This window comes from Rattus rattus, chromosome 3, assembly GCF_011064425.1.
Source record: "Rattus rattus isolate New Zealand chromosome 3, Rrattus_CSIRO_v1, whole genome shotgun sequence".
NCBI classification, from domain to species: Eukaryota; Metazoa; Chordata; class Mammalia; order Rodentia; family Muridae; genus Rattus; species Rattus rattus.
The window spans coordinates 24,347,674-24,419,762 of NC_046156.1; the positions used below are offsets into that span (position 1 = coordinate 24,347,674).

Below are 72,089 nucleotides of genomic sequence, written 5' to 3' on the forward strand. Positions count from 1 at the left end.
GTGTGTGTGTGTGTGTGTGTTTTCCTTCAACTCAGGTTAATTAATTCTAGTGACCCATATTTATTAGATATATTACAGACCCTTTTCCGAGATATTATTGTTTGTTCCTTCTAGTTACTCCATGTCTACTTCTAGACCTAATGTGACAATTTGCTTGCTTTCCCTGGCTTCCTTCATAGCGAACGATACAGGTTGTTTGAAGAAACTTCCCGACAGCCTCTTTTTCTCTTCTCTCTAATCTGCTTCCTTCCTGAGTTAGCTCTCTTGTCTGCAGCTTATCAGCTTCCTGGGTTGCATGGTCCAGGTTTCTGTCTCTTTATGCTCCCACATCATGGAAGCAAAAGAGCCTGTTTGGGAGAGAGAGAGTGGCAAGTCAGGGCAGTCTGTGGCCACCTCTCTCCTGCCTGGTACTCAACGCTCTCCCTGGCTGCCGCTTCTGGCCTGTAATGATGTTTGTTTCTAGCCACTTTATGGCTGTGCTGCTGCAATTTTAGGGCCTTTTGAGCTGAATGGCAGGCTAGCTTCATCAGTCCTGGTGAGCAGAATTCCCTACCCACTCGGCATCTCCCTGGATACTTGCCTTTTCCTTCCTGTTCATCTCCCCAACCCTGACTTCTGCAACTCTCTTATCTTTAGGGGATCTATTTGCCATTTGTCACAACCAGCCTGCCTGGACAACGCACCGCCTACATTCCCCATCAGGTATCTCTCTTCCTAGGAACTCTCTCATCTCTGGGAATTGTTCCTTCACAGTAACATTTACATGGATCACAAAAACATTAGCATTTAATTACTGCTCAATTCCCCTGCTTTCCCTCAAACCGGAGGATGGCGGGAGGATTCGAGGAAGTGAATATTTAGCCAGGCAGCCTTCATTTCTACATTAACAGTGCATTTGTATGTGAGTATGAAATCAATCATAGTTGAGCGTTCTAAGATCGTGAGGAAAAAGTGATGCTGCTGTCTTTCTGGCTGTTATATTTTAATCTCAGGCACACGCCCGTCCTTCTATGTTCTTCAGTAAGTTGTGTTAATCAAAAGCGCGAGCACTGTCTATCCCTGAGAAGAGTATCATGATTGTGTGAACATAAATGCCAATTTCTAAAATTGTGAATTCCCAGGAAGTCAGCCCCCAGCAGTGTTAAGTGGCATAACTTTCTCTGGAACTTTCCCTTTGTTTTACTCCTCCTGCAATCCTGCAATCCAGGTTTGTGTTCTATGTGCATGTTTTTAGGCTATTTCTGATTAATGGCAAAGCATCGTTAAGTTACACCGCTTCGCTGAGTGTAGACAATCGAAAGATAACAAATGCATTAGTAATCTGACGACTTGGTTTCAGAATTCTGCTCATGTTTCTTAGAGCTACCATTTCACTACGTTTGCTGCTAAGACAAACTTACATATATCTTTACGCCAGCTCGATCAATCTCAGAAATATCAAAAGAGTTCACTCACGTCTTTTTTTTTTCGAAACAAAAGCAACTGTAGTTTCTATCATCCAATGGTATCTTCTAATATCATTGATACATATTTCACTGAACTCAGCTGAATTTGTTATTATTCTTAACCAAACAATGTATTTTAAGCATCGAGATCCTTAAATCTCTCTACAATAAGGGCCCTTGTATCCTTCACAATGTGGGAACGAGACAGGAAGACATCAGGGACATGGTTAAGGGCCAGCTAGGCTGTGGAAAAACAAGCCAAACAAGAAGGAGACACAACATAGGCAGAAAGTAGTGACTGCCAGTATCCTGTCTTAAACAATTTAGCCATTTAATACAAGAAAGGGAAGAAAAAAACAAAGCCCATGGCTGTAGAATAAAGTCATTATCAGGTGAGAAATTCACTGTGTTCGGTATAGGTCATTTTGTACTGGATAAGTACATAGGTGTCTGCATGTGTTGTGTGTGTCATAAATATTAACCCTTATTCCTCAGGAGAACAGACTTAGAAGATAGCAGTGTCCAGGTCACTTTGTTCTCACGATGCAGTCAAAAGCTTACCCTGTATGATTATTTGGGTCAGTCTGTTTCCTCAAGCTCTTCACTTCCGGTAGTCGCACTCTTTATCCACGTCTAGTGCAGCCTGTTTTGCATTTCATGTCATCTTCGGGTTCTTCAATACGGTTAGATTCCATCCCCAAACTTGTTACTTGGTTGGTTGGTTGGTTGGTTGGTTTTGGCAACATGCTGCCTCTGAGACTAGGGCTTTCCACTCTCCTGGTCACTGGGAGCCAGTGCTAGAAGTAACTCTGAGTCAAGAATGTTGTTAGCATTGACCCAGGTCTCAAGTCTACTTGCTGAATAAATATTCACTCATTCATTAGTCCAGAGGAATTAAACCCAGAATCAACTGCCGTAAATCATTTTACTGTGGTGTATGAAGCCTTGTCAAATCCTTTTTGGAACAAGATGGAAATATTCTTATTTAGGATACGGTTTCCAAGGTAACATTTGATACTTACAGGTGTTGGGTGAGAAGCTCTCTGAGAAATGCAGGCTCCTACTTAGTCTCACTTACAGCATGGAACAAATCTTTCCAGATGGCACAACCACGTTAATTTCCCATCACCACAGTTTTTAATAAGGCTGAGTAAGCTAGATGAGATGCAGGAAATTTCCCTACTAATAAGAACTGTCTGGGGCTTCAACTCGTCTGAAATAACCCCAAGTAGGATAGCTTTGAAATAGCCTTTATCATTGATCTGAGTCATGGTACCATAGGTAATTTCTTAATAGCAAAATTACAGATACAGATATAGATTTCCCCACCCCAACACCAAATCATGGAACTAACAGAAAGGAAATGTTTTAGGTTGAGTAGAGTTTGTATTGGTAAAAATAACCACAGCAGTTGACAAAGTGGCCTAACCTACTGTCACTGTGAAACCTGGAGCCATATGAACCACTCCGTCCTGTTATTTATACAGTGAACTCAGCCTTTAGATGGAGATTGCTATTCAAACAGCAGAAGTATTTTCATATGAGAGTAGTTAACAAAAACAGAGCTTGTCAGAGGGCCAAAGTCCAGGATGCTTGGTCTGTCAGCAGTTGTGAAGGGAGACCAGGTTTTTAAAGTGATTTCCCTCCTATGGTGTGCAGTTCCTTCAAACAACCCTCTCCTCCTCTGTCTCCAGACTTCCCCGGCTACCCCTGCCTGGCGCTGGCCATCATCTTTTGAAAGCTCCCTCCGTCCCGTTTTTCTTTCTGTTAAACCCCTGCCTTTTCTTTCCAGTTCTATTTTGTGGTTTTGTTCCAGAGTGCTTGCTGTTTACCCGAAGAAAGAACTAAGACCCACAGTGACCAGAAAAGGACTCCCGACAAAAGGGAGGGAGTTGCTTAGCCACACCAGTGCGTGGTAAAGGGAAGCTTCAGTAAATGAGTGGAAAATGGATGGTGAGAAATCAAGTGTGAGTAGGAATTCTAAGAGAGATGGAGAAAGGAGACAGACAGACGGAGAGAGGGAAGCAGATACTGTTCTTGGCTATGTCATATATACATGAGCTAGGATAACAAAAATACAAGTTACCTTATGTGGCTTTTTTCCCCCATTCTTAAAGTCACATTTGTTTATATATCAACCACTTGGATGTGAATGTAACTTTTTAAAAAAGTGTTTATTTATTTATTCACCTTACTTACTGACCACAGCCCTACCCCCTCTTTCTAGTACTCACTTATACCCCCTTCCCACGTTCCACTTTGATTTGACCCCATGGGTACCAACCCACTCTAGCACATCAATTTCCAGCCGGGTGAGGCACATCCTCTCCAACTGAGTTTAGACAAGGCCCCCAGCTCACAGAAAGGGATCCAAAGCCAGGCCACAGAGTCAGACACAGCCCCTGCTCCATTTGTTAGGGCAGGCACATGAAGACCAGTTTGAACATGTAGTGTATATGTGAAGGGGCCAAGATCCAGCATATCCATGCTCTTTTATTTTTATTTTATTTCGGTATTTTATTTATTGACACTTCAAATGTTATCCCCCATTCCCAGTTATTTTATTCATCAGGTATAATTCTCCTCTTGGAGGCTTACTGAATAAGATCACCCTTTATAGTTTGTTTTGTTTTGTTTTTTCCTTTCCTGAAATCTGGCTGGCTGATTCAACTCAACTGTTCTGCTCTAAGTCTTCTCTGAGCTGAATGATTTGAACTGGCTTCTCTCAACTTCTCACTGAATTGCTCTGCTTGGCAAAACGGCTTCCGAACTCCACGGAACTGAACTGCACTGACTGCGGTTAACTGAACTGAACTCCACTCAACTGGACCGTTTCTGCAGTCAACTTAACTCAGTGGAACTGACTGGATCTCAGTGGAGCTCGCTGTGCTGCTCTCTTTCTGTTTGTTGTCCTGAGAGTTGGGCATATCTGACTTATTCTGTCAAATCTGCCTCTGATCCATCACTTGTCTGCCTCTCAATTAGACAATTTCAATTTCAAACACGAAGGCTTCCTTCTACAAACTAACTTGACCTTCATCGTTAGGATTAAAGGTGTGTCCCAAGGGAGTGTCTGTATTCCAGCCAGAGGGAGATTATAGGTGTGTTGCTCCAGCTGGATCACACAGACCTAGAAGGTATTAGGATAAGATCCCTTGTCAGAGCAATCAAGTTGCTGGATTAAAATTCCTGTACATTGGATTTTTCCAAAGTGCTGAATTTTGAAATACTACAAACAATGTCAACTTGAAAAGAATCTGAGTGAAATCATGCTTAAAAAGATGTCAATAGGTTTTTCATTCAGACAACTTTTCTCAAAGTTCATCCTTGCCTGAGGATTTTAATTTTTTTTCTTACTGCATGTTCAGATTAATTTAGGCAAATAATTTACTTATCTTGGACTCACAAAGTTATTCATGTTGATCTGCAATTGAATAACCTTAGAGCTGTAATTATTTGTAACCGAAGACTAAAAAGACAAGAGAATCTGAGGGATTAAAACAGAAGGGCTAAATCTGAAGTCGGATGGTCCTAGTGCCTCATGGGTAAGCCACAGATACAAGGCCCTGGGCAGAGGAGCAAGGTGACACTACTCACTCTAAAACATGTTCTATCCAAATGAGGCAATGTCATACCGTGTCCATGGTGATAAAAAGTCTGTTCCAGCACTGAGGGCCTGCATTTAGCACCACATTGAAGCCTCCAGAGTGTTGGGCAAGGGTCACACTGAGTACCTTGGAACTTCCCTGGAAACAAGCTTTCTTCAGCAGATATGCAGAGTTGAGCACAAAATTCTTGTTCCACTAGAGAGCACTAATGACCAAACTCTCATGGCTGAGATTTTAGTAGACTATTTGCTATTCGTAAATTTCTTTAGTACATCCTAACCATCTCAAAATGTCTGAAGAGGCAAAAGTCCTTCTGATACACGTGATCATGAGTATAGCATCTATAATTGAGAAGGGCTTCTGAGATTTATCCATAATGCTCTCTGAACAACAAGAACAAACTAGAAATAGATGGCCACGTGATTAACAGGACCTCTCTTTCTTTTATTTTATGTTTCAATATCGCTCCAAAGGGCTTGGGTAAGGAGACCTGGTAAGTATGATGATGCAGAGAGGGACATCGTTCTACCACTCTAGTGTGGCTCAGGGCCAGTCGGAACTGTGTTTTGCTTTCTCATTAACTAAGATAGCAATAGCGTGTTCTCCCAGGATCACAGTCAACCCCTAAAGACTCAGCTAGATGTGGGGTGCTAACAAAATGCCAGATTGGTACGTCACTATGATTTTCTAACCACGAACCTGCTGGGTGAGAACCATCCTGGTGAGTGTTGACTATTTAACATTGTAGAACAAAGAAAAGCAGATCAGCAACTGAAAAAAATTGTTCTCCAACTAAAATGAAAGAACTACAAGGACTTTGTCTTGCCACAGGAGGCATGGACTTCTGAGAAGTGTATATGCATTTATTTGACTGCCAGCTCCATCTGAGTCAAAACCAACAAACAGTGAGGAACTCAAACTGCCTTCGGATCAAATGTGTTGGATGTCACATGTTTGGGATTTGGTTGTACCATATACTGACTCACCACCTCCTTCTCCCTCCTCCACAGCTCACACATACATAATAGTTGACTCCACACTTCCTCCTCAAATCTGTTCTGTCTCCCATGTTTTCATTGAGATACATCAATCCATTGAACACATTGAGTACATTCAGTTAGAAAGCTGTGCATATCATTTTCTCTCTCAACCAATCAGCTGAGCCTAAAGATTATCATGCATCGTACTTTCCAGTCCTTCCCTTTGAGTTCTAGGCTGTCAACGACACTTCATTTCAGCCCTCAGTTCTTTTACTTGGACTAGAAGTTATAAAGCATCTCTATTTCCAATCTCTTTCTAGTTCACCTCTCCTATTAAACACAAGTTTTTTTTCTCTTAAATGTCTAAGCACCATGCCACTTTCTACTTAGCATAGCTCTTACTTTTTTGTTGTCTATAAACATACTTAATATTCTCTTAATATAGGGTCTTCTAATAAGTGCTAACATGGACATCTGCAATACATGGCTGCTTTGCAAAGGTAGATATGATCAAATCTAATCTGCTATGCTGCAAAAGTACTTCTGTCTGCCCTGCTGATTACAGGAAAAATAACACCCCAAGGACAAGGCAGTTTATACAAAAGAGTAAATGAGTAGATGTTTAGCTGAGACTGGAACACAGGCTTGGCAAACAAAAAGCCATGACATCAAATTTTTGCTCTACCATGAACAAGATACAAGTGTCCGGCTAAGTAACTATGTCTTTTAAAGAACAAATTTTACCTATAAAATGGAAAGATGACAGTTTCTGTACCTTTAAGAAAATTAACCTTATGCTCCTAATGCATAGGACTCACTGTAAAGCCGTTGTCATAGATATTAGTAATCGTCATTGAAATTTAGCTATGTAAGAGAATGACTTCCTAGGAGAATCTATTTCAAGCAAGCCAAAGCACTGCCTCTCTGGAGATAGGAAGAAAGTAGTGACCTACCAATAGAAGGCCCTATGTATCCATTATCTGATGCTCTCTGCACACCTCTGTAAGCCAGCGGTACTCAACATATATATATGCATTCCCTCCTTTAGAGGGATACCGAACATAGTTGTGTGACTCGCTTGGGTAAAGGCAATGGGACAGAGGTGACAGTATGCCAGTTCTAGACTTTGCCATAGCATGATGATTCTTCCACCTTCCACATTTGAAGCTTCTTCATCAGAAGTTTTCACTGGGAAACTTGAATCCAGAACAAAATAATAGAGCACAGAACCCCTATAATCCCGTTAGTGGATAGAAGAATAAAGCAGAAGAACCCAGCCACCCCATCATCGTGTGAGGTCATATATTTTAAGGAGTTGTTTTCAGGATTATGTGTTATGTAGCATCTTTGTGGCAGTAGCCAATTGGAACGGCACTAAAAGGAGTCCATTTGGGTTTTTCACGGTTGATTTTCCATGAAATAGAAAATTGATACTGATTGACAGGTAGATACATGAATTCACAGATCTGGAACTTGGACGAAGTTCAAAGCTGTGAAAGTCTAAAAGGTCAGTTAGACAAGAACTGCTCCGCACCCTACCTGAAACTAAAAGTTCTAGAGCCAAAATCTGGGCTGATGAGGAGGAGGCAACATAGCAACCAGCCTGGATACCAGGGTGCCTTCAGAATCGACAGAAAGTAGTTATTAGAAAAGTGGACTCCAGATAGTCTACACAGTTGACGGTGGCATGTTCTGTGGGCTGCGGTTTAGCAACAGGACTGTAGCAAAGTGAAAAAGAACCAGGGGGAGAATGGAGACAGCCAGCTCATCCTTGCAACACGTTTGGGACAATCAAAGGTACCATGATCAATTTTCATCTGCTTTTAAGGTCTGTGAATCTGCAGACGAATGTTTTCAGGACATGGATTTATTCCGGAGAGATCTGAGTAAACAAAGCAGAGAAGAGTAGAACACAGGGTCGCCGTGCATCAAACCAGGCCCATGCGATTCAGAGAATCGGGCCCAGCGTTTGTCAGGTTTTGGAAATAGCTACATTGGATCGTTGTAGTTTACAAGACAGAATATAGTAACAAGAGCAGGTAAATTTTTAAGTCTTATGCAGTGATGTTGGGGGAGATGTTGACTACTTTTATTTCTTCATTGGAAAGTAGGGGAACATAATGAACCAAGAGGAAGCTGAGTGTAGATGAAAGGAAGGCTGTCAAAAGAAAACAATGAAGTCACGAAGTAAAAGTATTTCAAATATGAAATTGGAGTAAGAAAAGAAAACAGTGAGCCTCCCTGGACTATTAGTGTAGCTCTTCATACATGGACTAGATGTTTGAGACATGAACTTTGGCTTTGGTAAATCACATATGGTCATCAACTTGTTTTTAAAATGTGAGTCATGATTTTCTTTAGAAGTTTGTGAGCTTTTAATATAACTGTGTATTCGGTTAGCTTATTTCTGGAAATATTTTTCCATATTGGAGACTACTTTGTGCTTTAGTTCATAAGTTCTGGTATAGGGAATCTCTATCTATCATCTATCTGTCATCTATCTATCATCTATCTATCATCTAACTATCTCTTTAAGGTCATGAAATCGATTTTTCTCTTCCTTTATTTTATTTTTCTATGCTTCCATTGTACTTCTAAAAATAAATCCAGGAAAATACAGCATTTGGATTCTAACACTCTTTTTTTTTCTTTATTAACTTGAATATTTCTTATTTACATTTCGATTGTTATTCCCTTTCCCGGTTTCCAGGCCAATATCCCCCTAATCCCTCCCTCTCCCCTTCTATATGGGTGTTCCCCTCCCCATCCTCCCCCCATTACCACCCTCCCCCCAACAATCAGTCTTAGCAGGACCAAGGGCTTCCCCTTCCACTGGTGCTCTTACTAGGCTATTCATTGCTACCTATGAGGTTGGAGCCCAGGGTCAGTCCATGTATAATCTTTGGGTAGTGGCTTAGTCCCTGGAAGCTCTGGTTCCTTGGCATTGTTGTTCATATGGAGTCTCGAGCCCCTTCAAGCTCTTCCAGTCCTTTCTCTGATTCCTTCAACGGGGGTCCCGTTCTCAGTTCAGTGGTTCGCTGCTGGCATTCGCCTCTGTATTTGCTGTATTCTGGTTGTGTCTCTCAGGAGAGATCTACATCCGGCTCCTGTCTGCCTGCACTTCTTTGCTTCATCCATCTTGTCTAATTGGGTGGCTGTATATGTATGGGCCACATGTGGGGCAGGCTCTGAATGGGTGTTCCTTCTGCCTCTGTTTTAATCTTTGCCTCCCTATTCCAAGGTATTCCTATGCCAAGGGTATTCTTGGTCCCCTTTTAAAGAAGGAGTGAAGCATTCGCAGTTTGGTCTTGAGTTTCATGTGTTCTGTGTATCTAGGGTAATTCAAGCATTTGGGCTAATAGCCACTTATCAGTGAGTGCATACCATGTGCTAACACTCATTTTTATCTAACGAATTTCACTGAGACCTTGAGAGGTTAGGAGACTCTGTAAGCCACTGGTATAGCTACATAGGAAGAAGGTCTGGTAAACTTCTGGGAAACTTGTGACACCAATGGTACAAATCCTTTCATTTCTGATAATATCTAATATTCCAAAGTTATGGAATAATGAGTTTAATTTATTATATGTACTAACCTTTGCATACATAAGAAGCAAACAGGGACTCATTTATGCTCTACATTATCGAGAGGTTCAGAACATTTGAAACAATTCCTGATGCTACCAGACAACAAAATGTCCATGGACTCCATCTCTATGATTCTGTATTTTCTTTTTTTTTTTTTCTTTTTTTTTTCCGGGGCTGGGGACCGAACCCAGGGCCTTGCGCTTCCTAGGCAAGCCCTCTACCACTGAGCCAAATCCCCAACCCCGATTCTGTATTTTCTTGAATTCCAAATTAGACTACAGATATTACCTAGACATTTAGTTAGATATGAGAGAGAAAGCAAAAATCATTAAAAGTTGAAATTATAGCAGCCAAGAGTAAGAAAACCTGCTGTGAATCTTACTTTAACATTTAACTGATGGTGGACTTTGCAATCTCTATTTTTGCATCAGGTCTCCCTTACATAATAGAAATTTCCTGTATTCACTAATGCAAAGAGAAAAAGGAGTAAAGTAATTTCAAGAAAATTTTAGAGTGTAGAAGTTAACACATAAAGTAGGAGACAAGTCTATTCCCATCGGTCTGGACAATGTGGAGGAAGGATGGCAAATTTGAGGCCAGCATGGACTACATAATTAATTCATGGCCAGCATGAGCCATGGTAGCATCCTACTCTGAAATTAAAAGAAAGAGAGAGAGAGAGAGAGAGAGAGAGAGAGAGAGAGAGGGAGGGAGGGGAGGGAGGAGGAGGGAGGAGGAAGGAAGGAAGGAAGGAAGGAAGGAAGGAAGGAAGGAAGGAAGGAAGGAAGGAAGGAAGGAAGGAAGGTGTTAAAGGGAGCTACTTTTAATATAGTTACAGGGGGTTGGGGATTTAGCTCAGTGGTAGAGCGCTTGCCTAGCAACCGCAAGGCCCTGGGTTCGGTCCCCAGCTCCGGAAGAAAAAAATATAGTTACAGAAGCCAAAAAAAAGGCACTTTCTACCACTATGAATTTCAAAATAAAACGAGTTAATCAGATATTAAGTATATAGTCTAATTAATTAATACTTGGAGACAAAATATTTAGATGACCGTAAAATATGATACCTTAAACAAGAATCACATCCCTTCAAAGATGCATGTCACAAAAGAAGAAGGAACCTTTGAACCCCTGGCCTAGAAGTCCATGAAAATGCTTCTCCTAAGAGTTTCATTGCTGCGAGTTGCTTACCCCATCAGTGTCAATCTTCAAGTCAGGATGAATCTAAATCCCTGCAACACTCACAAAAGAATACGAATATTTCTTCCAAACACCTGAAAACATTTTCAGATGGTAATAGAAGTTTCTGTCAGGGTAGTTAACATTTGCTGTCCCTAGACATCACCTGCACTGATGGTCATGCATCTGTGTCTGAATCTGATGATGCCCCACGCTACTGCAATGAATCATCATTTACTTATCTATTAAAATTCTCTGCAGAGAATTTTTTCCTTTGATAAACATAGTCTGTTTGGGGGTTTGGCAATTTGCACGACAACTTGTGTATGAACATATGCTTGTGTTTATAAGCAAAGATATATCTGTGTCTTCCTAGAAACCTCCAGTCTCAAGAGACTGCGTCTCTGAATTGGGGAGGTTTATTTGGTGCGTGCGTGCGTGCGTGCGTGCGTGCGTACGTGCGTGCGTGCGTACGTGCGTGCGTGCGTGCGTACGTGCGTGCGTGCGTGCGTGCATGCATGCATGCGTGCATGCGTTCGTGTTTATGAAACTAAGACCCTTTAGTTGATGAGGACATGAAAAGTAGCTGACCTAGCTGGGCATTCTTTGCTTTATGACTTTGTATAATAAAGAGTTATTTTGACCTTTCTCCTTGACACTGAATAGACAGCTTTGAAACGTACAGAATTTATTTACACAGCCGAAGGTGGAGGTGGCAGTGCTGCAGTAATTACTGTGTTTGCTGAAGGTTACTCATTATCAGTAATATGTAAAATAGGAGGTCACTACTGGCTGACAGTGTGTCTCTCTCTCCACATTGCTGGATTTCCCAGAGACTTGGTAATAATCTGAATAAACTATTCTTTGTTGGGCTGAATTTCCAGAAATATTCAGTTTACATCTTTGATCACTGCCATTATCAGACAACGGATATCTTTCCATCATTTTAACGATAAAAGTGTCCCTACCTTTTTGTAAATGCCCCATTGTAGAATAATCCCATCCTCAGTTATGAACCATTGAATGAAAGTACGGATATTTTTGAATTGCATGTTTAATACAAAATTGCTAAATGAGTGCCCATTCCTATTAGATCTTCTAACACCCATCCCCAAATATTACTTGTGAGACTGCCGAATGAGTGTTATATTTTTGTTCTGGACTGTTGTTCTACAAAGCATTGACTCACTAAACCACAGCAGGCTTCCTCCTGGATTCATCTTCTGTTGCCTTGGAAGACAGGGAGAAGATTTTGAGCATCTTCTCTCAGAATTCTTTAGTCCCTTCCTAGTTTCCTCTGGAGGTGTCCTGATCCATCCACTGCTCTCCAAGTCACAGTTTCCTCTCCCAGGTGTAGGAGATTCTTACTGTACCCTGGATCTACTCTTAAAGAGGAGACGACGCATGATAGGAACCAGATTCCCATAAAGAATTCCTGGGTCGGCAGGCTTGCCAGACCAGGTAGAAGTCAGCCAAGAAGAAAGCTCCAACATCACGGTGACAAAAACCTAAGGTTAAACGCTGCCCAATAGAGTACATGTCAAACAGAGGAGAAAAGGAAAAAAAAAACAAAATATTGAAATTATGTAGCAGATCTGAGGATCACTTATAAGGCAAACCAGGGTCACCTGAAAACAGCCAGCAACAAAAAACAAAGAACAAAACAAAACCCTTCTCTATGTTTCTGTTGCGGTGTTAATGAAGACTCCTGGGCCCCAACAGCTGAGGAACTTGATTTCTGGGCAAAGGAAAGAAGAGGCAAAACAGCACCAATTAACTCTACATCAAGACAAAAGCCCTCATTTAGATGTGAACTGATTCTTGGAAATGGTATGATTAGTTTGTGTGGATGTTTGTTTCTGTTTTATTTTTCTACAGCTTAAAGTTTGACTTTAGTCAGAGGTTTTATCCATGTCTACTTCTTCAGTATCAGTGTAGAACTACATTCCGGTGATCAACGCAGTGGGAATGATTAAGACGGTAAATGCCTTGAGTTAGGTATCATAAGCCAACATATGGTACAGCTCTTTACCTGCAACAAAGAACAGGTAGGGTGAATTTCTCTCAAAATTAACAACTTTGGGAGGAAAAGGTCACACACACACACACACACACACACACACACACACACACACACACACCCTTGACCTGAAAGAAAATCCAAGCATATGAAAAATTAGTAATAGTGATTATGATTCATCCTCTCTGTGCAAAACCCTCTGCCAAAACAATGAGCTTACACAATCTTTACTTCTCACTCTATCCAGAGGCTTAGTTACTTTACAGACTAAGAAACTGGAAGCAATTTGGGTTTCTTATATATTAACTATATGATTTTTTTGATAGTCTAGAATCTAATCTATTCATTATTATTTCAAATATTATAGCTTAAAATGCTTCCAGTGTGTGTGGACTACACTTACAGAAGAGTAAATTAACATTATTATGTTTTATCCCAGATAACGAATAATATTGATACCGTTTTCTTACATTTCACAAAATCAGAGAGAGAAATGACAGGAAATATATATACATACATTTAATTCTGTATGGACTAGCCACAAGGTTTTCAAGTTTTCAAGTTATTGACCTCTGTTGGAAGCAGTAGAAAAGAAAGCAGAAGAAGAAATACATTAACTTGTGGGGATTTAAAAAAAAATAAAGGACCCACTAATGAAAACAGTAATGGGATCTTTGGAAGTGTTTTGTGCCTAAATTGGTCTGTGATGGGCATGTTTGTTTGAAAAATTTGGAGGCTCTTAGAAGAGAGTTGTTGGGAACGTTGTCACCTGTACATGAGCACCTGAGTTCAAGGCAGGGTTCTCATGAAAACCATGGGTGTGCTGAAGCATGCTTGTGCTCCCAAGGCTGAAGAGGCAGACATAGCAGATCCTAGGGACTCGCTGCCCACTCCACCCCAAATCCTACCCTAGTAAGTGATTCTCAGGCCAGTAAGAGACCTTGTATCAAAGAACTGGGTGGATGGTGTCTGAGGAAGAATCACTAGAATGAACAAATTAGTTTAAGCAAGCCTTAGAAACATCACAGGGTCATTGAAAGAATGTATCAGATCCATGCCCATGGTTCGGCACAGGGTTGGTTACTAAAGCAAGCCTCAGAGATGAAAACATCATATGAACTCTTACACAGTGTGCAGTCTTTTGGAAACAGAATGTGAGTTGGAGTTTAGTCTTTGTGTACTTCGTAGAGAGTGTCTTGGAATCTCCCTTGGGAAACAAGACTGGAAAGAACGTAAAATTTAGTTACAAAACAGGACTGATAAGAATCTTAACTAAAATGGTCATCATAGTGTTCTTACATTGGGCAGAAGAATAGTGAGTCATTTTATGTCGGTGGGCGCTCGAGTAATCGGGTGACCAGCAGGGAAATAGCTCCTGGCAGGTAACAGAATAACTCACGGGACCCAGAGCCTATGGCAAACTGCACTCCCAGCTTTTGAGTTGAGAAGACATGTGGATGGTGTGCCTACCCATCACAATAACTAAAACAAACTATGTCCAAAGCCAAAAGGGGTAAACATTATTTAAATAATTAAAGATGTATAAAGAAAAATACAGAATCTCTAAGTCATGAGGTAACTGGTTAGAAGTAGTGTGGGGTAATCAAGAGAAACAAAAGTTTAAAACTAGCAAACACAAGAAGAACTCATGTCTTGCTGAGGTAAACTTTAAAATGTGCTGATGCAATGCTAAGGATCATTTAAAAATTGATCATGAATAGTACTCATCTGTGTTGTGACATTGTCTCTCCGTTATTCTAGTCTTTCAGAGTAGAAGAATTGGATGTATGTGGTATGTAATTTAGAAAATTGCAAACCTTTAAAAATGAACATCAATTCTTGAGATGATGACGGCATATATTTTAAATAAGACCTATAGTTTTCGAGGGTAGATTTCGTAAGTTTTGAGTTACACAGAAGATGGCGTGGAAGGGAGTTTTAGAGGCACCATAGTGTTATGAAACCAGTTATAATTTCCAAAGCATAAAGTTAATACATCAAGTCTTGGTATGCAGCATGAATTTATTTAAATGTTTCCTTAGTGTTTTTAGTAAACTGGGATCTGCCTTTGGATTTGGGGGCAGGGCACATGGAGAAAGAAAGAAATCAAGATTCCCATGTTATACAAGTAAGAAAGAACAATAAAGCAACAGAATGATAAATGAGTTAATCCTGTGTGAAGTTGAAGATCGCAAAGGCTTGTTCCATGGAAGCAAGGTTTCGGACTACGATTTTCTTTTTTTTTTTTTTTTTTTTTTTTTTTTTTTTGCCTGCGTGCATGTCTGGGTAAGAGTATTGGATCGTCCGGAACTGAAGTCACAGAGTTGGAAGCTGCCATGGTGGTGTGGAAAATTGAACCCAGGTCCTCTGGAAGAGCAGCCAGTACTCTTTAACCCTGAGCCATCTTGGGCCACGCAGTGGAATTTTCATTTAGGATTATTTTGAAGGATTCTTCTGGGAAGAACAACAAAGAAAGAGCATATAGGTATTAGCACAGACATGGACTCCTGACACCTGGTTTAAATACTAAGAGAAGCTCACAGAACCCTATAGGAAGTGCTCTCCCACATCGGAGACATAGCCCACTTGACTTCAGAATTTATACCTTAAATTCTTTCAATCTTAATTCAGGACTGAACAGTTTAGTATTAATCTAAGACTGTCAAAATATACTGTTGTCTTTTTAAGGGAACATAAAAAGTTTCTTGTAGTAATTTTTGAAATATAAAATAACACCTAGCCAAATAAGATACTACATCCATTTGACAGCAAGCGTATGTTAGGTTTTATTCCTTTGTTAAGTTTTCCGTAAATTACGAACCTAGGATCCTTCTGGATTTTATTTGTAAGGAGCTGACTAAGAACTAAGTGAAAATGCAATGTGGACAACTGATCTTGAACCTGTTATGTCTTCCTGGGTGGCAATAATCTTTGCCTATTCTGCCTTGGTCTCAGTGTCAGCACATCTAACATCTACCACCATAGTCAGTGACCAGTGTAGAAACTTTGCTTTGGCCTTTGTGGGTAGGGGGCGGGGATGGGGAAGGGGTGAGACTTTTAGCCTAGAGCCCAGAGATCTGTGACAGAGCCATTCAGAAGACAAATTGTATTTACTTCAGTCGTGCATCCTTTTATCAAACTAATAAGCCCATAAACTTATTGGTCTTTGTCAATCCACCATGAGCCTCTGCTGGGATTTGACTATCAAGAATACTTTACTCATAACAAGTTGGCCATAGGATGTTTAGCACTCTTAAGTTATATGAACGTAGACCCTGTGCCTAATACATCTTTTTTCTCTTCACTCCTGTGTGTAACCACACTAGCCAGTGTCAAGGTCTGATGGGAAGCGACTACAGGAACCATTGCTTTGTCTTTGTGGTGTTTTTGCTTTCATTCTTCATGGGGAAAAGCCTTAGTTCAGTCAGCCATCCCCAGGTGTGAAAACAGAGTCAAACATGGGCTGTGGGTAAGGGAAGGGAACTTCTTTATCTGAGTAACTGCCCTCAGCTTCCACCTCCCTTCACTTTTGCTTCATTCGCTGTAACTGGTTCAAATGTGCACACATCTTGCTCTTACATGTGTTCTACTCGGTTCTCCACCACTATAGCTCTCTGTAGGCTTCTGCCTGCCTGCCATTCTGATGCTACTACTCATTATAATAATTGTAGCAACTGGAATTTGACAGTGCAGCATTGCCACCTTGTCTCCATTAATTAGGACCCCTAGGAGTCCCACTGCTATCAACGAGGCTGGTTATCATCAGGGCCACTAACACATTCATTTTCCCTTTGGTACATGGAATTCTCCCTCAGAGATCATGGTGGTCTTGTGGGTTCTCTGACTCAGCCCATGCCCACTTACGTGAGTCTTTGATGTTTTACAACCATAGCCTGAAACAATTCTAACACTGGCACCTACCAGAGGAGAGGCCCCCTCAGTTTTTCTCAGGTGTCCAGGAGATCCTTACTCTAGCACCTTACTTATCATCTTCCAGACGTTTTGCACCAGTTTCAAATCCTTTAGCCAGGGTGTGGGCACTCTCCTAAGAATAAATAATTAATCAGCATTCTCACACTTGTAAAGCATGCCCACGGTCCTGAATCCTCATCACATACATTGACTAGATTTTCCTTTGGTTGCATCCCCTTTGCTACCTTAGTAAATTGCTATTCGTGTAAGTTGTGATTTGATTCCAGTAGCCTACATAGTTACTGGCTTAATGTCAGGCAGAAGACATGACTGGAGACGGCCCAGTATGGGAATGGCAGCTATTCCACAGAAAGCACATTTAATCGTGCAAAGAAAGGACAACACACGTAGACCAGTCTTCAAATTAAGGAGTTTTCAGAACTCGAGAAACTGGAGATCTGAAGTTCTGCAGTGCTTCGACTGTGGTATTTATGTCATAGGTTTTGGAATTCCACTTCCTCCCATTCTAGAGCTTGAGATTCCTCCGAGCACTGGGGATTACAGGTTCCCTGCACTCAGTTCCTCTTTAATCAAAATGTAACTTCAGCCTTTCTGTGCACTGGCCAGAGAAGACCATCTTCATATTAGTAATTGGTCAGCCTTGGGTTTCCCTCACCATTCCCCAATATATTGGTTGTCCCTAGAAATTGCCACCCCATTCAAAACTTCTTAGAATCACCATTGTCACAATTTCTCAAACTCTTGAGCTTGTGCACCTGCCACGGAATCAGTTTTAATATCTACTCTCCATGTTATGCTGCTGAAAATTTTAATAATTTCATTGCAAATACCAGGGCCCAGCAGTGTTCCTTCTGTGCCCTCTGAAGAGGTTTTCATTGCCATCATCGAGACAGGTCACCCTAGACTCTGCCTTCTATAATATCTCTAGTACAAAGCTCGCAGGCCACAGTTTACGAGATTTTTAGGGTATTGGGTAGTTACTCCTCTGAGGACCAATTCGGCCGTACAAGAAGAGAGCTGAATGCTTTGTCAAAGGAATGAATTGTGACGTAGTCACAACAGGCGAGGATGTGGTGGATCCTGTAGGCCTCACTACAGTTTGTTGGCACCTCATAGTAGTTACAACTTGAAAAATGGTGGGGGGATGGGTTAAGCCATTCATCCTCTTCAGCGAACCATTTTATGTGGGAATCCCAGTAGAAGGAGAAATAATATTGAAAATTGCCTCTTAGTGGAGGGTACAGGCTAAGAAGTGCTCAACCAATTTCAAAGCCACACCATCGCTGGAGGAGTGAATGGTTTCTTCATGGGAATGGGAAAGAAAAGATTATGCACTGTAGCAAATTTTACTAGAAATGTTAATAAATTCTATGGGTAAAAATAGATCAATTATGTGTGGAAGATCACAGTGGCTGGAATTAGAAGGAATAAGGAGGGGTCAATTCAGTGTTGGTAGGCTATCAACGTAGAAGATAAACAGATAGCTCTCTTATATTTTAGAAAAGGCAAAAATAAGATTTGAAGATTAAACTTATAAAGAGAATAAATGATTATATAAGTAAGGATTCTGTGTGAAAATAGAACCAAGAGGAGAAACATATTATAGAAGGTTGGCTGACATGATTTTGGAGGCTGAGAAGTCCTATGATATACTGTGTCCAAGCTGAAGGCTCACAAAACATGGGGCGCCACAGTGCCAAGACTGCAGTGAAATGTGATAGCAAGTGCTAATGGATATTCCAGACTTTCTTAGTTAGGGTTTTACTGCTGTGAACAGACACCATGACCAAAGCAACTCTTATAAAGGACAACATTTAACTGGGGCTGGCTTACAGGTTCAGAGTTTCAGTCCATTATCATCAAGGCAGGAACATGGTAGCATCCAGGCAGGCATGGTGGAGGAAGAGCTGAGAGTTCTACATCTTCATCTGAAGGCTCCTAGCAGAATACTTACTTCCAGGCGACTAGGATAAGAGTCTTAAAGCTCACACCCACAGTGACACACCTACTCCAGCAAGGCCATACCTCATAATAGTGCCACTCCCTGGCCCAACATATACAACCCATTACACAGACCAAGGTAAAAGAAGTATTTTTCCCTTCCTCCACACTTTTCTTCTCTTCATGCTGCATGATGTCCACCAGCATTGGTAGAAGAGATCTTCACATATTCAACTGTTGGGCTTTCCCAAGAACACCCTTGAAGTTACACCAATCTCATAACTCCTTTGCCAGATAGCTGGATGCGCCTTTTTCAGCTGAGTACATACAGAACCATCATAGATGTAAAGGGGAATGGAGGATGACTCCACGATTTCTGATCCAAAATAACGCAATTGCATCCATTAATTAAACATTCAGTTTTTTTTTTGAGGGGGCTGTTGAGACAGAAAGGTGCCCACCTTTAGATAATCAATACAGAATTTTAGTAAGTTAGATATAGAAGTCCAGAATGGAGAAGTGCTTTCTGGAGGCCTTGGCATATGGGTGAAATTTAAAGTCATTAGATTGGATAAAATGAGGAAAGGGGTGAATAGAGAAAGGTAAGAAGAAACTTATCTAGGTCTAACCCTGAACCAGTTCACCATTAAGAAAAGAATCACGGGAGTGTTGTTTGTTTTTTTTTTTTTTTTTTCCGGAGCTGGGGGCCGAACCCAGGGCCTTGCGCTTCCTAGGCAAGCGCTCTACCCCTGAGCTAAATCCCCAACCCCCACGGGGGTGGTTTTTTAAAAGCCATGGTAAGAACACGTCAGATGCCACTTATGAGTAAGAAAAAAAAAAGCAGACTGAAGTTATATTTGAATCTAGCAAAGGGCAGGCATTGGAAATCTTTACCTGAGTGTAGCTGAAGCTGGCTCGATGCACAAAGCTGAAAAGAACACATCGCTTTTCATACTTCTTTGGGAAAATTTTGCTGCCAAATGAGTGCATGGCTCTGTGGTTGTAGGGAACAAAGGGGGTTAACTGGGAAGACGAAGCAAATGTGTTTGTGTGGTGATGGTAATGAAACAGTTGATGGGAATAATTTGTGATGGGAAGTGGGCCTTTCTATAGTGAAGTTCTGAATAAAATCTAGAGCAGACTTGGCATACTGAAAATGTAGGAGGTTTGAACATTAACTAGGAACATCCAGTGTTCCTTCTAATAAGAGGAAAGAAGAATGTTGACCACAGATGATAAATGGAGAGTGTAATGTGATAGATGAGGCTTGTGCAATTTTTCTTCCTGTGGTTTTTATGAATTAACTCAGTGAAGTAGAAGCCGGAATAAAGAGTGGGGAGGTGGTTTTATAGGTTTGAAGAGAGAAAATATAAAACAGAAAGGGTGGGGGTGTCATAATGCTGTATCATTAAAAAGGCCTACCTGAGGAACTGTAACAAAAATTTAAGAGAGATGGAGACTCATACAATATTTTTTTTTTTCCTAGCCGCAGATACAGGAGTGAAGGAGACCATTAAGCTCTGTGCAATCAGGCTGAAGAATTTTCTCTGACTAAGTTAGTCAGGACTCTGTCAAGGCATAAAAAAGCCAAGTCTAGGGTGTTCAAATTGATTAATAATGGAAATTTGAGAAAGCTTGCAAGAGGTTTTTTTTTAATAATGAATACATGAGGAAGCAAAGGTATGAAGTGATAACGAGAAGGAGGTGGTCAGTGACTTGTACATTCTGGGGCGGAGATTATGGAATAGCTGAGAACCAGAGATGTAAGGAAATGACCTAGAAAGGCAATCTAGAAATGGTTGGTTTAGAGTGCGGCCACAGAATTTTCAAAGAATGGTAGATGATCATTGCATTAGAAGAATTACACACTCAAGAGTTGAAAACCCTCAGAATCTAACAAGGAATTGTGGTGGAGCAAGCCGAGAGCTGAAGGGTTGGAGAGGATCTCTAGATGACTTAAGTGAAGTGCAGATGGTGTAGTGCGTCATAATGACATCAGTATGATCCCCGAAGAGGAAAGAGTTGATTTTGATAATAATGGCTGTCCACTCTCGGGAGCTAGAGGCACATGGGAGATGGCCATTAGGTGGCATGTATATAGAACCACATGAAAACTAAAATGTGGAAATAAACGAGGTCTTGCCTGTGAATCCAGAGTTTCTGGTTGTCACCTACAAGGAGGGTGAACAAGTGCAGTCAGTGACACATCAGTGATCCTGGTCATCAGGACAGGAAGTGAGTGTGACAGTGAATATGCAAGTGTTGGAGCTTTTGACCTGCTCTTGACGTCTTGACTACTGGAGAACAAAAGAGAGGTGTTACTGATTATAGAACTCTGCATGGAACTAAAATGACTTTGAAACCTCTCTTATGGGGGCAGAATCTTCAGTTATTGGCTTCTAAATGGGTAAGTTGAAATATGGGACAAGAGTCTCTAGTTCATAATTTTCACATAAAATAATTAATTTCCTGTAAAATAAATTATGAAACAATCATATTTTGGGTGTTTAATGAGAAGACATAGATCAGGGAGTCACACTCAGAGTAGTAAGAATAACAGGAATTTAGCAAAATAGACCTGCTGATAACAAAATAAAGGTGGAACCTACATCAGCTTCTTTGAGGAACTGAAATCCCTGTCTCTGTGAACCACTTATTAATGCACAAATACCTTCCTTTTGGGGGATTTTCTTACACTATCTCCCTTTCTAATGACTTTTCGGAGTCACCTTCCTTGCATCAAGAAGTTCCTGTGTCCCTTAAATCAACCACAGACATCCCCCCTGTGGCCTCCATAAGTCTCTTTTGTCTTTCAGAGAATCTAAAATGTCCTTAAGAACAGAATGTCCCTTCCCTCCAGGTCATCTTCTCCAAAATCAAAATCAATCAGCAGGATCCTTCCAGAGCAAACCAGTCATGGCCGACTGCAGAGATCCTGAACATTGGAAATGCCCCTTTCTCATGTAACTTGAAAGGTTATATACAATGAAATTCTGTTCTTCTGGTATCTCATTCACTGTCACTCTTTTTGCTTCTTGAATGTTCTCATCCCTGTAGTGTGTGCGCACGTGAGTATTTGTGTGTGTCTGTGTGTTCTCTATGTGTGTCTGTGTGTGTGTCTCTGTGTAAGTGTGTGTCTGTGTATGTGTGTGTGTGTGTGTGTGTGTGTGTGTGTGTGTTAATGTTGTTGGGCACTCTTTATTAAATTAAGAGCAACTTCTCAGCAGTTGACATTATTTCACACACCTAGTAAACGTTCACGAAATATTTGCTTTGATGAACATGTGTGAAAGAATAATTCTGGGTGGAGAGGAAAAGCAAATGGTTATTGGCCAAGTGAAGAGACAACAGTAAATTAAAAACTCCACTGGCATAGAGTTTTTAACTTATTACATCTTTTCAGTATATGGTAAAATTTTATGTAATGAAAAAGATTAAAGTAGAATAATTACACTTTCACTTAACACTCAATCTCAGGAGACATCCAGGTGTTATACGGGTGGTGAGAGTTTTTCCTTTTACAATTCCAATCCAAATGCACGTTTGGAAAAACAACAGCAGTAAAAACAGTGGCTATTTTCTCACAGCTGACCTTTAAAAATATCTGAATAGACAAATGTTTTCCAGAGTACAATATTATCCAAAAGCCGTTTTCCCCTTTCCTCTTACCAAACCACTTAATTTGAGAATGCTCATGTTACTGAACTCTATTCAGTTTTTAAAAATCAATCACTCGTGTGCTGTCTATTTTTAAGTGAATCTGACACTTTGCAGGATCCCGTAAATAAACAAAACGTGCACAGCTTTGCTTATGTCGAGAACCTTCTGTTAAGTGTTGCTTCTATTTATTTACTTTTAAATTATGCCAGATTTTTGCAAATTTGAGTCAGTTTGGGGATCAACTTGAACATTTAAAGACTGGCTATTTACTTTGCTTATGATACTTTGCAATTACGTCAGGGCATGAGACTTGAGGGCTGGCTGGCAGAAGGCATTATGGGGAAATGTTTAAAATGGACCAAAACATAAATCTAGCATGCTATGCTATGTTGCTAAAAATTTCATGATTTCTCTTAAACCTAATTTCCTTCAATTTTTATATTCTTTTTGCTTTTTTTCATTGCACTCAGAGAACTTTAGCTCATATCCTGCTGTCGGTAGAGCATGAGACTCTTAATCTCAGGGTCATGTGTTCGAGACCCACGTTGGGTGCCATCTGTTGTTGTAAAATATAAAAATAAAAAAAGTATAGGTTGTCTTTTATCCCTGCTAGGTCCAGCACCGTGGTGCCCCAAGATATCTGTTGGATATCTTAATTCTCAGTCAGCAAAGCGTCTCACCTGCTCTGCTCCATCCCCTATCACACTACCGAAGGCCTCTTGGTGAGCCTGCCAACAATCTCTCTACCTATCTAGTTCTCAAGATGTTTCCATTCCAGAAACACACATCCCAACTCCGTGGTGGCCCAGACCAGCCACCCCACACTCCATTACACTTAAATCTACACATGAAAGAACGCACAACACAATAACCTTAGATCCAATAGATAAGATATAATCGCCCACCTAAACATACAATGTTGGTGCCATCCATCCCTTAAGAACATTGATAACAACCTGTAAATACACAGAGTGGGATCTTAATGTCATCTGCCATATTGTCCTGCTACCGCTTCTCTCTCTCTCCCTCCTTACTCTTCTCCTATTTAGTTCCAGTCTCCTCTTCCTTCAAACTTCTCTCCTGCCCATCCTTCCTTCTCCTCCTATGACAGGCCTCCTTCTATCCTGTTCCTGCCCCTCACCAGTATTTTACAAATTCAATGGGGAGAAGGTTCTGGTGAAGTCACCTGAGTCCTGAGTATGTGACTAGGCAGCTGTCCTTGGGGCAGTGGAATTAGCATCAAAATACAGATAACTCCAGAGCAAACCACAACATATCCCTAATACTTCTGACACTCAGCTAGTCAGTCCAAGATTTGGATTGCACAGTATAAAAGGTCTTGTGGTCATGAACGGGAGATGGGACTCAATAAAGTTATTGGAGAAATCGAAACTTCCCAGAAAGCCATGCTATTCCAAAATAATCCTTGTTTATAGGAATTGATAAGTGATATTATAATTTACTAATTTTCTCACATAAAGAACTGACTCCTACTATTAACACAAAGTAACTGCCTCTTGTGGAAAATTTGACATGATTTGTGAGGCCCGGGCCTGGGTAACCTTTCTATGCTAGTAGAAATCAAGTGACAGGTGAACTACATGAGTCAGCTAACAATAATATTTATCTAACCAACAACAGTGTGTCTCCTAGAGTCTCCTTGGACCCTCATAGAAACACAGTTTCTATCCTCCACGCTGTCCCCTTCTCCAGGAGGACCTCATCTTTCATCCTGCAAATGACACTTGTTTAGAAGACAATGTCAGTCTCATTGTCTCTGAGAGTGATTGGCATACATGTGTCCACGTGATCTAATTTTAACTCAGAGGAGTCAGCCGTAGTGCTTCTGGGTGAGTTTTTCCACACTAACTATTTAGACACATATCAAAGCCTTTCTCTTTCCCTGAATATGATGCCTGAACCTAGTGCCAGTGGTGAGTGTGAGGGAAACAGTCTGTGAGAGGAGCCAAGGTCATAGGGTGGCTCAGTAAGACACAGGGAGAATAATGTCATCCGTGACATCGGAAAGCCATGGCTATCTCTTGATCTCCTGAATCCAGTTCTACTCTGAACTCATAATTTCACCCAGTTAGAGTAACTGTTTTGCCATGGATTCAACATCATTCTGATAGCCTTCTGTCTGAGGTCAAAGAATACATTTACTAAAGTACTTTCACATCTGGACTGGACGTCAGCCTCCAATGCTCTACCCAGCCAGGCAATGCTACGCTGTGAGCAGGCAGTACAAATGGGCACAGACTGAGTTCAGGGTTCCAGTGTTGATATGGACAGGTGTTGGATAATAAAGTATACCAAAAATACTGGAAAACTTAAGGCTCCATCCCCAGAAGTGGTACCAGCTCCACCACCGGGACTGGATTAAACAAATCTCCCGACGTTTGAAGGAAAAGTAATATTTCATTCAGTTTGTCTAACTCCTTGGACCCAAATAAAAGATGTTTTTGGGGTCTACCTTCAAATTGTCAATTTATAATTCTGAATAGAGGAATATGATGTCTCTTTGCCAAATAGGTCTCTTATTTTCCTACCCTGTCTGACTGAGGAATGTTTTCATCCAGGGTAAATTCCAAGAAGAAAAGACCACAATATGGAAGCGAAAGCTTTAAAAGGGAGTGAGCTCAACGTTCATTCTGAAGAAACAAAGAAAAGCGGTGCAAAATTAACAACTCTTAGAGGTGGGAGGCTGTATTTTCAGGTAGTTTGCTTCTATGGTACTGTTCTACTAAATAGCTTTAACACTTTGCTAACATTAATTAAACCTCACAAACCCTGTGAGATAGGTAATTACTATAATTAAAGTGATATTTCAGACTGGTAAAATGAGACTTAAAATACCCAAGGTCAGAATAAGACTGTGAGGCCTAGTTTAGCTTCTCACTCATACACTCTTATGTCAGATGACTATCCTAGAAAGGGGCTTGTCTGTTTTATGACTTTTTCTCTCTGTATGCTTAGATTAAGATATAATATGAGTATACCGAGACATTAAACTTGGAGTTATTTAAGGAAGCTTGAAGACGATGTGAAACATTGTCTAAAGGAATGATCGATATTCTATGATACTATGTATACCATTTCAAATTCACTTCAATTAATTGCATTTATTTTTTAAAAATCCGAATGTAAACTCTGGTTTCGCTAAATACAAGAGTAAATGAAGAGACCAGTGCACATAAAACACTCTCCATACCACACACCAACAGGTAAGAGACTGCCATCACTTCAGAAAGAGAACCGAGCAGACAGACAGAAGGAAGTCTTCTTGTTGCTATAACTACAGAACAGCAAAGGTCAGCACAGGGTGGGGGTGGGGAATCCTGTCTGGATTGAACTTTTAGCACAATTCAGTGATATTATCTAGAATTCTTCCTCTCAAGGAAGGAAAATGGACTTGTGCTTTTTCTAAAATAGTTCATTGAAAATAAACACTGGACACGCTCGTTTTTAGAAAAGCACAGAGAAATGTTTTATTAGAAATGAAGGATTAATACTAAACTGTGTACAAACTTGGGTTTTGGCAAATACTTTTATGAAAAAATTTCTTTATTGGATTTAAAAATAGCGAGGCCAGGGTAATAGGTTTAACCAAGTGAACCGGTTATTTTCTTTACCCTCAACTGTCACCGTCTTCAGCCTTGACTGAGGTCATCCAAACCATAGAAGAAACTACCTTGTCCTTAGAACGGCATGGTTAGGGCAATGAAGACAGCTGAACAGGCAGCTTGTAAGTCAAGACTCCTGTGTTAGCTTTAAGAAAGCATCAGCTTAGAATATGAAGTCCAGCATGGAGATGATGCTGATGCTGATGCTGATGCTGATGCTGATGCTGATGCTGATGCTGATGCTGATGCTGATGCTGATGCCACTACATTAATTAAAGTGAAAGGCAATGATAATGTGTGTAGACCTTTGTTTTTTAAGATCTAGCCTCATCGAATGACAACTGTGAATTTATAGCACCAAGTAAACTTGGAAGGGTTTCCTTAACACGAACTATTGAGGAATGTGAAATGTTTTTTTTTTTTTCCTTCTTATATGATCACTAGAGGGATAGGTCTCTAGGATAAGTAGCAGTATTTGGATCACAGTTTTTAATTTTTCTGTCTGATAATGGCAAGCTGAACTATGTTATGTCTGAGGAAGTGGGTTTGGATAGAGTACTTAGAGGGACAAATAGAAGCTGGCATTGCCTAAAATTTATCTCTAAGCCATTTTAATTCAGGTTCATGGCATTTTCTTTAACGGTACCATTTCTGCTTTCTTTGTTGTTTAGGAAACCTTTATTTGAACACCTAGCTCTGTCTAACCTGTCCTTAAATATTTAAGGAAGCATCAATCGTTCCTAGATGTCAAACTTCCCATTAAATCACTAAGGAACTGTGCCTTACAGTGGTAATCTCAAAGGGGAGTAATTAGTAAAATAGCCCCCAGGAGGAAAAGGAATCTCGAGGTGAGACACGGAGCTATGTATTCTGCTAGTGTTACGGTGGATGGAGGCTTCCAGATGTCCTTCATATGTTTTTATCTTCTCAGTAACAGAGTTGCAATCAGTTGATGGCCACCAGGGATCTTGGCAGCCATTTGTGGCAAGTTCCCAGTTCTTGGCAAGTACATGCTAACTTGGATACTGTGTTTGACTGGAAGACCAATCAGCCTTGCTTCCTCTGTGCCCTTCTGCCAGTTGAACACAGGATAAGTAGTTGATCCTGAAGTCCCAGGTTAGAAGGAAATAGGATCCCTGCATCCCTCAGATATGAGCGACCCTCTGGCCTTGAATGACCATCCTTAGGATGCCCAGTGTATTTCTATGGTTTCACACTGTGGGAATATAGGGATAATGACAGTGATATTGACCACAGAAGCATGCTAAAGATACAAACGGCTTGCAACCATTTGAAAGTCGTGGTAATCATCTTGAAGAGAAATTCTTAAGTTTTAGTGTTTCATAGAATTAGGGATCTTGATGAGAACTAACTTGAAAATTAACACTGGCAAAGAATTTTCAAAGCTCTGGCATTTTATCTTGGGGACAATATAAGGCGAAGACTAGTGTAAGAGATGTCAGACATACAAGCTTTTAAGATTATATAAAAAATAATGAGGCCGGAAATAGGCAAGGAAAGGAAGTTTACTTTATTGCATTTGGGGAAGCCTATGGTTAATTTTCTGGTGGAAAGAAATGCCGTATTTTAGGAGTGAGGAGGACTGTTTATAATTTTTCCCTGCATGTTCAGTTGGCGTCATATTAGCCAGGCCTCCACAATCATAATTAAATCTAAGATTCTAATGTCTAGAGAGGGTCTACCGATCAATTAATTATTGATCATAAAGCTCAGACTGAAGTTATAACCATATGGCACCGGAGAGACACTGGATTTGTAAAATTTGCTCAATTGGTAGAATTGTCTAAAATTTCTTGACTTTCTCTGGAATTTTTTTTTTCACTTTTATTTTTTTAAAGAAAGAAAAAGAAGTATGAGAATAAAATAAGATACTGCAGATGCCTGGTACAGATAGTTCATCAATAGTAGTCATCAACAGTAACATTAAAGATTAAACCGATGCTTTTAAATATTTGTAAACTTGGGAGCCAGGTGTGATAGCACACACTTATAATCTTAGAATTCATCAGGCAAAGTTCAAGGCTACTCTGAAGTACATAGCAAGACCCTGTCTCAACAAAACAAACGAGCACTATTTATATATCCATATACTTGAAAAGATATTTAGGGATCTTCGTAGAATGTATTTACACATTAAAACTGATTGTAGTCTGCTGATAGATTTCATATGATGCTCAGCTCAAAAACAACAACAACAAAAAAAAAAGAAAACAAACATTGAGTGGAAATTTTCTTTCCTTGCATATGCAAGGCATTCCCAGAAATGTAGAAATAACTCATTAATTATCCAATTATTTTGCCTGAAAAGACATAACTATTTTTTAAACAAACTTAGCCTATGTCTACAAAAAAGACGAGCGTATCGCAACTACTTCAGCCACTGCTACCTACCTCTTGAGAGATCATCTTGAGTGTGCACACCAGCGTTCTTACCATCTTATCCTCTATCCATAACCTTTACATCACCAAATCTTGACAAGGTCAAGGTAAATCTTTTGAAAATTCAAATATAAAATAGTTTATGCTGTCTTTTAGTAATACGTTCTCATAAAACAAATAACCCATGTTTTTCTTCCCTCTCTGAAACCACGATACTGCATTACTCCACAATATGGTTTCTGTTTCAATGTATAACTTGATTCTACTTTAAAGCTGAGTCTGATTTCGTTTGCTCTTAGAAGGCTCGTTCAGAGTCAGATGCTGTAGTGCACATCTAGAACCCCAGGACATTGGCGTCTGAGCCAGGATAACTGCCTAGGAGGGACCCAGGCTAGCCTGGGCTATATAGTAAATTCCAGAAATTTCTGGGCTACAGTATGAAACACCTTCTCAAATCCCATCCGAGTGGGAAGGGGGTGGGAAGAAAGAATAATATTTAAAAGGACTTAAAAATTAACATCCTATTTCATACTCGTTTCTGGCAGTCTGCAGCTCAATAGGTGTACACCATGTGTCTAGTATATCTCGGTTTCTTTGAGGCGGTAAGGAAGAGGTTAATTCATAGTTGGATTTCATGAGTTTTATTTACATGCGATGTGTGTTAAATACTTATCTTTCAGTTTGAAGTATTTTCCCCGGGTGATGGGAAGTAAAATGTCCATCACATTAAAATTAGTTAAAAGAGACCGTTTAGATATAAAAGTTCTGTTTGGAGTTAAAATTAGGGAGGTGGGATAGAAATCTGACTCCTTGGAACTACCGGATGAAAGAGTGAAGGGGGAGGGTGAAGCCGTGTAGGGCAGGAAGACCCGGACACAGTGGGAATGGTAGGCGGTGTGGGAGACGAGAGAAAGGCAGCCACAGACTGAGACCGGTCAAGCATCGCATCATTTTTTTTTTTTCTTTAAACATTCTGGCATAATAACATTTCAGGGATTCGAACCACCAGAACACCGGTCCCTTTACCCCTTACTTTAGAACGATAACGATTCTCTTTTACAGTGTCCTTCCCGGCCCCACCAGGACGATCTTTTAAAAGCAGGCGACGGGGATGTGAAACTGAGAGCCTTCCTGCACCACACAGGACCTTCCCTCTGTGTCTGGCACGGCTCTTCCCTGCTCAGCCAGGGAACCCAGACAAGTTTATTTACACACCCCCCCGCCCAGCGTGCACAAACACACCCGCAGAGAGCGAGGGCGCGAGGGGCGGGAACGCCCTCTCTTCCATCCCTTCCAAACAATTATCTGCCAGAAAAAAAAAAAAAAAAAAAAAAAAGCAAATCCTCCGCCGAGCCGGGGGCTGGCGGGGCGGCGGGCGAGCCGGGAAACGTGGCCGCGCCGGCGAGCTGGGGATTTGTGAAAAGGAGCGCTGGCCCGCGTGCGCCTCTTGTTCCCGGTGTAATTTGCAGCCAATCACCGGGAGGTGTCCGCGCCCTGCGTCCTGCTCACCTCGGCGCCGCGGCCCGCCCCCGCCCCCGGCTCCGCACCGCCTCCCTCGCCTTTCTCCGCGCTCCCCTCCCCCAGCCACCGCACACACGCACACACACAAACAGAGCGAGGGGGGGGGTGAGAAAGAGAGAGAGAGAGAGAGCGAGAGAGAGAGACTCCCCGGCTCCCTCCCTCCCTCCCTCGCACACAGCGACTGGAGACGGACCGGGAGCAACGCGCTGGGAAGAGCAGAGACCACCGACAACAGCCCCGCGCTCTCCCACACACGCTCACACTCGGCGCTTTCCTCTCCACCCCCACCTCCTCCTCCTTCCACCCCCTCCACTAACACCATCTCCTCCTCCTCTCTGCAACAAGAAAAAAAAAGCCATTTACAGGTATTTTTTTTCATCCGCATATTTATTTACCCCACCCCCCCATTCCCAACAGTTTGTTTACAAGTATTAAAGTTGTAATTGGGAGCTGCCAAGACACATCTGGATTTGTGTTTCTTTGTGTTAGGGGGTGATGTGCAACTAATTAAAGGCAGACTGGCAGCGTCTGCAAATTCTAAGGCTCCCCAAATAAAAAGAGACTGGTAAGTGATTGTTCTTTCTCTTCCTCTGGCTTTCCCCCCATCTCTTTCTCTCTTAAATGTTTGCTGTCCGGTGGGATTGTAAAAGTAGATTAATGCTGGACTCCAGCAATAAAAACCGTGACTGTATTAATTAATTAATTAATCTGCACCGGCCCCTCCTCCTGAATGTTAAATATGACCTTTGATCTCCATGTCTCTGGTAGACCAGACATACAGTACTAGGCATGTACAGTCACATTGTTCAGAGGCAAAGCAGGATCATGAAGTATGGATGTTTAATTTAGCTTTGGCATTAGAACTATAGTCATTGGTGTGTATGTTTTATTTTGTTGCTAAATAAAAGCCAAACAATAACTGTGGCTTAGGTACCTTTTTTTTTTTTTTTTCATGCTCCAGGGATGCATTGATTAAACAATAATGACCTGGATGCTGGGCACAATCATTTTCTGCAGTTTCTGGTGGCATTGAACCTAGAGGTGGGAAGGGGGAGGTGGTAGCAATTGGAGAAGCAAGGACAGCTTGTTTGGAAACACCATGCTAAGATCTGGAAGGGGGGGCGGATATTAAACCCCTTCTTTATTTGGAACAAGGTCAAGAGACTAAAATGTTAGTGCCTCCTCCACTCCGTGGGATGATGCCTACTGCATGGCTGGCATAACTAGTTTTCTAGTGAGTAGCACTTATTAGCATCTTGCCTTTTCAATGTGATCCACAGAAACTGAAGCTGTTTATGTTTTCTTACTGTGTCTTTCCCCCCATACCCTTGAGAGTATCAGGGATATTTAGTCAGGAAGATTTGGGGGGCACCTTTGTATTGTCATCAGGCCTCAGAAGGGAGCAGTTTTCCCTAATGTGAAACCACAGAGGTGGTTCCTGAGTGATTAGGGACTTGCTGTGATTGAAGGATGCCTGCTAGCTTCTAATCCAGCCGGAGGGGGGTTCCTTATCCTGATTTACTATGCCTAATAGGGATTTGTTTACATAAACCCATTTTTTTTTTTAGGGTGCCTCATCAGTAGACCTTGAAGTTTTCGAAATTGGAGTTTGGACATAATGATTCATTAATCTAATTATAAGCGTAATTACTATAATTGATATGCATTTGAAACTCTGAAATTTTGAGACAGGGACTACTAGGCCCTCAGCTTTAATTCCCTGAACTCCACCTTCCACACCAATCTCTAGGCTTCAGAAGATGCCAGAGAAAGGTACTCTGGAAAAAAAAATAGGGAAACAAAGAAACTGTTTTTGTAAGGTGAATATACATTTCACATCTTCGCTTTAATTCTTAAAAGGCTGTGATGGGCCTCGCACCCTTAATAAGCAAACAGGATCCCTCTTCCTAAAGCTTCATGGTGGCCTGTTAAGCAGAGAAATGCAAATACCCAGCTAGCATTAAACTTTCCTCTTAAAAAAGAAATAGCAAAAAGGGGAAAAAATTATCTTAATGGCTCTTTGGATAAACAACACCTGAAGGGATCTCCCTTCTCTTTATGCAAAAATCAGTGTTAGTGAATGATTTTTTTCCCTTGCTTTCCTCTTTTCTTGGGAAGACAGCAGTCTCCATTAGAAATAATTGGTATTCTTATAGGAGCAGCAGATACTTAGTTTTAAGCTGTGGCATTGCTTGTATTTGAGATCTATCTATATATTTATATCTACCTACCTACCTACCTACCTATGTTCCATCTCCCCTCCCTTTTAAAAACAAGAAATACACCACCTTCTTGCCCCTGCCACCAAATGGCTTGTACAATTGAGACCTGTCCTTGGTCCATTGAATTAAGATCCTAACAGAGCCAGCTGTGCTGGGATTCAAACTAATGACAGCAGACACAGAAGGACACTGTGGCAGCTGGTAGTTCCCCCCCACCCACCCCCAACCCTCTTTGCCTCTTTGGTTCAGATTGTATGTGGGCAGTCTTGTAGCTAGCTCTCGGTTGTATTGTGTTTGCTTACAGTTTATGCTCGGATGTATTGTAGACTTTCTCAGTACTTCATTTGCTAATTTCCGGTTCGTTTTCCTCATAGGGCCATTGCTGTTTCTACTTTACAGCATTTGCATGCCCAGGCAGCACTTGTTCACACATTTCATAATGTTTAAATGCCCTCTGCTTATAGGTAGTATCGCCCTCCCACCCCTGATTTGCATGTCTTTAGCACTCCAATTGCCCTTTTCCCTCGGCATTTGTCACCCCCGTCTTTCCTCTTTCCCTGGGTACTCTAGCTATTAATACATTTTTTCTCAGGAGGGTTACAAGAATAGGGGGGGAGGAGCTGTGTGGTGTGCTGCCGGGAGGGAGGGAGGGAGGGAGGGAGGGAGCAGGGGCTTGGGAGTGTTGGGGGGGCGAGGGGGGTCACGTCTTGATGATTGTTATGCAAACGACCCGACTAGAGAACGTGGGAGCTTTCTGTGGTGTCTGCGGTGGGGTAACGAGGGCGGCTGTTTATTTATTTTTAATTTTTCTCCTCGTGCAGCTCGTTGGAATGACTTTCTTTATTTTAGTTGTAACAGTTGGAGGATAATGCAAAGGAAGACGCTGCCTGGGAATTCACCGTCTGTGGACATGCGCCCCAGAGAGGACTAGAGCAGCCCTCACCTTGCTCTCCCCACCCGGATCCCACTTTCCTGCACGGCTCGGCCCGTACCCCGACCCCACCATCACCCGCTTCCCTTCCCCCCACCTCTCCCCCTTTCCCACCCAGGTGTCGGACCAGGCGGTCCCCACTTCCACCCTGCACCCCTTCTTCCCCCCCTGCACCATGAACACCAATGTCTGCGTGGAGCCCGGGCCGAGCCCGGAGGCCCCGGGCTTGCCCAAGGAGAGCCACCTGCCCGAGGGGGCCCTGAACAGCCTTGTGGATTACAACTCTGAGATGGAGCGCTATCGCTCTTTTGCCACCTCCTTCTACAAGACCAACGGGGGCGCCTTCCCGCAGGCAGCCAAGATCGCGCGCATCACCACCCCCATCTTCCCCAGCAGCGCCGCCGCCGCCGCGGCTGCTGCGCGCATCGGCATGTCCCCGTGGAACTGCGACAACGCGGCCACCGCCGCCGCCACCGCGATGCTCTGGGGCAGCGGGGGCGGCGGCGGAGGCGGTGGGGGCGGGGGTGGGGGCGGCGGAGCCGGCAGGAAATCCTCCTCGGCCGCCGCCTCCTCCTCCGCCTCCTCCTCGGCGATCCTCCCCGCCGCCGGCGGTGGCGGTGGCGGCGGCGGCGGTGGCAGCGGCGGTGGCGGCGGCGGCGGTGGCGGCGGCAGGACCAGCATGCACCACCGGAACGACTCCCAGCGGCTGGGGAAGGCTGGCTGTCCGCCAGAGCCGTCGTTGCAAATGGCAAATACTAATTTCCTCTCCACCTTATCCCCCGAACACTGCAGACCTTTGGCGGGGGAATGCATGAACAAGCTCAAATGCGGCGCTGCTGAAGCAGAGATAATGAATCTCCCCGAGCGGGTGGGGACTTTTTCCGCTATCCCGGCTTTAGGGGGCATCTCATTACCTCCAGGGGTCATCGTCATGACAGCCCTTCACTCCCCCGCAGCAGCCTCAGCAGCCGTCACAGACAGTGCGTTTCAAATTGCCAATCTGGCAGACTGCCCGCAGAATCATTCCTCCTCCTCCTCGTCCTCCTCGGGGGGAGCTGGCGGAGCCAACCCGGCCAAGAAGAAGAGGAAAAGGTGTGGGGTCTGCGTGCCCTGCAAGAGGCTCATCAACTGTGGCGTCTGCAGCAGTTGCAGGAACCGCAAAACGGGACACCAGATCTGCAAATTTAGAAAATGTGAAGAGCTAAAGAAAAAACCTGGCACTTCGCTAGAGGTCAGAGGAGATGATTTCTTGTTTCCCAGTCTTGCCCCCTCCCTCCTCACCCCCCTGCCCTCTCCCCCACAGGGTTTCTTGTCTGGATTCAAGACGCAGCATCCCCTTTTCTGAAGCTTCTTGCAGGCTGAAACATACTGGCATGGGTGGTTGGCGGAGGACTTGGCCTCAATACCACCCTCTCAGCTGCACTTCAGTCCGGAACCGCCCTTCGGCTAGAGAGTGCCCCTCCTTTTTTAATCTCTGGAAAAAAAATGCAATTGGTCTAAGAATCCGAAGTTTTGCATCTGAGTATGCTTAATATTTTCCCTGCTGTTTTAAACTGGTCCATCAGGAAAACATCCAAACAAAAAGCTCTGCCCCAAATATTGAACATATTTATCATTCATATACATATATGTGTATATATACATATATATATATATATATATATATATATGGACTTAGTATAGCCCAGACATAACACTACTCATGTTGTACACAACTTAAAGTATACGCATACATATGTATATATACCATCTTTGTGTGTGTGTGTGTGTGTGTGCCTGTGTGTGTGTGTGTGTGTGTGTGTGTGTGTGTGTGTATGTGTGTGTGTGCGTGCGTGTGTGTGGGCTGAATTGCCTGGATTCAAAAGGGGATTGTTATCCTCTTCTAGAATAATTTTCTTCTGAGCCTAACAGGATGTTTTTTGTTTCCTGTCTTTTTTTTTTTTTTTTTTTTTTTGCCTTCCTGATAATTTTTGAGCCAGCAGAGAGAGTGTAGGGAGCTGCTAGTCACCAGCCATTTTTGAGATGTGACTTGGAGTAAAATGATAATTATTTACTAATGTGGCCTAATGGGGAGCTTATTTTTAAAATAATTTACGTAGTTCCAGGAAAACTCGGTTGTTTTGTTGTTGCTTTAGATTTTACATCTCCCTTGGGTTCAGCATCTGACAAAGTAACCATTTTGTGGTTGCAAAATTACTCTAAACATAGGAAGGTTTTGGTCGGTGCCATAGGTGGTAAATGATAGTTTACTTTTCCTATAGGTCTTTAAAACAGACATTATTCACTAAAGTAATGGTAACATTAGGCTTTTAATTGCATTTTAAATTAATATTGATACATGGGACGAACATTTTATATGATAGCCTAATCAAAACACAGGAGGAAAAAGTGCAAAATTATAGGTATGTTGTTTTGGTGACATTCAGAAAGGAAGTATGAGCAGGCAGTCACCGTCTCTGATGAAATCTAGAGAGAAGGGCTATCTAGTGAGCTGCTTGTGCCATGTGAGGCAGGGCAATGGGTTTACTCTTAGGGAAGGTTCTGTGGACTAGACTGGGTGTTGAGAGTGACTGCCCCAATCCGTCCTGAGGAATACTTTACTTGCACATTCTTTTAAAAAATCAGGAACATGACCTAGGGATGCCTTCTTTGAATCGCTGAGCATTGGAGTTTTAAAGAATAAACATAAAAGTTAAAGATCTTGCTTCTGTTTTGACTACGAAGAAGATGGATCATCTTGGTTCAAACCAAGTCCAAGGGACTGGGATTTCCAAAGTTAGCAGCACATGGACTGCAGTTCCGTCACAACATTGCATGTATTCCTCCTCCTAAAGAAACCAGGTCTTCTTGGGAACTGTAATTGTGTCACAGGGTACGTCGTTGTTCTTCCTGTGGGAAACTATGGTCAAGCAAAGGTAACAGCAGCTACAGTGCAGGTTATGTATTTCCCGAGATGGCAAGAAACTAAGTTTTGAGCTCTCTGTTGGGCTTTCATTTACTATAACTTCTTTCGGTCTGGAAGACCATGGGAAATTTTAGCTTATGATGAGGTGATGGCCTAGGAATGTCTAGTGAATAGGACAGTATGGCTTCTGTTTTCCCTTTGAAGATTAATCTGTAGAGTTATATTTCTGGCATTGTATATAGTATAGCATTGGAATTGTCATACCCTAGCTAGCTTCAGCTATAGCATAGCCACCTGTACACCGTTGCAGGGGACATAGTGGAGAGGAAAGCTGAATGATCCTCATCTATTTAGTCAGCAACCACTCCAAAGGAGTTTGCTACGAGCTCCATTAGGCTTTCAGCCATGTTTCTAGGCTGCTGTGTTCATTTAAACTGGCTTCATATATTTCTTCTCTGTCTCTCTTTCAGTGGTTTCCCATAAACTTTTCAAAGTTTTTGTTCATAGTTCCAAGCATCGTAGAATCGTTTATTTTGTCTTTGAAAATTAGCGTGCACAGAACGTTGTGGCCACGCAGAAGGTGGGGAGTGGGTGAGAGAACACACATTTCCCACTGCAGGTGTTTTCCAGCGTGAGGGTTCCTTCTACCTACCAGGGCATGGGGAACAGTTCAGGGCCATGAAATACTACTAGGCAAAACAAAAGGGAAAAAAAGGTTTCTAAATTGTCTGAGTGTCTCTCCAAGTCCTGAATAGAGTAATTACCGTGTGATTACCTCAAACCCACATGGATCCTCAAGCTACACTTGTAGGAAACTTCCAGGGCTTACGTATAGGGTAGCAGATCTTCAATGATTGAACCGAAGCTGAAAAAGTTCCCCTGCAGATCCACTTTTCTATCTTTAATTTGGTCCATTGTGATCTCAGGAGATGTTTTTGAGAGTGGGTAGACTCTTGTCAGGTCCAGGAGTTGGATTTCAATCATAAACTTAGTAGCTGATACTTGTGGCTCTAACTTTCAGACACACAAGTGGTTTATATCTACACACTACTCACGACTCATCCTCTTAGCACTCCAAACCTATGTGCCCTCCTTCTCTTTGACCTGGTCTTATCTCAGAGACCAGAGGCACAGTCAGATTGCTTTTAGGCTGTGGAAACCAAGATTAAGAAAGATTCACATGGATGTGTTGGGATTCTGCCCACATTCTCTTAAGCCTCCTTTCCTAGCCTTCCTTTAAATGTGACTTCCCCTGCTTAGTTCCATGTTAAGAGCAACTTATGTTGTAGCACTCCCTGTTGACGTTCAGTGTGACAATACCCATGGAATAGTGTGTGCTCTGTGTTCTGTGTGCTGTGTATTTGCACATGCCACGGCTCCTTCATCAATCACTGTATTAACAATAGCCACTAATTGTTAAAAGCAGTTGATACAAATGCATTGTGTTCCTGCGGGACAAAACTTACTTTAATAATCTATGTCTTTAATTAACATTCAATTCCTAGATTTATTAAAAATATGACCATTTAGGAGATTATTATGATACTAGGTAAATACTTATACATGCAACCGTTATTTTTTTGGCCTGATACAAAGATTTCACTTTTTAAAATATCACGATCTAATGTAACTCAAGGGATAAAGTCCCAGTGGGCAAGCCCAGCCTCTTAGTCCCTGAACATTGTTCAGGTGACATGATTGATCTCTGTGGGACAGCATTAGAGACCACACAGAGCTGGTTTCTCTCCCATTAGTTGATTTATGGAATTACATTAGTGAAGCCGTACCTCTGGGAGGTTCCCCTGCCTCCCACTCCTGCTCTCTTTCCTGCCACAACTTTATAGAGAAGAGATGGGAAAACTGGGGGAAAAAAACGGTTAAAAGGGTGGTTATGTTTTTCTTTCTCTTTTCTCTCACTTAAAAAATAGGAAGTGTGTCTATGTACTAGCCCCCCAGCAATGTTTCTAGAAGCCAGCTCCAGATTCTGAAGGATTTGATGGAAAACATTCTGATGTTATCAAGTGAAACCAGATAACTTGGTTTAGAAACGTGTTTTAGAAGTGGAGAGAGACACTACGTATACATTTTAAGCTCTGGGGGCCCCAACCAAGGGCAGTTGTGAAATTCTGGACAAAGCACTGTGTCTGTAACTTGTGCAGAATGATGATGGCTGCCTGCTAAGAAAATTAATTTGTAGCCCACATCTAAAGTAGATGTGTCACTATCCAGTTCCTAGCTGCAGAAAACTAGCAAATGACTGAACACTTCAGAAGGTCTTAAAGTCTACTGGGTTGTTTTAAAAAGTATATATGCATAGATAAAATATAATAAATCTTGCATATTTTAAGTTGAAACTTTTTCAGTTTGTCATTTCATGTCGTAGTTTAAAATGAGTTTTCTGTTTAACAATTAAGACATGCTCGCGGGAAGTATTTTTTAATTTATTTGTTTACTTCATAACCCAACATCAGCCCTTCCTCTCCTCCCAGCACCCTCTCAGGCAAGTCCTACCCCCATTTCACCTTCCCCTTCTCTTTAGAAGAGGAAGCTCCCCTCTGGGTATCGCCTCTGAATGCCCTGCACGTCAAGTCCCTGGGGGACTAGGCACATTCTATCTCTCTATAGGACAGGAGGTTTTTTTTCCCAATAAACTCCAAATGAACTGATACTTTTTTTGTTACATTAGAATGTAACAAGGCGATAATGTAAAAGGAAGACCCAGAGTCTATAAATGATAAGGAAAAGTTTAGTTATGGTCAGAGATATGAGGCAGTTTCATTGTGAGGACACTGAGGTACCCAGGGAGCTGCTCTGCCCATTAGATCACTCCAAAGGAGTTAACGTTGTTTTTATGCACACCAGAGCTCAAATTGTACATAATAAATCCATTCGACTTCATCTGTTAGTTAAAAATATAGTCGCTTATGAAAATAAGATATATTTTTTGCTTCCTAAATGAAACTGATATTCCTTTCTGTCTAAGCAGCATGGAAAAAAAATCTAAGCAGTATTTTATGTGGCAATTAGAAGTAGTGAAATAAAATTGAGAAAAAAAAATCTATAAACAATACCATATACAGACTATTTCTTGGAAACTTAGACGTCATCAAACAAAAGGCAAGAAGACATTCAGAAAGACAATGAGGAAAAGAAATCAAATAACATTGAACGTTAGGCGCAGCTTAATCAGATGAAGATATTTGGAGAAGAAGGGGGTGTTTATTGGGCAACGGAGGTTGTAAAGGTTTCTTGCCTTGAAAAGTTTTAATGATTTGATTACTGAATTACTTTTCTGCATACCATCTACTTTTCTTTTGGATGGAATGTCAGAGTTTCACAGAGTCACACTTAGAGACTGATGTAAAACCATTTGGCAAAGTGATCTGTAAGACTGGATTTAAGAGGTCTGCACAGAAGATGGAGGACCACCGTACTTTCTCCAAGTACAACATTTTCTACCATGTTGGAAACTGGAGACAGCAACTGCTGTGAGCTCTGAAACCTTGTTGCGATGTTCATTTTGGATATGAAGTTAAACATTTACTTACCTTAGTATTTCCTAGGACTAGGCTCAAAGGTGTTTCTAAGAAGTTGCAGGTCCTCTTAAGGTCCATCACTCCATCAGAGTTGACCAGGTGATCTGAATATAAAGTTTACCTTTACCAGAAAAACAATTCACTTCGAATTTGCGTTGCAAAACTTTAATAATATGGTGTCCTACTCAGTACATTTTTCATAAGCCAGGTGTGTTTCAACTTCTTACATTATACAAAATACTAAGAGATTCTTGGTCAAGCCACACAGCAATATCTAGGTAAAATAATAGGTTGAAGTTAGGATTCATTAAAATATTAAATCTTCTCTTATTCATAAGTTAGTTTATGAAAGCAGAAGTGAGCTCAGAATACTTTGTACAGGGTGTTGGTTACAAGTGTGTTTTCTCAGACACTGGGAGGAGGGCGATGTTAGATGGTTTGGATGGAAGAAGTCTGGAAACGTTTTTATAAAAACTTGTTTGCAGGAATCTATTTTGTATAGGCTATAAGTGCTGTGGGTATGTGTGTGCATAGTTTTGTCCCCTCAGCACCACTTCAGTGTTTATGCCTACATTATACTTACTCTTTGGCAGTGCTCTGGTATCCTTGGGAGTTCCATGATACCCGTGGAGGCACGCCGGAGTGATTTTATCCAAGTCACATCTTGTTCTATCTTTTGCAGAGACACCTGCCCAGAAACTGAATTATTCTGCTGGGTAACTGAAAACCCTCGCTCCATTTCAGCAGTGTGTTTCCGTTTTCTATTGAGTTACGCCGTATCATACTTCACGTGTGACAGATATTTAATAATGTTGAGTACTTAGCTCTGCCGGGGTCGGAGGGATCCTAGCAGGCTTGTTAGCTCTAAGTTAAAGCATTAGAAGGATCTTTCTCCCTTTGTGAAACTTACAGCCCATGTCTTAGTCTCCTTTAGGAGTTTGAGAACACATAAATAGGGAGAAGATCAAGCTCACTGGCTCTCCCCATTTTTCTTGGTATCTATCACAAATGTTTTAATGCAGTTTCTTACTAATGGCAAAACAGTTACTTTTTCATGTAAGTCATATTCATTTTGTATTTATTTTATGTAAAATCAGATATAAAGTATATTCAGGAAATATAATACTAGCTTCCTGGCCTTCTTCCTTCCTTCCTTCCTTCCTTCCTTCCTTCCTTCCTTCTTTATGTTTTAGTTTAAAAATCAACATCAGGGCCATGTTGTCACATAGAGAATCTATGAAAAAGCAGCTCTTGTCTCAAGCAATGCCTGAGACATTAGACAACTTTATTGAGAGAGTGCTTCTCTACGTGACTTAGTTCAAGAGGCTCAATGTGAGGAAAGGGTTAAATGCTTTCTATAAATACCAGTTAGAGAAAACATTTAGTGTTGGGAAACCGAAATGTATATATTAGTAAACCTTATCCAGGTAGAAGACACAGGCATTGGTTTAGTTTGGGTGTGAGACAGGTAAGGACGATTTTGAGGAAAAAGTGAGAGGCCCTTAGAGAAGTGGAATTCTAACCACAGAAGTATTTTATTTTTTTAATTAAAAAAAACCATACAACTAGAATACTAAACACTACATAGAAGAACGTTTGTCAAGATGGAACGTTCATCCCTTCATCCTTCCAGAAGTTTGAAAATTGGCAGAGAAGAGAACAGGAGAAAAGGAAGGAACAAGTGTTCGAGATCTGACTTAACGCCTTTGGCTTGAGAGTGAGAGCTGTGGCTTCCAGCTTAGTGCTGAGTGAATTCTCAGTGAGGTCTGTGTCCCAGCTGATGTGATTTTGATGCGTGCCCTGGAAACACTTGGTAGCATAACTCCAGAGTACAGTGAAAACACTTCCAGGATTAGTAGAAAACAAGCTCCCCTTTGAGTCTGACCTACATTTAATTTATATCTTAGAGGGCAGTCTAAAAAGTTGCAGAAAGTGTTGAACAGGGCGAAAACTGCTGAAAGTGCTATTCTCTGCTCAACATAGCAGACCATAACCGAATGATTGATAGGAGCATCTGAGGGATAGAGATCAAGTCAGATGAGGAGAGACCATGGCAGATGCCTGTAGAGCGGGAAGAGTAATGATGGGCAGCTCTGTGGATTTCAGCAAATCTGGCAAATTCCGAAAAAGACCTATTTTCTCTAAAACTTCCTAAAGTAGAAGGTGGTGAAATACCTTTCCTTAAAGGAAGAAAACCACTGAAATGTAATCGTGTGGAAAGGGTCGTAGTTAGCGATGGTACATCAGTGGTCAAAAAATTATTGTGCTGGGAAATGACTGTGCTGTGGAAATATTTCTGTAGGCTAAGTGATGATTTTGATGGAGTTAAAATAAGGAAAAGGATCAAATATGAAATATAAATCAGTGAAAGGTCAGCCGCGAAACTTACTAAATCTTAAATCTGCAATTTACTTTTAGTTCACAGAAAACAGAACAGAGAGTGCTGCCTTGATCCATCCTCACAGGAATATGTTTTCTGTTTGCTGCAAGGCTGCATCTTGTGGAGCTGGGGATCATTTTGAGTGTAGAGTCTCTCTGGGTTTGAGTGATGTGGGATTCAATTGAGACCGATGCTAAGTTTCTCAGGCCACAGATGATAGTTTGTTAGACTAGTACAAGGCTAGTATATCAGAGGTCCATGAAATCCGTGTATTGGCTTCTCCAGAGGATGAGAGAAAGTGGAGTAAAGTAGAACAGAGCAGGAAATACATAGATATACCACGGGCAAGTGATGCCCCTTAGTGATGGCTTCAACCACATTAGGCGGGCGTGTCAAATGTGAAGTTATTGACTACTTTCAGATACAATTTGGAAAACGTTAGCCATAGCTGTAACACCATTGAGCACGTCTTTAGCGATGAAGGAAATTATATTTGAACATTTTTTAGTAAGATAGGGAGAAAACTTTACCTGTTCTGTAAGCAGCCATGCTTGGATTCTAAGATAGACTTGGGCCTGTGTTGTGCATTCATAGAGCTGGTAAGAGTGTGGCAAAACAGGTGATAAACTGAATGAGGAGGAACGCCCCTTTAGGCAGAAGCTGCTGCTTTCTAATGCTTGAATGCAACTTCAGTAGACACGTGGGTATGGATACACACAGCTACAGTGTGTCCAGGTTTAAGAAAGCACTTTCCTTTATTTCCAACTGCCCTCTGTCAGTACCTTTATGATTCCCTAACTCAAGGTCTTAGTCTTTTATCCAAGGATGTTCTTAGTTACCTCTTATGTTCCATTGCCATCTATGAAATGAAATAGTTATAAATGGAAGAGTTGAATGTTTAGACACCTCAAGAAGCAATTGCACACTTGTGGACATGGTTCATTTCAGTTTTGTCCTCCATCCTGGACAAGGGACACAGTGACGTGGTGACTCCAATACCATGGTGTGTGGTGCTTCATGTCATAGTCAGATTATTTTTGCTGTATTTTGAGGACTATGTTATAGGCTCTAAGTGAGGGGAGGTAAATATTAGAAGAAACCCAGGATGTACAGAGCGGGAAGGAGCACATGCAGGCTACAGGATGCTGCAGACTGGGAAAGCATTGAGCTCTAGGTCACTCTTGAGTCTGCTCAAATCGGGAATGAATAGCAATTGCTAATGTTTTTCAGTCTTTGAGATCTCAGATCCATCCCAGATGGATCTGGGATCAGGCCTGCTAGAACCATTCAGACTTTTTCTTCACTCACCACAATGGAGAAATTAGTTCCAGGGAGATTAGCTGAGCTTAGCTTTTCCTTGCCTTTGCTGAATTCTCTCCAGCCTTCCCCCAACTCTCTTCTCCATTCCTTTATTTTCCCGTTTCAATTTTCAATTTAAGGATGAAATGCAGCCATTCAACTAGAGACATAGGAAGGGTAAGGGGAGAAGATGGATCCTTAACATTAACTAATGATAGTGCTTAGGTAATAAAAGCATTTACTTATAAGCAACCAAGTATTCAAAGCTGTGAGCATCACTTTAAGGTAGTTATGGAAAAATACAGAATTGAGCATTAGAAAAGATTCCAGAACAACGGTGAGAAGATTATTGCTTACTACGTGTTATAATCACATCCCATGGCTAAAACAGTAGGCTTGTTCATTTCTTTTATGAGACTATGTTTGCACAAATATGTAGAAAAACCCACGAACATTTTCTGAGGATGAATTTGAACCTATAGACTGGAGTATTGTTGGGATGTGGTGATCCTCTGATGTCAAGGTAGCAGAATCTTTCATGTGTTTGTCGTCTTAGTGTGGACGAACTCAAATAAACTCTCAGTGATTGAGGGCACGTGTGAAAAACCAAGCCTCACTAAATCAGTTGTTGTTTTTACATTTTTTATTTTAAAATTACTGAGGAAGAAAAAGAGGTCAAAGACTAATAATTCCTTGTACTGGTGAATCTTAGTTGAGAGAGAGAGAGAGCAGAGAGAAGGCAGAAAGAAGGGAGAGAGTATTGGGAGGTACACCTGCAAGGCCTCGTATGTCTCTGAATTTCTCTGATCAATTTAGGAGCATAAAACCCTCAGGGGTTCTGGGCTGGGTCTCTGTCAGTGGCTGAGTGTTACCAGAGGAGATGTTGAACAACTAACTTGCAAGTCAGTGACCTCGATCAAAACGTTAGCCGACTTACACCTTTATGTAACATCAAAAAAATTTTTTTTCTCCAGCCTCCATGTCTGTAGGAATGAGAACCACCATAAGTAAGACTGGATCATAATTGTAACTATTGGGTTTTTATTTTAATAAAATTAAAGGCTATTCAAATCTAGCTTTGATAAGTACTGTAAGTAATCTATAATTTTCTCGTGGTTGTGCAAAATATCTCTCCTTGTTTTCAGTAAAAGAGTTGTGGACTTGATAGACATTCGTGGTTGTAACAAAAGTTTATCCCAAGATTCAAAATTATTAAACAACTTCATCACTTTTTGATAGCTATTTTCTCCTAGAGGCAATATTACAGACAGGAATTAGTAGACCAGCATCAGGGAGAGACTGGATGGAATTAGCATAGTAGCATCAGGGAGAGATTGAATCATCAAATTTTTAGAGACAGAGAGTAGAAATATACTCAGATCCTAAAGCCAGATATATTTGCATACCTATACTCTAATACAGGCTTGCAGATACATAAATAACATTCTGTATGTTTAAATGATTAACAGTGTAGCTTAGAGTTCATTCACCTAATTTTTACATATTTATTTTTGTGAGACACAATTTTATGCAGCCCAGGTTGTCTAACTATAGCTTGAGATCACTATAGCTTGGGTCCCTTGCACTTTCAAAGTGCTGAGATCACAGGTGCACAACACCATGGCCAGTATATTTTGCATTTTTTAATTCTAATGTTAATCTTATACCCTTGCTTACACATAAGATTAAAATAATCATATGGAATCATTTTTGTAAAATATTCTCGAAAACTGAAGGCCACTGGAAAAAAATTACTTATTTCTCTATAGCTTGTTGCAACTGTATCAGAGTGACTTTTTTTTTGTCCAAGAACATTTAAATCACTAAAATAGTAATATGTGTCACAGTAAGCTTTCTTATCTGTTGATCTGTTGTAGTTTCAAGTATTTTTTTTTAGCCAAATGCAACTATATGTAGCTTTTTTCAAGAGTCAAGTCTAAAGAAATTGTTCGCATTTGATACTGGGGACAGGAAGTCCATGTCCTTTAGGCTCGTGATGTCCGTGTGTCCGTTTTCTTACTGACTCCATCTCTCCCCAAATATGAGTCTCAGCCTCCTTTCCTTAATTGGCTCTACCCGCACATGCACTTAATTCCCTTGTAGTGTGGTCTCTAAGTGTGTCCTGTTTACGTTAGCTAGGTTTGCCTTCTAAGATATTACCATCTCGGCGATGGAGTGCCGGTGGTGCCAGAGGAGCATGCAGGAAGGTGAGGGAAGAGGGGCGTTCCCAAGGTAGAGGGAGTAACAGGAGCTACTGCGACAGAGAAGAGAGCCTGAAAAATGCTCTGGCTAGCCCTTCACCATTGGTCAGAGGGATCCAAGTGTCAGTTCATAATGTCAGATGTCAGATGTCAGTTTGGAAGCCAGGGAGGGGGAAGGCACCTTCCAATCACTGATCTCATATTTAGTACATGTTCTCCTTTAGATATTAAATATTACCAGTCAGTGGTATTACTATCTATCTATCTATCTATCTATCTATCTATCTATCTATCTATCTATCTATCTATCTATCTATGATATCACAGATGTATAGACAAGCCTGAAGAAAAAAGAGAGGTGTATTTTAAAACTAGAGAGCTGGGGCAAGTGATACATGTTCATAATCCCAGCACTCTGCAGGCTGAGGAAGGAGGGTCTTGAGTTTGAGGCCAGACTGAGACATAGCGAGACCCTAAAAAACCAAACAATAAGACAAGAAAATGTTAGAAAGTAAAATCCTAGTCCTATTCATATATTTCATAGGAGTTATTTCTTACTATAAGGTTACTTTCATTTATGATCAGTCCATTCCAAGGCATCACATTAACTTTGGTCATATGTTCATGGTTTTCTCATACCCTGATTATACTCTACCTACATTCTCTAGTGGCTGTAGTAGTATACTATACTTTTTTACAATGTAACATTTAAAGTTAAAGTGTAAAGAAAAAACCCTAGGCAAAATCTGTTTCCCTTCGCTGGATATCACTCTAAACCATAATTAACTATTTAAAGATTGTTATGGATAAACGTATGTTAAAGTATGTTGCATGGTGTTGTGAATGCAGAATCCAGGTTCTCATGCATGCAATGTATAATGTTTCACATCTATAAGAAGATTTTGAAATTCACTAGGAAGTAACAACACATTTAATGGTATCTTAAGATTATTTTATAAGTCCCATCAGAAAAGAAGGAATTTTTCCTCATCAGGAATCCTTTTGACTTTGTTTACTCAAAAAATAAAATCCTACAGTCGAGAGGTTTTTTCAAAACTATAAAAAGCCACAGTCAAATGCTAAGGGGCCACAGCAAGGGTCTGATGCCTTTGGTCTTTTTTATTTATGTAATTTTCATTGCAGGTTCTCAGAGATTCTCTAAAGTCTTTAAATTTTAGCAACAAATGTTTTAGATTTTAATATAGCAAGGATTTCAGAACTCAAGGCTGAAGGCATCCAGGAGTCCTATTTAGTGGCTTTCACAGCAAAGGGACATCCTAGAAAGTCTCCAAGGAGGTGTCATTGGCTCTGCCCAGCCTGAAACTGCATGGACTTCGGCTGGAAAACATTTTTTTTCCTCCATTGCTATATGAAAATCGGAAATTGATTTCGTGACGCGCGTTCCCTTAATTGCCAATAAGGACACGGAACATTATTTTTTAATCAATGTAAGAATACCGTTATTCTCCAATTCTAACTCTTCGAAATCATTGTGTTAGACCCACCTGTTTCACAGTAGAAATCTGAAGGCACCGGGTGGATTATAGAAGTCTATAAAGAAGTCTAGAAAGTAATACACACAAATGTCAACAAAGTATCATCCTCGGTCGAAAACTCCAATGCCTCCTTCATTATCTCAATTTAGAATTTCATGCATTCGAATCACCCTTGGCATTTCAGTGTCTAAGTTTATCTCTACTTTGGTCTTTGGACCCTCAGGTGTACTGTGGTTAAAATGTTGCACTGTGGTAACTACTGCCGGGTTCACATCTCTCTGCTGTATCTATTGATCTGAATGGCCGCACTCCACACCCTCGTTTGTTCAGTTTTAGGTTCTCCACTTCCCTCTCTCAGGGGGTGAATTCTCCTTAAACTGCCCGTGCTTCTAACAACAGTGTGCGGATGAGTGTTTGACCCCAAGACACCAACGGAGCAACGCTCACTTGGCAGGTGCCAAAAGTGAGAAACCTTTCCGGATTCTCAGAGCAGAGCTTGGGGCTTCTGCCTTGCTTGAGGCTCTCTTGTTTGCCGTCCCTTATTAAATTAGCAAAAATTGATACCGTAATCCATTTCGCCCGAGAGAATATTTACCCTAAGTTGTTGGGAAAATGTAAAATGCCACTCTGTCCTTGAAGAACATCCTTGCTTTGAAGCGTTACGTAGAGGACAAACACATACCCTTCTTTCGACGCTGAAGGTCATTTTCTATCTGGCTTCTGTCCGAAGATTTTTTTCCCCCCAGCATGCTTGATAGCATTGTCAGGAAGAGGGACAGTGGGGTATGGTTGGGACCTGCAGATTTCTCCACAGGCTTCATGGGAGCCAGGCTGCCTCAAACAACAGGATCACCTCAATATCCTTCCTTAACTCCCATACCATTTTCTTCCAAGGGACTCTGGTCTTCCTGTCACTCAGGATAACTAGCCCCTGTAAGCATCACTGAGATCCAGGAAGTCACAGTAATCTTATGGAGTGCGATTCCCCAGCTGGGATTTTGAATTTATCTAACTTGGAGGTATCTGCCGAGGGCATCTAATCCCCGGTGTGGATGTGCTGAGCCTCCAGTTTACGTGGTCCTCTTACGGAGACGACCTCCGTAGTTGACAAAGTCAGAAGATGTGTGCCCGAATTTGTGCAGACTAATCAGAAACCTGTGATTTAACCCAGTACTTCTGTGGAAACAGTTGCTTCCAGCTGCTTGGTTGTAAATAGCTCAGCCTCACCCTCAAGTAAATTTCTGGCAAGCCTAATGAAAATTGGGTGGAGCAGTAGTTTTGTGTAGCCCCTAGGACTCTAGGACTCTAAAGAATTTTTGCTCTCTTTAATCCTTAAATGAAATTGAGAGGGAGATTGTAAGTTTCTGGTGACTACTTGATAATTTGCACTAATTATTGCGCTGGTGGCTTTCTTCGTTCTTCTTATGTGGTTTAGGCGATTTCTTCACTAACCTTTTTATTTATTTCTTTTAAATGAAGTTTCATGACTTCAAAGATCTTAATGCGAAGAAAAGCCATTTTAAAAGCTTCTATGCTTACCTTCTCTATTTCCCTCTCTGGGGAGACGTTCTGACCTCAGCACAGTGTTGAGTTATGTCAGGGAAGAGCTTCACCGGGGTGCTATTTTATGTCACTATAGAAACCTCTGCCTCGCTTCCTTCATGGTCTCCTGTGTGTTGGATTCTTAGTGTGAGCAAAAATTGAGAAAGAATCGTCTTCTCCTTATAGCACTGACCCTTGATTCTAGGTAGCATTTAAAACTACCTCGCTCTCATTAAATACTGAAAATAACATGGGATTGCAGAATGGGGATCAGGAAGAACGAAGTCAGAAAATAGATTCAAAAGCGTATCTAAGGCATACGGAGTTTATCTCATTTAAAAAACGTACTCTGCATTTTTTCTGTTTACCTTCATAAACATATCTGTTTATCAAGATACATGACTGCATAAGTATATATTTATAAACTTGTTTCCAGTTGGCATCTTTGTCATACATATACGCATAAATGTGCATATGTATGAATATATATGCACATGTTTATTTTTCATATGTGAATCTGAGTGTAGATATATAATTGCATGGATATACTTGGATCTAATGTATCTTGTTAAAAATGACTACATTTATATAAATAAACTTACTTACATAGAATTGATTCTTAGTTGGCATCAGAAAGCAAGGTAGCATCTGGTAGAACATTTCAGTTTTGCTTCCTGTTTTTTGTGTGTGTGTGTGTGTGTGTGTGTGTGTGTGTGTGTGTGTGTGTGTGCCAAAGCACTCATGGCACATGTGTGTGCGTGCACACACATGTATGTGCATATGTGTATGTTCATGTGTCTGTATGTGTGCCACTGGAGTGCCTGTTTGTAAGTATGAATATTAGAATGGGTGTGTTTCTTGTTTGCTTTATATAGTTCTTTCAGTAATGACTAAGCAAATGTAACAAGAATTATAATTAGTACATTGAGTATTCAGAAGTTAAATTTAGAAAGTTGTTAAGGACTTTTTTACAAACAAAACCAAATAATGCACAGTCCACTGTGCACAATGATCTGGAAAGAATAAAACTGATTACCTCATCAATAAGGGGAGTCAAAACAGAGCAAAATAGGTGCTTATTTTATTGAGAATGGTAGACCTTTTTGTGCTTTGTGAAGGCACGATTTCATTTTTTTATGCATGCATGCAAATCTGAATTATATAACTTACAGTAAATTCATTTGTCTTAATATTTAAAATTTGTGGTTGTTTTAGAGAGCAGTCTTTAAAAATAATTGTTAGTGCCAATAGTGCAAATGAAATCTAACTTCCAAAACAGTTATTAAATTTCTTTTTTTTTTTAACAATAAAGGTGATATAGGCTTAAGGTCCAGGTCTAAGACAAAGCCACTTGAATAAAGTAACACACACACACACACACACACACACACACACACACACACACACACACAAGCATGGGAAGGGCATTCTCAAAAGAGAGAAGTAGAATGTCTGACTTAAGCTAATGTCATAGGTTAATATAGGATTTTATTTTTGATTAACATTATTATTAAAAAAGAATGGCAACCAACCAAATTACTTATGTATGAGAAAGTAAATCAAAGCCAACTTCAATCATTAGAGCATTTTGTAATATAATTTGTAGCATAGTTTTCATGTGAATTCTAATAGGAAATTCAAGTGCTATGGACATTCTCTTAAGGGATATATATTAACACAGAACATATTAATAAACCTTACTATATTTTAATCTATACCTTAAGAGTATGTAAACACATACACACAAGTGGCTGGCTGGTTGACAACATTAATTTGGCCTATCAGTTTGCCACCACAAAGAAATGCTTTACTCAGCTCTGACATTGACCTTACATAGGCTGCATATGTATATATGTGTGTGTGTGTGTGTGTGTGTGTATATATATATATATATATATATATATATATATATATATACATATTGCAACTTTGTATATAAACTTCAGGTTACTGTCAGGTGACATGCTTGTTAGTGTAACGAACAGAATAATTCAGTCACAGTTACTTTGGCTGCATGAAAGACTTATATCACACTGAAGACAGCAGGCATAGCTGGTTATGATCTTTTAAAATTTAAGAGATAGAGAAATGAAGATCAGGAAAGATCTATTTCCTATGTCACTGTGTGACTCTGCCACCTAGGTTTAAACACAGAGATGGCCAACTTAAAGTGACATGTGTTTCCTGCGAGGTAGCCACAGAATTTACATACAGGTACCAGTCGTGCGTCCCATTGGTTCATACCTTGAACGTTCTTTAATTGCTACACATACCCCAGGATGTATTTCATGTATTTTAAGTATGTAATGTGCTCCAGTCATTAGGATCAGTCAACTGGTATTAAACTGAATAGCATGGTTGTCATAGTTTTAAGATTGAGCATTTCCTCATTTATTACATGTTGCCATATTTGTCCTCGTGTTCTGTATGGTTGGCTAAAACTATTGCCAAAGGAGGAAAATCTAATTTTACATTGACAAAGAAAGAAAGCTTAACCTGTTTTCTTGCTCTTTTTTCTTTGTTTTCTTTTTATAGAGAACACCTGTTCCCAGCGCTGAAGCATTCCGATGGTTCTTTTAAAGCTGTAGTGTACCTTATTTTCAAGGCATTTTGGAAATGAAGGGCAAACTAATGTCTTGTTTTAAGAAACCACTTAGTCCACCATTGAAGAAATTATCCAGAAATTATTTTCATTTTATGTATAGGGATTTCTTCAAAAAAAAAAAAAAAAACCAAGAGGAAAAGAAATCAACAACAACAACAACAACAACAAGAACAACAACAAGACACATAAAAATAAGAGGGAAGCTTGGGGAATTGGCCGTTTTTTTTTACGTTCAATACACTGATTCTTCCTTTGATGTATCTAGCTATACTAGTGAAGCTGTTGTCTATTTTGAAAGTGGCTGTAAAAAAAAAATAAGTTTGGGTAACCCCCGACTGTAAAATGATGTATCTTTGCAAAGTACATATCTATACTTCATTTTCATATATATGTGTTCCAGTACTGTAAACTGTACAGACAGCGGCTTGTATTTTGTGTGTTTAGACACAGGAGACAATCAGGTCTGAGCATCTATGGAGATTAACGGTTTGTACACAAAACTATGGTTCTACAAGTTAAAAATCCGGAGCAATAAATTTTAGCTTTAAATAAATATATTTTTTTTTGCCAGTTGTTTTTAGGAGCAGAAACAACACCGGTGGTTTTCATGCATCTTTCTGTAGAGACTTGTTGGCTGGTTTTTACGAGACTAAAAGATTAGCCCTGCATCCAGCAATTACCTTCAGTTGTGTTGATATGAGAGGGAAAGCTACTATGAAGGTTTCCATTAATCTTTTGAGCACTATATTAGAGTAGTGGTTATGCATTTGCATTGCTTACAGACGAGCTGTACAGAGGGTTTACCTCCCAAATATTTAGTGTAGTTGACTTGTTTGGGTTGCACTGTAAGGGAGTACGCTGAATAGTTGGAAAATGCAGAATCAGTTGTATCATTTTTTTTTAAATTGGAAAAGCGTGTTCTAGGCTAACGTTATCAGATCATAGAAAGAGAAATTCATGCCTGACTCCACTTTTTTTTTCCCTCCTAGCCGTACACAGGTTGTTCAAACTTTTTTATTCTCATTTTTTGTTTGCTTCGGGGAGGGGTAGAAAAAAATAAAAACAAAAACAGAAGAGTATTCAAAATGTTTTAATTCCATGTGTGGCGTTGAATGGGTAGGTTTCAAACAATACTCAAATGCATTGAAGCCTACTTTAAGGCTTGGTTGGGCTTATTTTCAAGTTCAAAATAATTAAACACATTCATTAAAAGTGGGGCCTTTTTGTTTCTTTATCTTCCTTTCCTCAGTCTCTCAGTTGGACCGGTATTCTTCCCCAGTCTCTCAGTGGGACACCTACTGCTTCCATTCCGTTTCTTACCACTGGAAGCTTTCTTTTCATGAAGCAAGGCCACATTGTAAGGAATTTCATAAAAAAAAAAAACAAGACAGCCCATCCACCCCCCAGGATGCTTTATAGAACCCGGGCTGCGGTACTCGGTAAGGTTTGATTTTCCTAGGACTGTCATGCTTCTCAAATGATGCCTATCCCAATAAGACAAACACTTTCATTGATTTATTTTTAAGACTAGCCTAAACGAACCAGTTTCAGGAATAAAACATAGTTTAGGAAAGACACGTAGAATAATAAATTTGCCATGTTAAATTACATCTCCGTTTTTTATGCCTGTCAGACAGGTTAGCAAGATGGGTGAGAAGGAAAACAACAGTAGAGAGTGAGAAGTCAGCGAGGACTTTAGAGTCTAAAGAGCTTCAAAGGCTGGCCGGGGAATATTTTTTAAATCTCATTTTAGATTTAAGTGGAAGAGGGATGACATTATTTTTTTTTTCTAAAGGCAGGTCAGGTACCGCCATCATTGGTCACCTGGATGAGAGCATAGTAGGTTTGTATGATGCCAGTGTAGGGTACCAGCGGGATGGATGTGCCTAGCTAGCAGACCAGTGCTGAGTCTGCAGTATGGTCAAGCAGCCTGTGAGGAAAATGCTTTATGTATCACACCTGCCTGTGCTTAAAGAGAGGGATGAGCTCATCAAAAGGTAAAATGCGCTGTATATTACTTTCGAGATAGCTTTCTACTCCGTGTGTATCCCTTAGAGTGTTCGTAGCTATAATTTCTGTTTCTGTTGTAGGACCAATGAGAGGTATATGAGTTCTCTATTGCTTTATATTCTCTCTCTCTCTCTCTCTCTCTCTCTCTCTCTCTCTCTCTCTCTCTCTCTCCAATTTTTATTTTACTTTATTCTTATTTTGGACAATTTGTTAGTGAACTATGAGTACGCAAAAATTTATTTTCACACTTGAATGGGCCACTTCCCTTGCTACTGTAAAAAAAATGATTATAAAACTTTTTTCAGGCTGTATTAGGCACACCATAAGGACATCATAGCAATATATGGAAAGTCAAAAACTCAAGGTGGCGTTGCATGTCCTGATGTATTTTTTTGTTTGTTTGTTTCATGGTTTTTGTTTTAAGACAATGAATCTGGGTATTGTAAATGTGTCATTTCACATGGCAGTTCATTTATTTTTAGTGAAAGGAATGTTTGTCACCATGATGAACAGTGTGGCCTTTCTCTTTTTAAAAAAATATTTTCTTACATTTTCATTATTGACATTATTTTCATTATGCCACACTCTTCTTATATTCCCCCTTAAACCCAATTTACAAAATGTAGGGTACAGATAGAGTTCTCACTGGTGATGGTGAAGAAATTACCCTTCTAGATTCCCTCTAGTTTTCATTCTCAAGTATCTACGTACCAACAACTTGTAGCCTTAAGTCAGTGAAGGTGTGCTTGTGTATTTTTTCTCTATTCCAAAATAGAAATGAAACGTAACTCTTAACAGCTTGCTCACTGAGTGTCTCGTTTTCCATATCAATAAAATTTAGAATTTAGCAATCAGACTGTAGGTTGTACATATACAACTTAAAAATTACACACTGGTGTTTCTAAAGCTGCTAGAGAAGTCCACACACAGGAATCCAGTCTTCAGCAGATGCCATTCCCTGGCAGCATTTGAGGGGAGTACAGGAGGATACGTGGGCCACTGGCATACAGGATGTCCAACAGATGCTCCCTTTAGCTCTCCAGGAGACCAAATACTACAATGCAGACCTCTGTCTTTATTGACCTTTCAGACTAAAGTGACTTTCTGTTGGACTCCTCTTGCCCTCATACAAGCAGAGGCACAACACGCTCACAAAGTAGTACTGAATCCATCCAAGTTCCATAAACAATAAACATCTTCCCCTGACGTATGGATACGTAAAACGTCTCCTGTTTGCTTACCCCCAAACCTTCACTCTCAGACTAAGCAGTCACAGGGAGTGAGAGACAACAAGCTTGTTATGAATTAATATTAAGTAATCATGAAAGGAACGGAATGTTCCATCCTTTGTCAGAACCCCTGGCGTGGATGTTGTTCAATTAGTGCTGGAGCCTAGAAAGCCCTTAAGCTGATAGTATCAGTAATCAAAGAGTGAGAAGAGAGACACAGTTAAATGGGGCACAATTCAGGGTCAAATATGTTGAGCAGAGAGCTGTAGTGGGTCTTTGATCATGGCGAGATTCACGGCGATATCCAACAGTTGGTTCTCGTGTAGCAGCTAAATGTTTCAGATTTTGTTTTTTATTAAATTTGGCATTTCACACTGAGATCTGTATTCCTAGCGAGTAAAACACAGCTACTGTGTTCAGAGGGATTCCGTTCCACAGTTGACAAGCAGACATTTCAGGACATGGGCCACCAAGTGTACTCCGTTCCCAGCGTCCTCCCATTCTGAACTGTGCCGTTATCGGTTACATTTTCTAATAGATATTTGTGTAAAGGTGTATGTAAGCTTGTGCAGTTATTTTAAAAAGCAGTTTTGGAAAAACAGTGTATTTATTAAAGAAAAATCACTTATGGGGCATGTACAAAACTGTAAAAAAAAAAATTAAAAACCACTTCAATTTGCCCAGTAAAGTTGTTTTTGTGAAATTTCTGTGTTGTTAAATAAAGGACTTTAGTATTCAAAGTATCTCCATTTTTCCATGGCAAAATTTTATTTGTGGGATTTAAATTAATAAACACAGTTCTGAAAATCTAATACTGTTTATGACGTGGGGGTTTCTTCTCCTTCCCAAAGCATGCTATTGTTTTTCTTTTTGTTCATCCGTGTTTATTTATCGATCTATCTCTGTCATCCATTCATCTATCATCTCTATATAACCTATATAAAGAAGAAAAATATATTTAGCAAATACTTTTCTTGAAAACTTCCAATGTCTTTCGAAGTTGGAGACGAAAAAATGAACTTGAGCTTCCCCTCCTCCTTGTCCATAGAAAACACTGAAGACTTCTTTGTGCCGTGGGTGAAAACCTTCAGAGATGACTCTTGAGGATGTGTGTGAAGAAATGTGACACGTGGAATTGTGTTCCCGGCCACTCCCTTTCTTTTGACCTGATACCTGCATTATGTTAGTTTTTCTTGTCATGAAATGCCACAGTCCACCGTGCTGTTCATTACTTGTGTGCTGAGTCCCTATCTCACCTCCACTCAGTGCAATCTTTGAAATCCTTGATATAGGAACACACAAAACATACTACTACTCAAAGACTTCACGTTTATTAGACTATAATACCACATGAGAAGATGGTTTACAAGTGTATTATACATTGATGTGTGCCCTGTTAAGGTTTAACATTATAAATAGGAAGTATTTGGAACACAGCAGCAGGATGGACTTATATAGGACAGGAAAGAGGACTTCAATAATTCTAATTACAAGAAACTCCCAGATACACAGCAGTTTCTCAGGTAAGTCACTATGCCTTTTTGTTATATTTGGCTTCAAGCGATAGAAGTGATATATATATATATATATATATATATATATATATATATATATTCAATTGGAATTGGAATTTGGGCAAGTAGTACTCTACTTTAACCTGACAAGAATATGAATGTCTGGGGTTCATTTGCAGTGATGAGATGATTCTTCAACAGCTTGAATGACCCAAAGATTTGGAGAGAAAGAGACTGCCTTTTGAAAACATTTCTAATGTTTGTAATATTGAGCCACATAATCTGTGTGGTTTCTACACACACAAAACGAGTTTCCCAAGTGTGTTAAAAGTTTTTGTTTATGGTTCTATGTAGTAGAACTTGTTCTTCCACTCTCACTTTTAAAGAAGGAGGGAGGGAGACAGAGACAGGGAGAGAAGAAACTATTCAGATCAAGGACAGTGTATACAATTTAAGTGTCTATTTTCATGTGCGGTGTGAGTATTAAATAAAAAACTTATTTGAGAATTGTGCTTCCAATATTTTGTTCTGATATCTTGCCTTGGGAATCTCCTTTTGTGTCCTTCACAACTCAGATGTTTTTTTAATATTATATTATTTATTTAGCCAATTCTCAAGTTAATGTTTCTTAATTTGCATGTATTGTGAGGTATAAACTAAATTCCACGTTCAGGCAAATCTTCCCTTCCAGGGTGGTGGTGCACATGACCGTGTCTGACAGGTGCTCCAGCTTGCAAATCGGAAGCACTTTTTACTATCGTTTCCCAAGAATCCTGCTGCTTAAAACTAAAGTCTACCTTGAGTATAAGGTATTTTTAATACACAATTGCCTTTAACTGCCTAAAAGATTTCTGGTAGGAGAATCTGGGGACTGCTTTCTTCTCACTTCCGAAAATTGATCCTGTGGCTGAAAGGAGAGCTGTACATCGGTCGGGGGAGGGGCATTACAAAAAGAAATAAAACCAAGTTGTTCTAATTACCCTCTGAGAGCATCATAAAATATGCCGATCTGGAGATTTTTATTGAATACATTAAAAACTCTTCTTGCTTTTCATTTAAATATTTCATTCACGAGGAGAATGGATACGTGGGTGTGTATACGCATGTGTGTGTACCTGTGTGTGTTTATCATTAAGTCTTTCTCTGTACCTCTGTGCATTCATGTCCACCAGTTTAGGCTGTGCCCCAGAATAGCTAAGTATTAGCACAGGCTACTAGAAATCTGCAGTGAAAAATAAACCTTTGTTACTCTGTGGTTGAATTGAGTGCAGATTTAGCATCTTAAAAGTTATTAATGGATTCTCTCAGAATCAGAGAATTTGGGGAAACTGTGTAACATTTTTTACACTTTGTAAGCGCTCTTTTTTATTGGATATTTTTAAATTTACATTTCAAATATTATCCCCTCTTCCCCACCCAACCACCCACCTCTTCCCAACTCCCTGCCATGACATTCCCCTATATGGGGGTGGGGGTGTGGTGGGAGTCCAGCCTTGGCAGGACGAAGGGCTTCTCTTCCCTTTTGTGCCCAACAAAGCCATCCTCTGCCACATATGCAGCTGAAGCAATGGTTCTGTCCCTGTGTACAATTTGGGTAGTGGTTTAATCTCTGGGAGCTCTGGTTGGTTGGTATTGTTCTTATGGGGTTGTAAGCCCCTTCAGCTCCTTCAATCCTTTCTCTATCTCCTCCAATGGAGACCCCGTTCTCAGTTCAATGGTTGGCTAGCATTAACCTCTGTATTTGTCATGCTCAGAAAGAGCCTCTCAGGACACAGCTATATCAGGCTCCTGTCAGCATGCACTTCTTGGCATCAGCAATATTGTCTGGGTTTGGTGGCTGTATGTGTATGGGCTGGATCCCCAGGTGGGGCAGTCTCTTGATGGCCATTCTTTCAGTCTCTGCTCCAAACTTTGTCTCCATATCCCCTCCTATGAATATTTTTGTTCCCCCTTCTAAGAAGGACTGAAGCATCGCATTTTGGTCATCCTTCTTGAGCTTCATGTGGTCTGTGAATTATATCTTGGGTAATCTGAGCATTTGGGCTAATATCCACTTATCAGTAAGTACATTCCATGTGTGTTTTTTTGTGATTGGATTACTTCACTCAGGATGATATTTTCTAGCTCCAGTCATTTGCCTAAGAATTTCATGAAGTCATTGTTTTTAATAGCTGAGTTGTACTCCATTGTGTAAATGTACCATATTTTCTGTATCCATTCCTGTCTGGAAGGACATCTGGGTTTTTTCCAGCATGTGGCTATTATAAATAAGGCTGCTATGAACATAGTGGAGCATGTGTCCTTGTTTTATGTTAGAACATCTTTTGGGAATATGTCTAGGAGTGAAATAGCTGGGTCCTCAGCTATACTATATCCAAATTTCTGAGGAACCTCCAGACTGATTTCCAGAGTGGTTTTACCAGCTTGAAATCCCACCAACAATGGAGGAGTGTTCCTCTTTCTCCACATCCTCACCAGCATCTGTTGTCACATGAGTTTTTGATCTTAGCCGTTCTGACTGGTATGAGGTAGAATCTCAGGGTTGTTTTGATTTGCATTTCCCTGATGACTAAGGAACATTTCTTTGAATACTTCTTAGCCATTTGACATTCCTCAGCTGAGAACTCTTTGTTAAGCTTTGTACACCATTTTTCAGTAGGGTTATTTGGCTCTCTCGAGTCTAACTTCTTGAGCTCTTTGTATATATTGAATATTATCCCTCTATCAGATTTAAGATTGGTAAAGATCTTTTCCAAATCGGTTGGTTGCATTTTGTTCGAATGACAGTGTCCTTTGCCTTACACAAGCTTTGCAATTTTATGAGGTCCCAGTTGTCAATTCATGTCTTACAGCCTGAGCCATTGGTGTTTTCTTCAGGAAATTTTACCCAGAGCCCATGTGTTTGATGCTTTCACCCACTTTTTCTTCTCTTACTTTGAGTGTATCTGGTTTTATGTGGAGATCCTTGATCCACTTGTACTTGACCTTTGTACAGGGTAATAAGAATGAATAGATTTGCATTCTTCTACATGTTGACCTCCAGTTGAACTAGCATCATTTGCTGAAAATGCTATCTTTTTTCCATTGGATGGTTTTGGCTCCTTTGTCAAAAATCAAGTGACCATAGGTGTTTGGGTTTATTTCTGGGTCTTCAGTTCTATTCCACTGGTCTATCTGCCTGTCTCTGTACCAATACCATACATTTTTATCACTATTGCTCTGTAATACAGCTTGAGGTCAGGGATGGTGATTCCCCCAAAAGTTATTTTATTGTTGAGGATAGTTTTCGCTATCCTGGGATTTTTGTTATTCCAAATGAAATTGCAAATTGCTCTTTCTAACTGTATGAAAAATTGAGTTGGAATTTTGATGGGGATTGCATTGAATCTGTAGATTGCTTTTGGCAAGATGGCAATTTTTACAATATTAATTCTGTCAATCCATGAGCATGGGTGATCTTTCCATCTTCTGAGATCTTCAATTTCTTTCTTCAGAGACTTGAAGTTCTTGTCATACAGATCTTTCACTTGCTTGGTTAAAGTCACACCAAGATATGTTATATTATTTGGAACTATTGTGAAGGGTGTCATTTCCCTAATTTCTTTTTCAGCCTGTTTATCGTCTGAGTAGAAGAAGGCTACTGATTTGTTTAATTTTATATCCAGCAACTTTGCTGAAGTTGTTTATCAGGCTTAGTAGTTCTCTGGTAGAACTTTTGGGGTCATTTAAGTATACTATCATATTGTCTGCAAATAGCAATATTTTAACTTCTTCCTTTCCAATTTGTATCCCTCTGACCTCCTTTTGTTGGTTTATTGCTCTGGCTAGGACTTCAAGTACTATATTGAATAGTGGAGAGAGTGGGCAGCCTTGTGTAGTCCCTGATTTTAGTGGGATTACTTCAAGTTTCTTTCCATATAGTTTACTGTATATTGCTTTTACTACTTTTGGATATGGGCCTTGCATTCCTAGTCTTTACAAGACTTTTAACATTAAGGGGTGTTGGATTTTGTCAAATGCTTTCTCGGCATCTAATCAAATGATCATGTGGTTTTTTTTCTTTGAGTTTGTTTCTACAGTGGATTAGGTTGATGGATTTCCATATATTGAACCATGCCTGCATCCCTGGAATGAAGCCTACTTGATCAGGATGGATGATTGTTTTGATATGTTCTTGGATTTGGTTTGCGAGAATTTTATTGAATATTTTTGCATTGATATTTGTAAGGGAAATTGGTCTGAAGTTCTCTTTCTTTGTTGGGTCTTTGTGTGGTTTTGGTATAAGTGTAATTGTGGCTTCATAGAAGGAATTGGGTAATGTTCCTTCTGTTTCTATTTTGTGGAATAGTTTTGACAGTATTGGTATGAAGTCTTCTATGAAGGTCTGGTAGAATTCTCCACTAAACTCACCTGTTCCTGGGCTTTTTTTGTTTGGGAGACTTTTAGTAACTGCTTCTGTTTCTCTAGGAGTTATGGGACTGTTTAAATGGTTTATCTGATCCTGAGTTAACTTTGGTACCTGGTATCTAGAGATGGCTCTGTGGTTAAGAGCACTGACTACTCTTCTAGAGGTCCTGACTTTAATTCTCAGCAACCACATGGTGGTTCACAACCATCTGTTAATGGTGATCTGATGCCCTCTTCTGGCATGTCTAAAGACAGGGACAGTGTACTCACATACATGAAATAAATAAATAAATCCAAAGAAAGAAAGAAAGAAAGAAAGAAAGAAAGAAAGAAAGAAAGAAAGAAAGAAAAGAAAGGTAAGCACTCTTTAATTGAGGTCCTGTTTTGATTTATTGTGTCTTACTTTCAGTTCTTAAGAGCTGTATTAAAATTATGCTTATGGTTTGCTTCCCAGGAGCACTACTTCACATCATTTGAATATTTGACATATTTATATTCTATTAATATATTTACATATGTGAATTTTAAGTGTACAGCTAAATACTTATAGATAACTTGAGTCCTAGCTTTAAGAAATGAGAAGATAACACCAGGCAGAATGGGAACACTCTAGACATTAAAGGCAGTGTGGAGGTACTGTCCTATTCTGAGAGGAAAACCTGTCTTGTAAATATAAAAAACATGAGATGGTCTACATGGCTGAACATAGAGAAAAGGAAGGAATGAGACAGGTCCTGGGATTGCAGAGTCCAATCACAGAGGACCCTGTAGATCACATGTGGGGATTTGCTGAGATTAATGGAAAGTCACTGAGGGTAAGAGAGGAATCCCAAGAACCACTCATAAGCTTTACAGTGTAAATGGCCAAAGGGGTAGGAAGGGACAGCAGCTTAAAACCTTAAACCTATTACAATGCACATGGCATCAGGACAGTGATAGTGAAAGCCATAGCACAGGCTAACTTAGTTTATACTGAAAAGTAGTAAAGGCAAGACGACCGTAGACATGCGATGTAGACATGCGAAGGGTTAAATATGTAGTGAAGAGAAGACTTAGCAATGTCTTCCTGGATCTTAATATAAATGGCTGGAGAAGTGAAATCAATGTTTGCTGACATGCAGGCAAGGTATACTTGGGTTTTAGACATTCTAAGTTTGATGTATGGGGGATTCTTGACAGGCTGAGTGTGGGAGGTCTGGGAGAGACAGCTGAAAGGCAGGTCTGGGACTCTCCTATAATAATTGTATCTTTACTTTCATTGTAATCAGTTTTTAAGTTGGGGACCCGTATTCCAGCTTGACAAACCTAGAAAAATAAATGGAAATCTAAGAACCAGTGAAAGGCTCCAGATACCCCTCCTTCCCCAGGACTCATTCTTTTGATCTTTTGTTATCCCAGTCAAATCTCTATCACATGCAAAATGCCTATAGTTAGCAATGTTTATCCACACACAGTTCTAATTAATTACGCATGCTAATCTTTTCTCTAATGCATAGGTGCAGTGATTTAAAAATTTAATATGATAACTGATGTTTGAAAAATTAAGCACAATTGTACTAAATTTGGCTTCACTTCACCTTTCTGTGCAGGTAAATCTTGATGCTAGTCCCTTAAAGGTGAACAATATCCTTATTAGTTATTTGATATATCTAGGAACTCAACTGCTCTAATAGATATGGAATGTGGATAGATAGTGAAAATTGAAAATAATCTTTGTCAAGTTCCAGTCACAAAAATGGGGAATAAGATGTTCAGATTTGCCCAAATAACCCTTCGCAAGGGAAAAAGTTGACTTGTGATGAAAACTATTCTTAATATAAATTAATCATTAATTTCCTTTCTTGTTTCTAGTTTGCCATTCTTTACAGAGTTAATTGTATGCATTTTCACTAGGAGTTGAAATTCTCTCCAGGGAGGATGGTAGAAAGACAAGCGTTTGTATTTTGTATTTGAAAAGCAAAAAATGTAAGACCCTCGCTTCTTTAGTCTTTGATTTTTGAATTGACTATTTAACAGAAGTTTCTTAGGGCCCAGGAACATAGTTCTGAGGACGGACTAAGTTGTCATCTGCTCCATATCAGAAGAATCAGAGGGCCATTGTTTTGTCCTTTGTAACCCTAAGGACATCTACAGAGCAAGAAACCAGCTATGATAAACACAGAAATGCTTGATTGCAATGATTGCCCCGTGAAAGTTGAGTCTCTTGTGAAACTGCTAAGGATTGTAAAGTGAATGTGTAGTTGGGAAGGGCTGTCACACAGCTGAAGGTTACCTACAGGTTCTATCATTAAGGAAAAGAGTCACATAAATAAATGTTCACAGAAACATGAAAAGGTTAGTTTATAAGCTGAATTATTTAGCATATTCCCACAGTATGACAAAATAGTGAGCCTGAGAAGACACAGTACATATTATACCAACCTCTTCAAAGGATATATTTAAAGGAAGCCGGCACGAAATTTACAAATGTGGTTTACACCATGGCTGACATTAGACTTTTGCTTGCTTGTCCCTTTGACTAGCTTGACCAGACCTGCTGTGTCTATTTGGTCTGCGCTGTGTACAGAAGGAGGAGTGATGATTAATTCTTATCAGTAATCATCATATACATTGCCAATATTGTACATTGTGGTCTTCAAATCATAGACCATGTTTAGCTTCTTTGTGTTCTTATTGGAAATAACACATAGTAGGCAAACAAACCTGCTTCTGATGGAGGCTTTTGAAACAGCTTTGGTTCTCTTATGTCTTTAAAAGACTAGAACTGCATTCAATTGCGGTACTGTCTGTGGTCATCATGTACATCAAGTAGCTTTAAGTTAGAATTTGCCAGTTGTCTCTAGAGTGGCTACCCAAAGTAAACCCGAAGATATCATTTTGTCTTGGAGATAAACTTTTATTTTGTTTATGGCGTGGATTCCATACAACTCACTTTATAAACGTTAAGGCAGGAACTATTTGGAAATGTTAGTCCAGTCACGCTATCACAAGTTTCCTTGAATGACTAATCGTTCTTCATAGTTTGACAAATGGCTGGCGACTATCTCATATGGTTACTTTAACTAGCAAAAGTAACACATGACTTGCAAGTAGGTCTAATTTAGTAGATCACTTGCAAATTTGTTCAGAGACTTATGAGGAAGTGGGTTTTTAGTAGGACAACCTGGAGTTTGAAAGGGAATTTCCCTTGATGTGAAGTAAGGAGGACACACTATCTATGTGAATGCTTACAGGAAAATGGTAATTTATAAGAGTTGTACATTGAAAGTGAAAAAATGAATAATGTACTCTAAAATTGATATAGGTTTATCGCCAGAGCCTTGTCTCCGACTTTGCCATCTCTGTACTTCAGCTCTAGAATTCGTAGGTATGGCGATTAGATTCCATATACCTATCTTTCTTAACTCCTTAAAGATTATAAATAGTTCCTGTAAGAACAGAACGGTTGGGAATAGTTCCATAGTAACAGCACAAAGAAGGCGGAAAGTACAGCACAGACAAGAGGTTAAACAAAGGCAGGGGGAGTTATTTCTGAGGTGGAGAGGTTGAAGGAAGGCCAAATTAAGAGGCACACACTTCCTGCTCTCCTGCTCCCTCCCCCCAGCACGCTCAGCTTTATCTTGACCCTCACATGTTCCCACCGTGTCCTCCAGCATGCCTGAGATTTCCTGTCTGTAGGAATTCCTGAATATTGTATTTCATTTCTCTCAATTTTGGCAGCAATCCAACAATTAACTTTGTTTTGGTGGACCTAATTGGTTGACTAGCATCCTATGCCCAGCATTTAAACAGCTCTGATGGAGGTTAAAGGAGGTCATGCTTCTTAATCAGTGTGTGTGATCAAGGTGGTGGTATGCATTTTCATCCTATTGGGAACGAATGAAGGAAGAGTTATTCAGAGAAAATTGGGATGGGATGATAAGAAAAGTGGGATTGGATAAGAGGCAAAGGAAACTAGCAAAGAATATGAATAAAAGGAAAAATAACTGAGAGAAGGCTTAACAATAGAGAACAAAAAAGAGGGGTACAAAGACATTTGGGGCAAGGAGGGAGAGCCGCCAGTGAGTATCTACAGGAAGGTTTTATCGAAGGGTTAATGACTAAGGTAGCAGCAGCAGCAAGAGGAAGCAGAGAAACTGAGATCTTAGTTAGAATCCTAATAGAGTCATTAATTTCTGTATAATTGATAACTCGATTTGGTTAACTCAGAAGATTCATTTTTATTAATTAGTCATGTATATGCATAAACACACACAACAGGCAGACACGTGCAATGCCTTTTACCCATGACTCGGGCTGTGAGAGCACAGTTTCTGAGGTGAAGATTATTACTTGCAATCAATTTGATAAGCTTTCCAGCAATATTCTATCCGTTGTAGTCAGCCCATTTCCTTACAGAAAACTGTGCTAATGTTGATTATATAGAATGCAAGCAACGGATTTATATAGGAAATGAGGTTTTTTTTTTTTTTTTTTTTTAGAAAAGTAGCAGAACAACATCAAAGTCACAAAATACAAATCAGGCCTTAGCCACTAACTCTAACATGGCTTTTTATAGTTTTCCTTTTCATTACATTTGTGTTTTTACCATCGAACCACCGGGTTAGACAAAGCCAATGGTTTTCTGATTTCAGCATTCCTACATCTTGAACTTAATTCTTATTTCAGAAACAAAATCATGCTTAAGAGAAAATTTCCTATTCCAGAAACGAAATCAGCCCCTTTTCTACTCTATACTTTCATTTAATAATAATAAAGCACACCTCATAATAGGGGGATGTGTCATGCTAAGCTTGCTAGAAGAGAAAGTTGGAAAAATTTGGCAAAGCTGAAAATGCCACCAGGCTCTATGCACCACGAAGGCAAAGCACCAGGATGCTACCGCTGTCGGCTTTACAGTTAGAAGAATGAAAAGCCCACACAAATGGCCACATTCTTGAACCTCTCAGGATGCTTCTTATGGGAACTAACAACCCACAAGTTCACGAAGATGAGATGTGAGTCCCCACTTACCAAGAAGAAACGGAGCCCAGCATGAGCCGTCATCGAAAAGATGGGCCGCACCCAATACCTGACTAGTGATGTCAACAGATGTACATACTACATGGGACAATCAAGGCCAACCTCCAGAAACGAAGCACACGGTACGGAGGAAGTGTGCCTGCCCTGGCCACCTTGGTCAGTTTGATACATCTGAGGAAAGAGGGACTCATGGTCATGAAGAAGGACAGAAATCACGCAAACTGACTGACACCAGCAGAGATAAATTTAAATCCAGAGTATAAGGGGTCCTTTGGGATAACTGTTAGACACTTAATATGCCAAGGTCGACTTACATGTGAGATGGAAGGTGGTTTGTAAGTATTTGAAAGACAGCACTAACTTAAAAGGCACATTTCAGAAACCCTTTAGAAAATAAGATGCCACTTCCTTTGTCAATTCAAATAGCTTTTAATTAAAGGTTAGCCCTCCTGCACGTGTGGTTTGTTTGAATGGCAGCTGTCAGTTAAGCTATAAAGACACAGGAATGCGTTTGATTTTATGGTGCTTTGTAAGATGAGCAGATCCGTGTTTGTTGAGGCCTTGCCGACAAAGCCGTGGCTTCTCTAAAGTCTATGTCAGCATCATGTCACTGTCTTCTCCTGCTCTTCACGCATCAGCCTAAGTAGATGCGCTTATTAAGTGACAAACTACGATCCCCAACCAATGAAGGCTATCACTCTGGTTGGTAACATGATCCGCTCCCAGAATAACATATTCTGTAATTCTGCTCAGCGCCAAGAGAGGTTCTTTTTTTTTTTTTTTTTTTTTTTTTTATTAACTTGAGTATTTCTTATGTACATTTGGCAAACATCCCTTCCCTCCCCCCTTCCTTATGGGTGTTCCCCTCCCAACCCTCCCCCATTGCCGCCTCCCCGACAGTCTAGTTCACTGGGGTTCAGTCTTAGCAGGACCCATGGCTTCCCCTTCCACTGGTGCTCTTACTAGGATATTCATTGCTACCTATGAGGTCAGAGTCCAGGGTCAGTCCATGTATAGTCTTGGGGTAGTGGCTTAGTCCCTGGAAGCTCTGGTTGCTTGGCATTGTTGTTCATATGGGGTCTCGAGCCCCTTCAAGCTCTTCCAGTTCATTCTCTGATTCCTTCAACGGGCGTCCCGTTCTCAGTTCAGTGGTTTGCTGCTGGCATTCGCCTCTGTATTTTGCTGTATTCTGGCTGTGTCTCTCAGGTTCGATCCACATCCGGCTCCTGTCGGTCTGCACTTCTTTTTGCTTCATCCATCTTGTCTAATTGGGTGGCTCTATATGTATGGGCCACATGTGGGGCAGGCTCTGAATGGGTGTTCCTTCAGTCTCTGTTTTAATCTTTTGCCTCTCTCTTCCCTGCCACGGGTATTCTTGTTCCCCTTTTAAAGAAGGAGTGAAGCCTTCACATTTTGATCATCCGTCTTGAGTTTCATTTGTTCTAGGCCTCTAGGTAATTCAAGCATTTGGGCTAATAGCCACTTATCAGTGAGTGCATACCATGTATGTCTTTCTGTGATTGGGTTAGCTCACTCAGAATGATATTTTCCAGTTCCAACCATTTGCCTCTAATTTCATAAAGTCGTTGTTTTTGATAGCTGAGTAATATTCCATTGTGTAGATGTACCACATTTTCTGTATCCATTCCTTCTGTTGAAGGGCATCTGGGTTCTTTCCAGCTGCCAGAGAGGTTCTTATTTTCTAGTGGTTTCTTAAAGAGAGTGGGACAAAAAAAAAAAAAAAAAATACCCTGGTTATGGCACTTGCACTTGTTCCTGAATCACTGACTCAAGGTAATGGACCACCCTTGCTAATCAGACCGTTGAAAGAGGAGAGTGAGTGTCCAGAGGCAAGTGGGAACTCATTAAGACCGTAAGAGGTGCAGGCACAGAGCAGACAGAGCGTAGGCCTCTTGCATGGAGAAATGGAGGCTCACCAGGTCTCAGCACAATGCAAAGAAAGAAGAACACGGTAAGCAAGGTCTGTGATATTCCTAGACAGAGAAAGCAGTGTCCTCCAGTATCAGAACCCATGTTCCCTCTGTCACCCCACACATAAATGTTTAACTGGAAAAGACCACAACTAAAGGTATTTAATTGCCTTATGAAGACGTATTTTATCCTGCACTTCTAGACTTAGAGAACCCTTTTCTCATTCTTTAATATAGAGGAAAAACTACAAAAGTATATGTGACTTCTGTCTTTTTTTATCTAAAATATATAAGTAGAGGGATTAAAATTCAAACAATGCTAAGAAATAATTATTTGTAAAATTTTGAGTTAAGTTTCTCTTAAAACTTCAGTACTAAGAAACAATTTGGGTGACAAGAATAGGTAAAGCTTCACTAAGGATATCGATGTGAAAACCCTGATCAGAGATGCTGCTGTGAAATCTACATGTGAACTTTCTTTATTTCACTTTTTATTGATTTATTTTTCTGGTTGACCTATAAAAGCATTTGTAGAAAAATTTTGTCATTTGTCTATTACAGTAGTCATAAATCTAAGTGTAACATCTTAGATAAATCCTTAGACTTATTACTACGTCCCTATCTGTGTTTATGAATTCTTAAAGTATTTGTCATTTTGATATGTTAGTAAATTGTAAGTATGCAAATATATGAATGCTGATTTTTTTTAAAAGGAAATGTTATGCATTCCAAAGTCAGGGGTTTCATGTTTACATAATTGATAACAGTGGTAACTTTAAGTATTTAAAAGCCTAACTGAATAGTTGAGTAAAAAACCTATTTTTGTAATATTTAAAGTTATATTGTTCAAATATCTAGTCTTGTTGTTTTGTTGTGTGTTTGTCTTGTCTTCGTCTGGGAAACGGGAATTCACTGTGTAGCCCATGATAGTTAGAACTTGCCATTTTCTACTTCATCCTCTGGGTGCCACCACATCTGGGTCACTAATGATTTTTGTTAATCTACGACATTTGCCATAATCTCTTGTTAAATCAGTACTTAAATAGTGCTTCTATAGGAGAAGGAAGTCAACTCCATGAATCATTTTATGTGCTAGTCATTTCTAAAATGCCAGTTCCCTTCAGACAACTAACTTGTGTCCCATAAACACTGACATAATATCAAATTATTAGACATCTCATATTTCATTGGAAAAGTATCTATCTACCTATCTATATATCTATCTATATAAATTTCTTGGAATAAGTCTCATCTATCATCTATCTTAGATGCTCTTCATATAGGCATGACTTAATTCAGTTTATTTTTTTATAATGGCATGATTGATAAAATATGTATTTTTCATTTTTTAAGCAAACTCATGTTTCTAGAAATTGGAAATCCTTTTAGAAAAAGAAGTCTAATGTAAACAAACTTGCTCTCCAGCATTGAAAGAAGCCTTCCTACTGAGATTCCTCTCTCACCTGGAATTCAGCACTAAAATGCCGTTCCCTTTGGTGGCAAAGGGGACTCTGTAATTATTACCTAGTGATATTTCATCTGGCACCAATAGATTCATGGTTTCAGAACATTTGTTTACAAATACATTAACCACTTCAAACAGGCTACACTGTCTTGACTTAAGCACTGCTGACACAGCTAAATGGCAGTGGCCCTGACTAGGCTTCAAGACCACATGAAAAAAAAAAATTAATGGTCTTTGTCACACATCATTGTTTACTGGGGTCTTTCCATATAGCTGTCTTGTACCTTAACACAAAGGATGCCCATGTCAACACCTCAGATTCTGAAGTTTTACATACAACCTTCAAAAAAACCTCTGATTCCTAACAGTTTTACCCCTACCCTCAACCCAAAATTATTCTAATGTCAAAATATTTGTTTATGTTCAACACCAAACTTATGTCTCCCAGCTTTCACTCTGGGTTAGGATAAATTTCCTCTTTCTAACCTTCAGGATATACCGTCATTCCAGGCCTTAGTTTTGAGTCTTATTTCATGCATTTGTTCCTATAATGTCTTATGGGTCCACTTAGGAACAAAGGTGATTATGAGACTCGAAATGCAGAAACGAAACCTTGTCATGAGGAAGAGTGGAAAGTGGGGAAACTTCAGAGTGTCATGGTGGCTGACACGGGCAAGCAGGGCATGGAGGATGGGAGATTTGATTGGGGAGTATTGTGCTGCAGCCTGGTTTCATGAGAGAGCTGTCCAAGCTGATTTTTTATTGGTTATTTTATTTATTTACATCTCAGATGTTATTCCCCTTCCCAATTTCCCCTCCACAAACCCCTTATCCCTTCCTCCCTTTCCTGTGCCTCTATGAGGGTGCTCCCCCACCAGCCCACTCACTCCTGCCTCAGCAGCCCAGTGTTCCCCTATCCTTGGTCATCAAGTCTCCCCAGGATGAAGGAGCCCCCCTCCCAGTGATGCCAGCTAAGGCCATCCTCTGCTATATATTCCACTGGAGCCATGGGTACACCCTATGTACTCTGGTTGATGGTTTAGTCCCTCGGAGCTCTGGGGCATCTGGTTGGTTGATATTATTGTTCTTCCTATGAGGTTGCAAACCCCTTCAGCTCCTACAGTCCTTGTCCTAACTTCAAGCTGGTTTTTAAGTGCAGCAAACTTGCCTTCTCCTTGAGGAATCTCATCAGGGTGTTAAATTGGAAGAAAATTAGGTCTGGAGAAAATGCTCTCAAGTAGATAATTTTTTCCTTATCTGTTCTTACTTCCCAGCCCCTTTGAGTAAGCACTTTGTTAAATAACCCCAGGGTTACTTCCTGGGCTCCTTTTTGTACATGGCAGCTAACTTTTGAAAGTCTGTTGGAAAATAATTTCATCCCTCTTTTTACCAAGTCCAACAACTGTCGGCTAGATAATGTTGGAATTGATTTTGGTTTAGGTGCCTGAAGTCAAGAAGATGTGTATACAGTTAATGTTGCCTGGAAGACGTGCGTCCACTGCAGCATTCTCTAGTGTTAGATTGTGGTAAAGCGCCTTTCCAAATTCTGAGGGATTAGAGGATTGCACAAAAAACAGGATCCTCCAGGAGCGCTCATCTGCATTTCCCCATCCTTCCTTAAGGATCCTGGGGTTTCTAAATCTTGCCTTTGAGTTTAACACAAGTCCGGCTTTGGTGGATGCTTTGAAATCTCTAGAGCTTGAGTCTATCAGATCATTGGTCCACTACTAAATTAAGCTGCTCTTACATTTGGACACAGTTGGGGCAAGTTTGTTAATGGGTCTCAGTTTCTCAGTTTCTCTGTCTCAGCAAACTGTTAGTGTGAGTTTAATTTAACATAACCAGACAACCCCTCTGCCTTCCAAATCCCTGAACCATGACACCTGTAAAGCAGATCGTCACCTGTCATCACACTGTGAGAATGTTATCAGTCGGGACTGGTGCCATGGACTGCTTTCTGTGTAGAGTGAGTGGCTTGTGAGCCAACCAAACCCACATCTAAGATATTTTCCCCTCGACTCACTATCATCTCATACCACTCAAGTTACTTGGATCCCCAGAGAAACAGAGGCCAAGGATGGGTTAGAGATGTAGGAGATTGAGTGGAGAAAGAAAGAAGAGAGAGCTGCTTGGGATTTTAAGTTTGACAGTTGTGCTAAACAAGAAAAGAGACAGCAGGGGGGAGTTTTGCTGAGTAAAAATTTATATTGGAAGAGTGATATATGATGGAGACATGCTTAGTCACTGGATAGGGTATCCAGGGGGAATGGATGCAGAAGTAGGGATAGAAGGCTAGTAGTTGGATACTCAGTAGCCATAACAAGACACACAAGCTTGGATACAGTTGTTATGTCCTGAACACATTAATGGCAGGATAAGTAGGAACATAGACGGATCAAGGACAATGAAGTCACACCACATGGTCACAGATACATATCGGTTGATCATCGTTAACTATGGATCTTTTGATGAGTTTTGACTTTATGAACTTTTAAAATTGATTATCAGTAATTTCACCCACCAAATAGCTCTTTAATTGGATTAAAAGAAGTCCTTCACATTAGTGATGTTGATACTATAATTATGTCTACAGGTTACCCATTCAAAAACCTGTGGTGCACTCTGGTTTCTCCTCAGATGGTATAAATCTTTCACTTAAAAGTAGTTTGCTTTTTGTTTCTGTAATTGATCTTGCTTTTCTATTGATCCATGATTCTAAGTTGTACTAAAAGCAACATCTTCGGTAACTCTGGGTATCCCTCAACACCACGCTTATGAGTTCTGCCTATGATAAGATTCAAATACCAACTCAGTTATTTTCAACTGAATGTCATGACTCAGCTCACATAACTTCTCTGTGACCTACTGTTATTGTCTGTAAAATAGGGATGCCTTCATGATAATTCTATAATTAGGAACTTATTCAAATAAGATTCGATAAGAATAATACTGCTTGGTCCTGCTAAGTATTTTAGCAAAGCCGCTCTTACCTTGTTCTTCCTGTTCTTATCCTCACATTGCCTAGCTCCCATCGTGGTTCTGGTATCTCAGCCCTGTGTCAAGGTTTAAATATACCTTCCACAGAAAGGGCACAATGGAATGCAGTGATCTTTCTAGGAACACACTAGCCTCTAAACTCTAGCTTTCTCCTATATCGTTAGTCATTTTCTGTTCTCTTTGGAATTTTAATGTAGTCCGAGAAGGAAGCTCTGGCTCCTTATTCCCTGTTTATAACATAAACTTTGATCTTAGCTGGTGTTGAGTGCTTGAGGCCTTAGCTTCTTTCACTGAGAAGCCCTGGCTTCACGGTGTAAAATCTTATCTTGCCTTCGAATATGAGATGAGAAAAAGCAGGGAGACAGTAAAGGAAATGCTCTGTAAGAGGAAATTCTTAGTTGGTATCCTCAAATATTAACCCTCGACATCGTTTGGGTTCTTTCCTGTCCTTGAATTTCTTTTCATCACCCAATCAGAGACCTATATAGTCAGGCACCCCTTT

At 40.4% G+C, this 72,089-nt stretch overlaps 1 protein-coding gene across 4 annotated transcripts; it reads left to right on the forward strand.

Moving 5' to 3' along the window:
* Positions 1-30,032: 30,032 nt before the first annotated feature.
* Cxxc4 (CXXC finger protein 4) lies at positions 30,033-51,567 on the forward strand. 4 transcript variants are annotated; one of them, XM_032897287.1, is made up of 4 exons: positions 30,033-30,260; positions 30,385-30,460; positions 32,939-34,279; positions 50,943-51,567. In XM_032897287.1, the coding sequence occupies exons 3-4, from the start codon at positions 33,224-33,226 to the stop codon at positions 50,985-50,987; spliced, it is 1,101 nt and encodes a 366-aa protein (XP_032753178.1). In that variant the 5' UTR covers positions 30,033-30,260; positions 30,385-30,460; positions 32,939-33,223; the 3' UTR covers positions 50,988-51,567. The 4 variants fall into 4 exon arrangements, with proteins under 4 accessions (XP_032753178.1, XP_032753175.1, XP_032753179.1 ...); XM_032897284.1 differs by having other exon boundaries at positions 32,967-34,279; XM_032897288.1 differs by lacking the exon at positions 30,385-30,460 and having other exon boundaries at positions 32,967-34,279.
* Positions 51,568-72,089: the final 20,522 nt, after the last annotated feature.

What these genes read in the sequence shown, in the direction of transcription:
- Cxxc4 (XM_032897287.1), top strand. Translation starts at nt 33,224, where the DNA reads ATGAACACCAATGTCTGCGTGGAGCCCGGGCCGAGCCCGGAGGCCCCG. An exon ending in AACCTGGCACTTCGCTAGAG is followed by an intron (nt 34,280 to 50,942) that starts GTCAGAGGAGAT and finishes TTCTTTTTATAG; the next exon opens with AGAACACCTGTTCCCAGCGC.